Source organism: Oncorhynchus tshawytscha, linkage group LG13 (genome assembly GCF_018296145.1).
Source record: "Oncorhynchus tshawytscha isolate Ot180627B linkage group LG13, Otsh_v2.0, whole genome shotgun sequence".
NCBI lineage: Eukaryota > Metazoa > Chordata > Actinopteri > Salmoniformes > Salmonidae > Oncorhynchus > Oncorhynchus tshawytscha.
Window position 1 is genome coordinate 48341371 of NC_056441.1, and position 62487 is coordinate 48403857.

The 62487-nt window shown below is 44.0% G+C and overlaps 1 protein-coding gene and 1 long non-coding RNA gene across 2 annotated transcripts; one reads left to right on the plus strand and one right to left on the minus strand.

The window, feature by feature from the left end:
* Nucleotides 1-21493: 21493 nt before the first annotated feature.
* On the minus strand, nucleotides 21494-24415 carry LOC121839000. Its single transcript, XR_006078527.1, has 3 exons — nucleotides 24119-24415; nucleotides 23188-23279; nucleotides 21494-21713 (listed from the first exon to the last, which is right to left on the minus strand). It is a non-coding gene; the product is annotated as an uncharacterized LOC121839000 (long non-coding RNA).
* A 1803-nt stretch (nucleotides 24416-26218) lies between these two features.
* Nucleotides 26219-45188, plus strand: si:dkey-103g5.4. Its single transcript, XM_042295823.1, has 18 exons — nucleotides 26219-26255; nucleotides 28216-28614; nucleotides 29328-29498; nucleotides 29622-29779; nucleotides 30010-30150; nucleotides 30341-30488; nucleotides 30788-30939; nucleotides 31222-31347; nucleotides 32659-32848; nucleotides 32946-33020; nucleotides 33249-33410; nucleotides 33519-33578; nucleotides 33927-34043; nucleotides 35796-35947; nucleotides 36144-36230; nucleotides 36468-36614; nucleotides 43405-43566; nucleotides 43807-45188. Exons 2-18 carry the CDS (start codon nucleotides 28278-28280, stop codon nucleotides 43948-43950), a joined length of 2529 nt encoding a protein of 842 aa, XP_042151757.1. The 5' UTR covers nucleotides 26219-26255; nucleotides 28216-28277; the 3' UTR covers nucleotides 43951-45188.
* The last annotated feature ends 17299 nt before the right edge of the window (nucleotides 45189-62487 follow it).

Sequence of the window (62487 nt, forward strand, 5' to 3'; positions counted from 1 at the left end):
TCACAGACAATGTACGGAAGATGAACTGAATAAACTTGGAAATCACATACTTGGATATCATATGCTTGGACATCATAGAGTAACAACCTGACATAGTTATGAGTAAACGGTCCAGTGTTTTCTCTAACAGGTGAGCGTCTCCGGGAGTGTGTTGCTGGAGACCATGTTCAAACGCTGGGACTCCCAGGGGACCTTGCAGTGTGACGGTCGCCACAATGTCTCCCTTCCTGTGTACACAGTGCAAACAAATGGTGAGCTCCTCGGATACAGTATGGGCCCAGTTACAATAGGCCCTTAATACATGGTAGGACCAATAATAACAATGACTGTCTTTGTGTGTGTCTGCTTTTTTAAAGATGCAGGGTTCCTTGGTCTCCTCAATGACGTCCCAGCGGAGATTCGGAAGTTATTTCCAGAGAAAAGCCTGGGAATGCACATCTCTACAGGTTACCTATCATCAGAGAATGATTAAAAAAACTACAGTGCTGTGAAAAAGTATTTTCCCTACTTTTGCAATTTTTTTTTATAATGAATGTTGTCAGATCTGCAACCAAAACCTAATATTAGATAAAGGGAACCTGAGTGGACAAATAACACGACAATAAATACTTATTGAATTTATTTCATAAAAGTAATGCAACACCCAATGCCCCGGTTTGAAAAAGCAATGGCCCCTTTACACTCAATAATTGGTCGTGTCACCTATAGCTGCAGTGACTCCAACCAAACGCTTCCTGTAGTTGTTGATCAGTCTCTCACATCGCTATGGAGGAATTTTGGCACACTCCTCCAGGCAGGAGGAGTTACTGTGGTAACTCAGTGACATTTGTGGGTTTTCAAGCATGAACTGCTCGTTTCAAGTCACAACATCTCAATTGGGATTAAGTCTGGACTTTGACTAGGCCCTTCCAAAACTTCAAATTTGCTACATTTTAGCCATTTTCATGTAGACTTGATTGTGTGTTTTGGGATCATTGTCTTGCTGCATGATGCATCTACATTTCAGCTTCAGCTCACAGATGGATGGCCTGACATTCTCCTGTAGATTTCTCTGGTGCAGAATTCATGGTTCCTTCTATTAAGAAAAGTTGTGCAGGTCCTGAGGCAGCAAAGCGTCCCCAAACCATCACACTACCGCCACCATGTTTGACCGTTGGTATAAGGTTCTTACTGTGGAATGCAGTGTTTGGTTTTTGCCAGGCAAAGTTTTTGTTATTTGTAAAGTCAGGTTCCCTTTATCTAATATTAGGTTTTGGTTGAAGATCTGATAACATTCAGTATAAAAAAAATATGCAAAATAAGAGAAAATCAGAAATGGGGCAAATACTTTTTCATGACACTACATGTTATCCTAATTTTACTGTCCCAACACACTTACTGATAAAATATTATCTCTGTGATTAATTCATTAATCCATCCATCCATCTATCCATTCCTCCATTTGTTTCTTTGTTCGTTTGTTCATTTTTTCATTCATTAATTCAACCATCCATCCCTCCATGACTATTTTCTACCAGGTGACTCTGGTGTCAGAGAGGAAGGAGGGGCTGGGTCTGATTGGTCCAGCAGAGCAACCACCTGGGGAGGAACCATGAACTCCAGCTCTGTGGGGATTCTGAACCCTACTGCATGTCTACACCTATGGGACACACTGCTCTTCACTGTCACCAGACAACATTACCCTCAGTATGATGTGTAAGTCAATCAAACTGTGCTCCTGACAGTGGATTTTCTACACTTTGCTCTCAGAAATTAGTTTTTAATTTGCATAGGATATGTTTTATAAAATGTCAAACCTCTTCATCTGGGACAGGGTGCTGTTGCAGATCCAACGCACTCCTGAAAGCATTACAGAAAAGCCACTATCTGCAACAATTATTTTGGCCTTTGCGTATCTTTCTATGAACCGTATTTTCTTTATCCTTTTTTTCTACTGAGCTTCAAGCTTCCTGTCTTGTTGTCCAGAGAGAACCTGTACAATACCAACCGTGACTTTGACTGGGGTCCTCTGAGACGGCTGGCTGAGGACCTGACACTGGCCAGGACACCACCGACACTCTTCTCATTGGTCTTCACTCAGCCTGGGGTGTACGCCTTCAAACACAGCGATCATCAATACAAACACATGGTATTACCCTGTTTGCTCAAACGTGGCCTTAGAGGTTCTTACCTAAAGAACAAAATTGGTGAAAGATACAATCGTTGTATAGTAATGCCCTGCTCCTCTTCATTTTTCTTTTATTGTGTTATGGAGTAACTTTGAACTGATAAAAGTGAAATCCATAAGCCTTCCTAGTATCTAAAGCCAATATGCTCACGTGCTCCTCTGCTCCTCACAGTATGTGAGGGTAATGCCAGCAGGTGGACAGTGCTATGAGGCTGGACCGTTCTTCCCCACTGTCCCCCATCATGTGACAAGAATGGGCATCGCCAAGAGACGACACCTGCTTCTACGCCCTGACTGGTTGGTGACAGGAGGACTGCTGCTTGGCGCAATGGTCATCCTCAGCCTGTGTGTGACGCTGCTGGTGAGAGCACTTCTTGGCGTTGACAGGCACACACACATGCGTCCTCACAGGCATGCCTTGATTGCAAGCGCACGCACACGTCCACAAACATTATTGGCAAGTGTAATTGGGAAATTTCAGTTTAGAATATGCATATGTGTAACAGTTAAGAACGTAGTTGAGAGTGGATTCAGTCGAGCCAAAGGGTTAGTTGAGTCACCCCTTCTTTCTAGGAAACTATACATAAAATGAATCATGTGACCAAATATTTAGGAAAAAAAGAGAGAAAGAAAAGTGGTAAGCAAGTTCGGTTCAAAAACAGATTTTCACAAAGTCAGATTAAAATGTGTTGTGTTGTAGCTTTCATGATGCTTATATCTAAACCAAAGCTGATCATTTTAATACTGTTCTATACATCAGTTAGAGTCTCTATAAGCTTATACAGTATATGCAGTCCTAAACCAAGCATGAAAGTGCATCTGTGTAGCTGTGTGGGCTAATATAGTCAAAATGGTTGCTGTGGGGCAGTGGTGGAAAGTACATACTGTAAGTAATTACTTTAAAGTATTTTTACTTAAGTCGTTTTTTGGGGGGTATCTGTAGTTTTAGATTTTTGACAACTTTTACTTCACTACATTCCTAATGAAAAGAATGTACTTTTTCTCCATACATTTTCCCTGACACCCACAAATACATTTTGACTGTTTAGTAGGACAGGAAAATGGCCAAATTCACGCACTTATCAAGAGAACATCCTTAGTCATCCCCCACTGCCTCTGATCTGGTGAACTGACTAAACACAAATGCTTTGTTTGTAAATGATGTCTGTGTGTTGTAGTGTACCCCTGGCTATCCATAATATAAAATAAAAACAAGAAACTTCGGCCGTCTGGTTTGCTTAATATAAGCAATTTGAAGTATTCTTTTAATGGATGACTTTCACTTTAACTTGAGTCGTTTTCTGTTAAGGTATCTTTACTTTTACTCAGGTATGACATTTGGGAACCTTTTCCACCACTGTATTTTTCCTTTCTGTATTGCACATGATGTTCTATTTGTGACACTCAAGGTGCGGGTTGATGGTCACTAGACCTGGATACTGGATGTTATGGATTATTTCCATATCTGTTGATTGCAGCCAGAATGGAGGTACAAGGACACTGAGTATTCACTGTTCTATTGTATTGATGACATTCTGTGAACACTATGATTCTGTAGCAGGTGACAAATTCATTTCCTGTTTTGTGTTTTGACTTCCTACAAGCCTCTCGGGCTGCTGTTGACTACCTTTAAGAGTCTAGTGGAGCAAAGGTCATGCACATTGTGCACACAATTCTGTTTTTACACACAAGTCAGACAGATTTGTATTCCCATGTGTAGATCTTGTTTCGGGAGTATGGCTGGCCAGAGAAAGTGGCCACCAGAGCCCAGTACCGTACACTCCAGCTCCAGTACCCCATGGAAGACTACGCCTCAAAGGGTTCCAGGGTGACGACATTAAAGAAGTACCACAGAAACCTCCAGGCCAGGATGACGGAGGCCTCTATACAGCCCGGTACAGTACAATATATCCTCCTCATTCCCACTCACTCTTCACCCACCATAGCCCATAGGCAAGCAATCTACCCAACCACCATACTATAAAACATTCCCAGGGACCGGACCATAGTATAACAGCTTACACCTGTACCCTTTACTACCTTACACAACCCTGTTTACACAATGGGGAGACTGACCCTTAGACACCCAAAAGCCACAACCAATCACACTGGTGTGGTGCTTGCAAAATACCACCATTCACGTGCATGCTCACGCAATATCAACAGCCACACATACTACAACTGAAACCATCTTGATTAAGTTGGACAATCAGCCCAAATACGCTTAGATTTGTTATATTTATATTTTGGCAATTTATATTTTTTCAATTTACATTTGCAACGAAGTCACTGCAGTGGTGTAAGAACAAGACCAGTATACAGAAAAATATGTTCATTAGCTGATTCAGCATAATATAGAATGGAAAACTTGTTTTATGTGAACGAATGATATTGTAGACAGGACAATCAGTGCAAGACAGTACAATAGGGGCACAATGTTACAGTAATATCAGTAGCGTGGGTAGAATCACTGGGGAAGACAAGCCAGAAAAAAAGCCATATTACAACCTGTGTTGTGATAATCGCATTGTTTGCTGTATAACCTGTTAGTTCAATCAACCAATCAATCAAATGTATTTATAAAGCCCTTCTTACATCAGCTGATGTCACAAAGTGCTGTACAGAAACCCAGCCTAAAACCCCAAACAGCAAGCAAATGCAGGTGTAGAAGCACAGTGGCTAGGAAAAACTCCCTAGAAAGGCCAGAACCTAGGAAGAAACCTAGAGAGGAACAAAGGCTATGAGGGGTGGCCAGTCCTCTTCTGGCTGTGCCGGGTGGAGATTATAACAGAACATGGCCAAGATGTTCAAATGTTCATAGATGACGAGCAGGGTCAAATAATAATAATCACCATGGTTGTGGAGGGGGCAACAGGTCAGCACCTCAGAAGTAAATGTCAGTTGGCTTTTCATAGCCAATCATTCAGAGTATCTCTACCGCTCCTGCTGTCTCTAGAGAGTTGAAAACAGCAGGTCTGGGACAGGTAGCACATCCCATGAACAGGTCAGGGCTCCATAGCCGCAGGCAGAACAGTTGAAACTGGAGCAGCAGCACGACCAGGTGGACTGGGGACAGCAAGGAGTCATCAGGCCAGGTAGTCCTGAGGCATGGTCCTAAGGCTCAGGTACTCAGAGAGAGAGAGAGAAACAGAGAATTAGAGAGAGAGAATTAGAGAGCATATTTAAATTCACACAGGACACCGGATAAGACAGGAGAAATACTCCAGATATAACAGACTGACCCTGGCCCCCCGACACAAACTATAGCAGCATAAATACTGGAGGCTGAGGCAGGAGGGGTCGGGAGACACTGTGGCCCCGTCCGACGATACCCCCGGACAGGGCCACACAGGCAGGATATAACCCCACCCACTTTGCCAAAGCACAGCACCCACACCACTAGAGGGATATTTCCAACCACCAACTTACCATCCTAAGACAAGGCCTAGTATAGCCCACAAAGATATCCCCTACGGCACAACCCAAAGGGGGGCGCCAACCCGGACAGGAAGATCACGTCAGTGACTCAACCCACCCAAGTGACGCACCCCTCCTAGGGACGGCACCAGTAAGCCAGTGACTCAGCCCCTGTAATAGGGTTAGAGGCAGAGAATCCCAGTGGAGAGAGGGGAACCGGCCAGGTAGAAACAGCAAGGGCAGTTCGTTGCTCCAGTGCCTTTCCGTTCACCTTCACACTCCTGGGCCAGACTACACTCAATCATAGGACCTACTGAAGAGATGAGACTTTAATAAATACTTAAAGGTTGAGACCGAGTCTGCGTCTCTCACATGGATAGGCAGACCATTCCATAAAAATGGAGCTCTATAGGAGAAAGCCCTGCCTCTTCCTGGCGGGCCAGACAATAAGACACAGTGGCAAAATAAATTCAATCACAACTTTGTTTCATCACAAAACCAGAGAGCAACCTCTGTCCACAAAGCATAGGACATGTAACAAACAGTTACATTACCTACAGCATAGTCAGGCAAGTTAATGTCTCCGACATTTTCGGACTACTAAACAACTATTAATTTAGAACCACAGAGAGTTACCGCAAGTTGCAAGGAAACATGAGCTGCTTCCACTATTCCAGCACCATTTCAACTTCAATATTTCAACATAATCAAATCACCTACACTTAGTCTAATACAGCAATACCAAAAACAATTTAGTCCAATCAACATAAGCTAAATATGTGGCTGTCCATGGTTCTGATTTATTTGTGTATGCATGCTTGCGTGCAAGTAGAAAAACATGTTGACTCACCCAGTTTGTAGAGAAACGCCAACGCCATCCTCCTCTCTTCCATGAGACGAAACGGTCTATAACGCGGTCATACATTACGCTTTTAGTTTTTGATGTCATAGGCTACCTGGCTAAAAAGCTCGCTCGCTAGCCTAACTTCCTTTCATGGGCAACGTTAGCTAGTTAACATTAGCCTACTACAACTAGCTACATATTGAACTTCTATCCTCTCAGGCCAGGGGCACAAAGTATGACTTTATGGTTGGATCAGAATCGCCATTCAAATCAATGGCCAGTACGGAGAATTAAGTAAAACCCACAAGTCCAAATCCCTAAGTTATGAAAGGGACAGTTTTAGCTAGTTAGCTAGCCTCCAGAGGACAACAACACAATGAGATGCAATAATTCTATTTTTTTCTGTATTTTGATGTTTTGCGAATTGTGTGAAATCCAAACTGGCTTCCCTTGACACTTTTTTTGGTGTGCCATGACCGTTCACAGTTGAGGTCAGTCAGTTTAGCTATTATTTTATACTTTATTTTATCAAGGGAGGCCAAATGCTCACGGGCTTCCCTTGAGTTCAATGGCTTCCCTCGCATTCAATACTGTGGGCGGAAACGTCATACCAGACAGCATCAGATAGGCCTAGATTTGTGGAAGGTACTACACAGCGCAGAGACCCCCTTGTGCACTCAATGTCTGCCGGGATATGTTGAGTTTCCTTGTAGCCTATTGCCTGAATGTAAAACAATGTTCTGTCTGTTTGTTAATTCTCATGGCCTAAATAAATGTGTTCATATGGGCAGAATATTATTTATCGGCTATAGTAGAATGTTATCTATAGGCTATAGTATAATATTATCTACAGGCTATAGTAGAACTGTCACGTTCTGACCATCGTTCGTGTGTGTTTTCCTTGTTTTAGTGTTGGTCAGGACGTGAGCTGGGTGGGCATTCTATGTTGTGTGTCTGGTTTGTCTATTTCTATGTTTGGCCTGATATGGTTCTCAATCAGAGGCAGGTGTTAGTCATTGTCTCTGATTGGGAACCATATTTAGGTAGCCTGTTTTGTGTTGGGTTTTGTGGGTGATTGTCCTTGTAACGGTCTAGTGTTAGTTTGCACCAGTTTAGGCTGTTTCGGTTTTCACATTACGTTTATTGTTTTTGTATTGATTCGTGTTTACTTTGTTTTTATTAAACATGAATCTCAATAGCCACGCCGCATTTTGGTCCGACTCTCCTTCACACCTAGAAAACCGTTACAAGGCTTCCGTGGCCTCCTCACCATGGCAACTCTTCTCAATGGACAGAGGCAGCTCTGGACAGAGGGGCGGCAGCTCTGGACAGAGGGGCGGCAGCTCTGGACAGAGGGGCGGCAGCTCTGGACAGAGGGGCGGCAGCTCTGGACAGAGGGGCGGCAGCTCTGGACAGAGGGGCGGCAGCTCTGGACAGAGGGGCGGCAGCTCTGGACAGAGGGGCGGCAGCTCTGGACAGAGGGGCGGCAGCTCTGGACAGAGGGGCGGCAGCTCTGGACAGAGGGGCGGCAGCTCTGGACAGAGGGGCGGCAGCTCGGGACAGAGGGGCGGCAGCTCGGGACAGAGGGGCGGCAGCTCGGGACAGAGGGGCGGCTGCTCCTGGCTGACTGGCAGATCTGGAAGAGTCTGGCTGACTGGCGGATCTGGAAGAGTCTGGCGGATCTGGAAGAGTCTGGCTGACTGGCGGATCTGGAAGAGTCTGGCGGATCTGGAAGAGTCTGGCGGATCTGGAAGAGTCTGGCGGATCTGGAAGAGTCTGGCGGATCTGGAAGAGTCTGGCGGATCTGGAAGAGTCTGGCGGATCTGGCGGATCTGGAAGAGTCTGGCTGACTGGCGGATCTGGAAGAGTCTGGCTGACTGGCGGATCTGGAAGAGTCTGGCTGACTGGCGGATCTGGAAGAGTCTGGCTGACTGGCGGATCTGGAAGAGTCTGGCTGACTGGCGGATCCTGGCAGACTGAAAGATCTGGCTGCTCCACGCTGACTGGCGGCTCTGGCTGCTCCACGCTGACTGGCGGCTCTGGCTGCTCCATGTAGGCTGACAGCTCTGGCGGCTTCTTACAGACTGGCAGCTCTGGCAGCTCCTTGCAGACTGGCAGCTCCTTGCAGACTGGCAGCTCGGGCTGCTCCGTGCAGACTGACAGCTCTGGCTGCTCCGTGCAGACTGGCAGCTCCGTGCAGACTGACAGCTCTGGCTGCTCCGTGCAGACTGACAGCTCTGGCTGCTCCGTGCAGACTGACAGCTCTGGCTGCTCCATGCAGACTGACAGCTCTGGCTGCTCCATGCAGACTGACAGCTCTGGCTGCTCCATGCAGACTGACAGCTCTGGCTGCTCCATGCAGACTGGCAGCTCTGGCTGCTTCATGCAGACTGGCAGCTCTGGCTGCTCCATGCAGACTGGCAGCTCTGGCTGCTCCATGCAGACTGGCAGCTCTGGCTGCTTCATGCAGGCTGGCAGCTCTGGCTGCGCTGAACAGGCGGGAGACTCCAGCAGCGCTGGAGAGGAGGAAGGCTCTAGCTGCGCTGAACAGGCGGGAGACTCCAGCAGCGCTGGAGAGGAGGAAGGCTCTGGCTGCGCTGAACAGGCGGGAGACTCCAGCAGCGCTGTAGAGGAGGAAGGCTCCGGCAGCGCTGGAGAGGCGAGGCGCACTGTAGGCCTGATGCGTGGTGCTGGTACTGGTGGTACTGAACCAAGGACACGCACAGGAAGCCTGGTGCGGGGAGCTGCTACCGGAGGGCTGGGGTGTGGAGGTGGTACTGGATAGACCGGACCGTGCAGGCGCACTGGAGCTCTTGAGCACCGAGCCCGTCCAACCTTACCTGGTTGAATGCTCTTGGTCGCCCTGCCAGTGCGGCGAGGTGGAATAGCCCGCACTGGGCTATGCAGGCGAACCGGAGACACCGAGCGCAAGGCTGGTGCCATGTAAGCCGGCCCAAGGAGACGCACTGGGGAAAAGATGCATAGAGCCGGCTTCATGGCATTTGGCTCGATGCTCAATCTAGCCCGGCCGATACACGGAGCTGGAATATACCGCACCGGGCTATGCAACCGCACTGGGGACACAGTGCGCACCACTGCATAACACGGTGCCTGCCCGGTCTCTCTAGCCCCCCCGGTAAGCACAGGGCGTTTGTGCAGGTCTCCTACCTGGCGTAGCCCTACTCCCTGTGAGCCCCCCCCCCAAGACATTTTTGGGGCTGACTCTCCGGCTTCCTTGCCAACCGTGTTCCCTCATACCGCCGGCTCTTCTCTCCGGCTGCCTCTGCTCTCCTCGCTGCCTCCACCTGTTCCCATGGAAGGCGATCCCTTCCCGCCAGGATCTCCTCCCATGTATAGCAACCCTTGCCATCCAATATATCGTCCCATGTCCAATCCTCATTGCGCCGCTGTTGCTGCCTTTGTTGCTTCTCCTGTGGCTCCTGCCTGTTGACACGCCGCTTGGTCCGTTGGTGGTGGGTGATTCTGTAACGGTTTTCTAGGTGTGAAGGAGAGTCGGACCAAAATGCGGTGTGGCTATTGAGATTCATGTTTAATAAAAACAAAGTAAACACGAATCAATACAAAAACAATAAACATAATGTGAAAACCGAAACAGCCTAAACTGGTGCAAACTAACACTAGACAGTTACAAGGACAATCACCCACAAAAACCAACACCAAACAGGCTACCTAAATATGGTTCCCAATCAGAGACAATGACGAACACCTGCCTCTGATTGAGAACCATATCAGGCCAAACATAGAACTAGACAAACTAGACATGTAACATAGAATGCCCACCCAGCTCACACCCTGACCAACCAAAACATACAAACATACAAACGCAAACTATGGTCAGGGTGTGACAAAAATAATGAAATTCGAGCCACAGAAATACAATGTTTATGTAAAATGTCTGTATATCCCCCTAAAGTTGAAGTCTAATATGTCCATTTAATATAAGAAAACATAACCAAATCCATTTGGCCTATGTCGTTTCATTTAGTCTCATTATGCTATGGAAAATGTAGGCTATTTCAAAAGTACAGAATACCATATTTTGAGTTGACTCTATTCTGTTCAACTTTAAGGAAAGGTCATTTTAATACTATTTTGATACTCACCTCAAGTCTTGATAATATGAATGAGAATGTAGTCCATTTTGTTTTGAAATCAGTGTGTAATGTGTAGGTCCCATGTTTCATGAGTTGAAAGAAAAGATCCCAGAAATGTTCCATATGCACAAAAAGCTTATTTCTCTCAAATTTGTGCACAAATTGAGGAGTATTTCTGTCTGTAATAAAGCCCTTTTGTGGAGAAAAACTCATTCCAATTGGCTGGGTCTGGCTCCCCAGTGGGTGAGCCGAGTTCCCAAGTGGGTGGGCCTATGCTCTCACAGGTCCACACATTCGCTGCGCCCCAAGCCCAGTCATGTGAAATCCATAGATTAGGGCCTAATTAATTTCTTTCAATTGACAGATTTTCTTCCATGAACTGTGACTCAGTAAAAAAAAATGTAACCGTTGCATTTATATTTTTGTTCAGTATATACAACATTCTGCCTATATGAACGAATGTATATATGCTTAGGCTACGATATGCCCATATAAAGGAATGTGTATATATAATATTTGTAGCCATACGTGATTTAATGAAAAGCAGCAAAGATAGGCATTTAATGAAAGACTCATGAACACAATCTTGCAATAGTCTACAGCTGGCTTCACACACAGCTTCCCCAGCGCTTCACAGCTTCCCAGGTAAACTCGACATATTGTAGCCTCACGGGAATGAACGAGCTGTAGCGGTGCTTCAGGTGAGCTCTTCTCTTGCAAATTGAAGGAAAAGTATGATACCCTAAAGCCTGGCTTCCTTTGACACTCATGAACACATGCCTCTGAATACAGATATCAGTTAGTCACAGTGGGCCACATCCTAACTGGAGATCTGTGAACGTAACGACTTTCATGTATATCATTCATGGGTATCAATTTGAGACTAAATTTGAGTTAAGAGCATGGATCTCAAGTTAGGATTCGGCTTACTAGTATTAATAAGCTAATAAAACAAAATACCTATTCAGGATAACCTCCCTTGTTGAATATTTATCTTTGTTGCCCTCATATACTGTATTTTTTTAAATTTAAATATTTTTTTTAACCTTTATTTTACTAGGCAAGTCAGTTAAGAACAAATTCTTAATTTGATTTTGTACCTTGTCAGCTCAGGGATTTGAACTTGCAACCTTTCGGTTACTAGTCCAATGCTCTAACCACTAGGCTACACTGCCACCCCATATATATGCTTATTCAACAAGGGAGGTTATCCTGAATAGGTATCTTGTTTAATTAGCTTATTAATACTAACTGGGAACACACTGGTTGAATTAACATTGTTTCCACATTAAACCAACGTGGAATAGACGATGACTTGACGTATGTTCCCAGTGGGATTTAGCAAATGCTTTTGTCCAAAGTGACTTACGTATGGGTGGCGCCAGCGGGAATCAAATCCACAGCCCTTGGTTTGCAAGTGCATACGTCATGCTATACATTCTTTGTTCTATTTCATTCTGTGGTAGCCCTGCACTTGGAGGCAGATGAGTTCTGGGACTATGAGCATCAGGTGGACCTGGAGGCTTTCAGCACTAACACCTTCTACAGCATCCTACTAAAACACAGTGTGTCTGTCACCGCTAGACTGAGCCAGCTCAGAGGAGAGGTATAACCTTGCAGAAATGGAATAACAATAGTATTATAGAATTATAATGTAACTCTATAGGATTATACTTCTTTTTTTTTTATAGATTGAGCAACATGATCTCACAAACTCACTGCTATTTGACATTTATAGACTGTATGTACATGTATCTCTATAGGTAAGACAAACCTCGCACCAAACCTCTCACTCTCTCACCTTCCCAAGCCTCAAATATCCCGAACGCAAAGTCCAAGTAAATCGAGACAATGTCATATTGTATAGTCTTCTCATATTGTATGACATATTGGAATGCTTGTGTTTTTTTGGGTTACATCCGTTTTTCAGCATATTCAGGGCCGGTCCTAGCCTTTTTGGGGCCCAAAGCACCTCATGGGCAAAACATTTTAGTGGCCCCACTTTTAAAAGCGGAGAGAAGAAAATGAAATTTTAAAATAAGTTTGCTGCAATTCTACAGATTTGTGTCATGGGGTGGAGAGAAGATTTAGGAATTTTATAAAAGATTTTATGCAATTCTACTCATTTTGTTATGGGGCACAGAGAAAAATGTGCAGTTTTATCGCTCAATTCCATAAATTATACACATTTTGCCATAGATTTTGCCATTGAGATACATTTTTGTAGTTTAAAATAATTTTCTGCAATTCTACAAATTTTTCCATGAGTTATGCCATGTCCTTTATTCCTCGGAGAGAGGGGTTACAGTCAAGGTGTGCCCTGGAGCAATTAGGGTTAAGTGCCTTGCCCATGTGCACATCGGCACATTCTTCACCTTGTTGTCTCGGGTATTTGAACTACTGACATTTGGAGGTCAGGGCCCCTGCGCAAGTGCCCTGCATGCCTGGTTGGTCATTTGACCATGATTAGTACAAGTTTAGATAGCTGGCTAAACTAATTTACCAATCTAGAAATGTTTTGCTGACATGGGTCAATTGAGTGACTGATGTAACAAGAGAAAAACAGATGTATGCTTATGCACAACCAAATTGCACCTTGTGTATTCTGCTTTTATAACTCAACAGTAAGTTGAAAATGTATTTTTGGGTCTGGGGCCCCTTAGTGCCCTAAGCGGTCACTTAACTTGCTTATGCCGGCCCTGACCGTATTGGCCTTTCCTGTTTGTGGTTAGAGTATCTTAGAGTGGTTAGGATTATTACACTGCTCCGGGGAGCTGGGCCGATAACGATGTACAGTAATATGAGCAGCGTGGACCCTGCACGTCTTTGTGAACCCTGTTTCGGAGACAGAAACTTGCTATGCTCTACAGTGTTTGTTTGTGTGTGTCTGCAGGTGAAGGACCTGTATCAGGGGGTGATGGACAAGCTGAAGGGGCTCCAGCTGCAGCCGGGCTGGTCTGCAGTTGGGAAGACCAGGGAGGGCTATGAGAGGCTGCGGAGGCAGGTGTGTGTTGCCCTGACCTGAATCAAATACATGATGCGCTGTACAAACACCAAAGGAGCTAATGAAATAGTCCACGAAGTGCAAACATCAAGCTAAATCAAGTGCACCTTGTATTTGACCCAGGTCTCATTGTTTCACGTGAATTGCATTCTATACTAACATTCCAGTACTTTACCTACCACAATACCAGATGCTATCCCCCTGTTGACATAAGAGGGCATTGTCATGTGCCACTGTGATCCACTGATGCCTCCATCTCTCCCACTAAACACCACCAGGTGGAGCAGGAGGTGATCCGACGTAGGTCCCTGGCCCAGCAGCTCAGGCATCTCTTGGACAGTCAGCTCGGGGTCCTGAGGACAGAGCTGATGGCCCAGCAGACGGTGCACAGGACCTTCGGGGCCCATCTCAGGGAGTGTGTGAGGCTACTGGGCCAAGCAGTGGACAACACTGACCACCCTCTCTGGGATGAACACCCACAACAGTAATGTCTGAATCTGTGTCCCTTGCCTCTTCCTGTCATGCCTGTGTGTTCTGGAAAGAGCTTTGAACTACAGCTGTTTTTAATTGGCCAGGGGTATTAATGAGAATATTACAGTTTTTCTCAATCCCGTACAAGCATGTCTTGGACCAATGTTATCATTTTACAAAACAAAGTCCACAAAAACACAGAACTCGTGGCCTTTTGCAAAACTCAAAACATATATACATTCATCAAAACTATATTATACTGTCAAAATTTCTAACTGAAGAAATTCATCAAAAGACCACGACTGCCTGTGAAAAGATTAACGCAACCATACTTCGAGTCAAAGCAGACAAAAGAGAAAGTTAGTCTGTCTTTTTAAAAATTCCAGAAGATCAACACATTTTCTTTGTAGTCACTAAATCATGGTCAAAATTGGAACAACAACTATCCAAAGGTGCATAATTATAGGTCATTACTCTCCTTTTATGCATATTTCACCAAACAATTTTATACACATAAAATAAAAATAAAAAACAAGCACATTTGAGGGCCTCCCGGGTGGCGCAGTGGTCTAAGGCAGTGCACGCTGACCAGGTCGCTAGGTGTATGGTGTTTCCTCCGGCACATTGGTGCGGCTGGCTTCCAGGTTGGATGTGCACTGTGTTAAAAAGCAGTGGGGCATGGTTGGGTTGTGTTTCAGAGGACGCATGGCTTTCGACCTTCGTCTCTCCCGAGCCCGTACGGGAGTTGTAGCGATGAGACAAGACAGTAACTACTAATAATTGAATACCACGAAATTGGGGAGGAAAAGGGGGTAAGAAAATAAATAGAGCTTTAAAATGGAAGGTCACAATGTTGGAGATGATGACTTAGAAGTAACCCAACTTCATTCTATACATGTCTGCAATATTGTAAAAAAGAAATCTAAAAAAAGTGTCCCTATTGTCTAGATATTTCCCTATATTGTACATGGTATGACACTGATAACATGATTTAGAATTTAGTAGTATAATGCAGTAGTATCACTTATTGACAGAAAGAGTGAACACATTTATCTTCCGATGAAAATATCTGTTCCTATTCAGTCAACAAAACACTTGACATTTGTATTTAAAGTTCAGCAAAAGTTGGTCTAAGATATGTAAGTCAGGTCCAAAAGGCAAGAAAATAATGAGTTTCTGTAAATGTATTTTAAGAATTTGATCATTGCTGTTCTTTTATTGATACGTTTCAATACAGACGCAAAAATTGCTTGTACATGATTAAAAATAAAAATACTCACTTCTCATTGGTCTGTTAAGATCAGGGGTGTCAAGCTTGAATCCTGGAGGGCAGCACAACAAATCAAATCTGGTAAAAGACCATGGTAAAAGACCAAGTCCATATTACGGAAAGAACAGCTCAAATAAGCGACGAGAAACGACAGTCCATCATTACTTTAAGACCTGAATGTCAGTCAATGCGGAAAATGTCAAGAACTTTGAACTGGTTCAAAAACCATCAATCACTATGATGAATCTGGCTCTCATGAGGACCACCACAGGAATGGAAGACCCCGAGTTACCTCTGCTGCAGAGGATAAGTTCATTAGAGTTATCAGCCTTAGAAATTGCAGCCCAAATAAATGCTTCAGAGTTCAAGTAACAGACACATCTCAACATCAACTACTCAGAGGAGACTGCATGAATCAGGCCTTCATGGTCAAATTGCTGCAAAGAAACCCCTACTAAAAGGACACCAATATGAAGAAGAGACTTACTTGGGCCAAGAAACACAAGTAATGGACATTAGACCGGTGGAAATTTGTCCTTTGGTTTGATGAGTCCAAATTTGAGATTTTTGGTTCCAACCACTGTGTCTTGTGAGACTTGGTAAGGGCTATTTGACCAAGAAGGAGAGTTTTGAAATCTTTGGGATGAGTTGAACCGCAGTGTGAAGGAAAAGCAACCAACAAGTGCTCATCGTATGTAGGGACTCCTTCAACACTGTTGGAAAAGCATTCCAGGTGAAGATGGTTGAGAGAATGCCAAGAGTATGCAAAGCTGTCATCAAGGCAAGGGGTGACTACTGAATCTCAAATATTAAATATATTTTGATTTGTTTTTGATTCCTTCCATATGTGTTAATTTCTAGTTTTGATGTCTTCACTATTATTCTACAATGTAGAAAGTAGTAAAAATATAAAGAAAAACCCTTGAATGAGTAGGTGTGTCCAAACTTTTGACTGGCACTGTATGTACAAGTAGTATCAGTACCAGATCAATGAGCATCAGTACGAGGTATTTGAGGTAGATATGCACATGAAGGCAGGGTAAAGTGACTAGGCATCTGAATGGATAATATTTGTAAAATAAAGTATCAATAGAGTATCAACAGCAAATCATGATTGTGAAAGTGTGTGTGTGGGAGTATGCGTGTGTGTGTGCTGTGTCGGTATGCGTTGTGTGCGGCTGGCTTCCGGGTTGGATGCGCGCTGTGTAGTGTTTGTGAATGTGTCAGGGGTTTGTGTGGGAGTGACAGTGTAGTGTGAGTGAGTGAGTGAGTGAGTGAGTTGTGTATATCATGTCTAGTGAATGTGAGTAGGGTCAGTGCAGATCGTTTGTGTAGCATTAATTGATGATTTAGCAGTCTGGCTTTTTAGTAGTCTTCTGGCTTGTTTGCTGGATGGTAGCAGAGAGAACAGTTTATGGCTTGGGTAGCATTTTTTCAGGCCTTCCTCTGAAACTTCCTAATATAGAAGTCATGGATGGTGGGGAGCTCAGCCCCAGTGATGTACTGGGCTGTCCACACCACCCTTTGTAGCGCTTTGCTGTCAAGGGTGGTGAAATTGCCATACCAAGCGGTGATGCAGCCAGTCAAGATGCTCTCGATGGTGCAGCTGTAGACATTTGAAGATTTGAGGGCCCATGCCAAATCTTTTCAGCCTACTGGGGGAAAGAGGAGCTGCCGTGTCCACTTCACGACTGTGTGGGTGTGTGTGGTCCATGTTAAGTCCTTAATGACGTGGAGGCCAAGGAACTTTAAGCTCTTGACTTGCTCCACAACAACCCTGTCGATGTGGATGGGGGCATGCTCTCCCCTCTTTCTCCTATAGTCCACAATCAGCTCCTTGGTCTTACTGACGTTGAGGGAGACGTTGTTGTCCTGGCACCACAATGCTAAGTCTCTGACCTCCTCCCTGTAGGCTGACTCATCGCCATCAGTGATCAGGCCTACCACCTCTGTGTCATCAGCAAACTTGATGATGGTGTTTGAGTCATGCGAAGCCATGCAGTTGTGGGAGAACAGGAGGGGACTAAGCACACACCTGAGGAGCCCTTGTGTTGAGAGTCAGCGTGGAGGAAAAGTTGTTGCCTACCCTTACCACCAGGGCCTGGCCCGCCAGGAAGCACAGGATCCAGTTGCAGAGGGAGGGGTTCAGTCCCAGGGTCCATAGCTCGGTGATGAGCTTGTTTATCCTTGCCTTCAACAGCAGTTATATTCTGATTAATTAACAACAATGGAGAAATGAAAAACATCAGGAATACAGCAGCCCTTTAGAACAGGAGCTCTACAGCCAAGTTAGATAGACCTTGCTATGCTTTGTGATGAGAGCTTTGTGGTACACAGTTAGAACCTTGAGTTTTCCCAATGCCTGACAATGTTACCTGACCAGAAATAAACTATGTGCCCTATGATCGTTAATACAGTGTTGTTCAGAGGGTGGCGTCACTGGCATCCGAGATGGCAGAGCAGGTGTCGGGGGAGTGCCAACGACAGGGGGCTTGGGCGACCCTGGGAGAGGGCACAGGGGCGAAACTTCTGTGTCCCGACACTGGCTCCGTCCTTAGCAAGGAGGACATCATAGGTGAGACCTCTTACCATACTGAATCAGGCTTGCAACCCGAATGCTTAATCATTAAATAACAGATACAGTATCTTACAGTACAGGCACACAACTGCAATAAACAGTCATTCTAGAATCTATTATCTGTCCCTGCTAAATTTGAGAAGTTCAGAGAAATACATATTTTATATGAATGAAGATAAAAAAAATAGTTACACACAGGAGTCACCCTGATTTGTGTTACGTTCATTCCAAAGCTGTAGCAAGTGAAATGACACCACCTTGTGGTAGAAAGATGTTATGTTTTTGTCAATGGGACAATAGACGTATAATGTAAATCGGCCTATGTTCCAGTCAGATGAATTTTGCTTCATAGACATTGGCTGGGGTAAGAGACTTAAGTCAGATTTACTGAAATATTGTTATAAAGTTTGACATATTGCGTCCTGAGGTGGATCAAATTATTTTCCAACTTCATTTCTTCCAGCCCCTGACGGGTCAGTGCGTGCCTGTGGAGCGGTCCAAACAGACTCTGTCACAGGTCTCATACAACCGAAACCCCACACCCACATGCTCCTGGCCAGCGGGCACAGTATGCCAGTGCCCCCTGACTTCTTCCTCCACCCTCAGACTGGCAGACTGCTGCCTGTAGCTGGCAACGTGGGCTATGACCCAGCCAGCTCTATCCTAGTCTTCACAACAGACTCATGTACAGGTGAGTCAAGAGCGCTGTGTGGTAACCACAACTAGAGATCGATAGTACATGCATTACGACTTTGTAATCCACTTTAACGTTGTAAGTTTACGTACAAAACACATACAATTCACTCTTTCACTTTTTAAAGGAATAGTAATGATTTAGATTCACTCAAATCCAAATGTATGATTTAGATAAGGTTGTAGATACTTAAAAATGTCCTGCTCCTTGTTATCAGGGGATATGAGAAAGTGGGAGTTTCCCCTCCTGCCGTTTGTGCCATACCCCCTCTCCCGCCATTCAGCCCAGCCCGTGACCACCCAACTGAGAGGCCTCCGCCCTGGACAAAGACTGCTGCTAGGGAGACCCATGTGTGACCCTGACACAGGCATCCTGGTGCCCATTTTAGCTGTGACCATCCACCCTCAGACTGGGCTGGTGTACCCCCTGGGAGGTGTGCATGTGTGTCCCCTCACCCGACTGCCCCAGCCCATCCAGGTGGGCTCTCCCATGTTGGACCCCATGACAGGAAATGTGGTGCTGATTGCCGGAGTCAGTCTAGATCCAATAACAGGTCAGTACTGCCTGGGTGAACAAATTACCCCCATAAATACTGTAGTATTACTATATTTATATACTATTCACTGTAGTGTTTTACAGGCTTTACTAAAGTGTTTTTGCGGTCACCTTATAGGCCTACTGTTATTAGCGTATAGATTGGTTGCGCATTGGTGTCGAGTTGTAGGTTAGTTTTCTAGTGAAATTGTTGACTGGAGAAAATCGAGTCAAGACCAAGAGACAAGAGAACAAGGGATCTGAGAGTCAAGACCACGACCAGAAAAATAAGAGTCCAATTCAAGACCATGATTGTAATTGTCAAATCACCACCATAAGAGTTCAAAATGCCCAGTATGGATTTATAAAATAATGATAATAATATAAAAATCATAATTTATATTGTTATTCTCAATGATTTTCTGATTTAATCTTTTCAGTTTTTGTTGGAAATCAGGATTTTTCTTTGCTGGTCTCTGGGGATATGAATCTAGCTAGTGAAGTCAGCCATTGGCTAGGCCATCAGAAGCTAGATAAAGGCATCTACCATTCAACTTTACAAAAGCGTATAGAAACTTCTGTTTTCTTGAAGGCCAACAAGTCACTGTGCAGTAGCGAGCAGTAGTTTTCCTATGGTCTGGCTAGCTAGCTTTTGTTGCCGGCTAGTTTGCAGAGGCTGCAGCAGGTGTTATCAAAGTGGATGTTGTTGCTCATTTGTTAGCTTATCCTTTTTCAAGAATAACTTTAAAAAATAAGTTAATTTTCAAATCATCATCTGATGAGTGGGACTTTTTTTATTGCAGCGTGCTTGCTGTTAGCCATCTCCATGAAAATAACTTGTGTGTGAAACATTGTTGCATTTAACGTAGAACTGACAGCATTTTACTGTTCATATACACCCACAGGAAGAATATGATACTGAAAAAAAAAAATCTGACAAGCGACCAATTTGGTCATTTTAACGTTTTTATAAATTCTTAGTATACGTAATTCCCAAACATTCTAAGGCATTTGTGAAAATGTTTTCACAATCAATATAGAGTGAGAAAGCGGCTATGGGTTTGGACAATTTATAGACACTGCAGTGGATAGTGATTTACATTTGTGGATTGGTGATTTACATTTGCGAATACATTTGGTATGATGTTGATCCCATACACCTCACTGACCATTTTTACTCGCTGGAGCAGAGCTGGTTAGGCTGTTTACATTTTATCTACAGCGTACTTGACTAACTAACTTTTTTTGCCCTAATGTTTACTGACACTGGTCATATTCAGCAGTTGTTGCAAGTTTGTAAATTCATCAGCTGTTCTGCGCTCTGGCACAGTCAGAAGAGTGCTCTGAAATCAGAGTAGATCGCCAGAGTGAATTTGCGAACGCAAGACATACGCTAACTGTATAACAGTTGTTCATGTTATTGCAAGCTAACCAGATGACGCCGGCATCTCTAGCTGTGTATAGCCACCGAAAAACAATATGATATGAGGGGGAAAACTCACTCATCCACTCCTCCAATGGCAGGACATGACATCCTTCTAGCACAGGCCTGGGCAATTATTTTCCATGGAGGGCCACATTAGAATATATTTTTTTGCCATTGCAGGCCAGAATCTTATTACAAAATCAAATCAAATTTTATTGGTCAAATACACATGGTTAGCAGATGTTAATGCGAGTGCAGCGAAATGCTTGTGCTTCTAGTTCCGATCATGCAGTAATATCTAGTAATCTAACAATTTCATAACTACCTTTTGCACACAAGTGTAAAGGAATGAATAAGAATATGTACATATAAATATATGGATGAGAGATGGCCGAACGGCATAGGCAAGATGCAGTAGATGTAGAGTACAGTATAACCATATGAGATAAGTAATGTAGGGTATGTAAACATTATATAAAGTGGCAATGTTTAAAGTGACTAGTGATACATTTATTACATCCAATTTGTAATTATTAAAGTGGCTAGAGATTTGAGTCAGTATGTTGGCAACAGCCACTCAATGTTAGTGATAGCTGTTTAACAGTCTGATGGCCTTGAGATAGAAGCCGTTTTTCAGTCTCTCGGTCCCAGCTTTGATGCACCTGTACTGACCTCTCCTTCTGGATGATAGCGGGGTGAACAGGCAGTGTCTCGGGTGGCCGTTGTCCTTGATGATCTTTTTGGACTTCCTGTGACATTGGGTGTTGTAGGTGTCCTGGAGGGCAGGTAGTTTGCCCTGGTGATGCGTTGTGCAGACCTCACTACCCCCTGGAGAGCCTTCCGGTTGTGGGCGGAGCAGTTGTCGTCCCAGGCGGTGATACAGCCCGACAGGATGCTCTCAATTGTGCATCTGTAAAAGTTGAGTGTTTTTGGTGACAAGCTGAATTTCTTCAGCCTCCTGAGGTTGAAGAGACGCTGTTGCGCCTTCTTCACCACTGTCTGTGTGGGTGGACCATTTCAGTCTGTGATGTGTACGCCGAGGTACTTACAACTCCTTCCAATCTGCAAGACAGTTCTGTACAGTATGCACGAAGCAAGGATTTTAAAGTTTGATGAAAACATTCCAAAGCTCCCTGGCTCTGGGCATGGAACGCAGTAGACTTGTTGTGTTTAACTTTAAGCTGTTTGAGAACCTGAGCAAATAAATGGGAGGTAAAGTTAGACCCCTGATCTGACTGGATGATTTTTGGAATCCCAAATGTTGAAATAAATTGAGTTAACGCTTTAACTACTGATTTTAAAGTTATGGTACGCAAGGAAAAAGCTGCCGGATATCTGGTTGCTTGACACATAACAGTTAATAAGTAGCTATGACCTGACTTGGACCTTGGTAAAGGCCCAACACAATCGATAATAAGATGCTCAAAAGGTTGCCCTATGGCTGGTATTGGATACAAAGGTGCTGGCTTTACAACCTGGTTTGGCTTGCTTGTGCGCTGACACGTATCACAAGTTTCAATAAACTGAGATACATCCCGCTTTAAACGTGGCCAGAAAAAAATAACAAAGTATGCGATCATAAGTTTTACGAACACCCATATGACCTGCCACGTCACCATGTGAAGTTTGCAACACTTTATTTGGCAAAGTAGTAGGTACAACTATTTGAAAGACTGGTTCTCCTAGACCCTGATCATAGTGTGGAACCCATTTCCTGACCAACAGCCCAATAAGAAGAAAATAACACAGAGTACTATTCCTCACCACTGAATCAGGAACAACTTTATCAAACAGATCAGCTAAGTTGGTATCAGCCTTTTGTTCAACCATCAATGAATCTCTAGAACTAGTCAACTGTTCTGTCTGGAGTTTGACTGGCAACTCAAGACTTTCTGGCTTACTCTGAAACATTTTGGTTGCCATCTACCAGGGACACTACACCATCTGAAATAAAGGCTGAAAAATCAGTGGGAAGACTGAGAATCAAACTCAACGAGTGGCTGAAAAAGCTCACCCTGGTGGTCAGAGGCTGCAACAGGACTTGCCATCACAGCAGATTTAACTTGACCTGACTTTTTGGATTTAAGCAGAGGACAATCTTTCTTCCAATGCCCTTAAACAGTAGCGACAGGTATTAGCATTAACCGGTGCTTTAGGTCCTCCAGACCCAAACTTCTGCTGAGGTCTTTGGAAAGAAGCCCCAGAAAAAGGTGACCTACTATTCCAAGGAGTAAAGTTATTTTTATGGTACATGTCACTGTTTGACTCAAAATGGCTTTTATGTGTTAGCCTGTACTCATCTGCAAGGATTGCTGTATCACTTGGAGACTTAACTTTACGTTCATTCATGCATGTAGCAACCTGGTCAGACACAGGATTTTTGAACTGTTCTAACCCAATCAAATTAGACAGACCCTCAAAAGTACTGTGAGCGGACCAACTAATTGGGCGTCACTCTAAAGCGGGAAGGTGGAATAAACGAGTCAGGAGTAGGTTTTCTTGATTGAACACAGTTCTCTATTGAGGGCATTTGGTCAACAAACACTCCAACATAATCAATGAAAACCTCCCAAGGAAAAACATTCATCTTCTCCAGATCAAACAGAAACACAATATATAATTATCTATATTATCTTTAAACTACAACAAAGGTCACGGGATTGTCACCGTCTTAGTGGTTCTTCATGGATAGCTCCTCTGTCTCGGTGGCCTTCTTCCAGATATAGTTTCCCCCCCTCTCTGCTGGTTCCATACTCTCTCTTATAGGGGAAGGAGAATATATCATTAGTACCGTCATCTGTGCTTAATTGACCTCTGGTTACCTTGTCTCCCATGCCTTGTTGGGCTACTATCTGTGAGCCCAGCCTGCCCCCTGGTGGTCCTTCCACAGTACTAACTTCAGAAGCTGTACACCAACGATTAAATGCAGAAGTCAAATCACGAACAAACTCAGAATAGGTTTGTGATCTAACTTTTTCCTGTAACGAAAACGTTGACGATATGCCTCTGGCACAAGCTCGTAGACCTTCAGAACTGCTGATTTAACTTTAGCAAAAACTTTACTCTCAGCTACACTCAGTGCTGTAAAAGCCTCACGTGCTTTACCTGTAAGTACACATTGCAACAACATAGTCATGCCCAAATCTGACCAAGCTCTAGCTTCCGCAATACGCTCAAATAAAGCAAAGTATGTGTCTGGATCTGACTCTGACCAAATTTAGGCAACAAACAAAGATTCTGTGAAACAAACTGTGGTAGTCCTTCTGGTCTATTAGCATTTCTCAATCACTCTCTCTGCATTTGCAACAGCTCCCTTTGCTGCTCAAAAGTTAATGAAGGGCTAGACTGAAAACCTGCACCCTCACTACTAGCAGACCCCCAAAAACACCCATTTCTCTAAGACCCTGCTTTAATCTAGTTTTAACAGTCAATTTTTTTCTTTAACAATCTCAATCTGATAATGTTCAGCAATTTCAATTAACTGCTCCTTAGTACACAACTCAAAGGCTACCTCTGAAGGATCTTGAACAAAACTACTCAAAATGGAAGACATTTTCCTCAACCAATACAACTATTAAATGCAAAAAAAACAACTCACCTGCTGTCAGTCTGGGTTCAAGGACAGGAGCCACACCCCACTATCCTCCAAAAACAACTGGCCCTGGTCTTCGTGCAGTCACATGTGGTGGGGGTTTTATGCACAAAACCAGTGGGGTGGAAAAGACAACCAGAAACTGGCGCCCCCCCAATAACCACGGAGGTGCTCCGGAGCGGATGTAAGGGAAAACGGAAAGGGATTCTCTACCCACGTTCACTGCCACCTAAAACAAAAACACCACGAGCCTCCTATTGACACTCGCTGATAAGCCTGAACATGAGAGGACTCCCACCTGAACAAAACCCAGAAAAACCCAGAGTGAATTGCTAACCAAATTTAGCTACCAAGCTAACTGAACCAAAAGAACACATGGCTCTCAATGTTCTCTCCAATATTGGCCCAACCAAAACATCCCCTCCAACAAAAGATTTGGCAATCTGAACTAAACTAACCCAAGTTATCTACAAAACAATAATCAAATAAGCCAAATTACAAATAAACAAACATATCAATAATAAGACAGACAATCTAGACAAAACCTTAACCAACTATAACAAAATGTTAAAGTAAACTAAAATGCTAAAGTAAGACTAGAATACAATTAACTTTAACTTACAGATAAGCCCCCACTTGTCAGAGGCCGGCTCATTGTGGCAAAAATGAGGGGACACGAACAGGTATGGGCCAATTAAAAAATTCTTTGTTGTAAACAAAACTATTAACTTTAAACTAAGAAAAAGGAATGAGGAGTGGAAGTATCATAATGTAAGGTGTATGTAAAGTGCATAGACGCGTGAATCTGTGTGTGTGAATGACTGAGTGAAAACTATGCAAAACTACAAAAGAACAAACAAAACAGGTTCATACCTGGAGGAGCAGAGAGAGAGAGGTGATTAGTGACAGTTTAAATACTCCCAGGTGACTCCAATCACTAACGGAGGAACCGCCCCTGCAATGCAGAGGAGCCGTGACACTACCGTCCAGTCAATGTGGATAGGGGGGTGCTCGTGTGTGACGTGTGTGTCAGCCTGTCAGTCACTGTCTGTCCTTGTCCAGTTGTTATTTATACGTGCCTTCAAAATAAATGTCCCATAAGAGTTGGGAGTTAAATCATTACACTTTAATTTGTCCAAATATGCAAAAAAAAATCTAATAAAGCTAGCTAATTTATGGCTAACATGACGTTAGCTACTTTGGGTATCGTCAGCTCAATTAACTTGCTATCTGTTGTTGGGTTGGTTGAGAAAACAATTTTATTTCTATATTTACTTGTAGCATTAATAAAAATATATGTTTTGGTTTTACTTGTAGCATTAATAAAAAATATATATATATTTTTTACTTGTAGCATTATAAACAAATGTATAGAAAAATATTTACTTGTAACATTTCACACGTCACGAAAACGATTCTCGCGCTTCCATGTGGCAGAAGTCAGACTGTTGTGATTCTATATGGCCAGATTGCTAGCAAGAATGACAAGAAGCTGCCATATGTGGGGGATCGTAAGTGGCTCATTTCAGCATGTTTCATCTTGTTGATATCTTATTGATAACGAATCTTGTTTCATGGTGTTTTAACTGATTTAATGTAAATGCAAATATGGCTAAAATTCGCTAGCTAGCTTCTAGAAACCAACAACTGTAATAACGTATGAAACAGCAAGTGGTCATTGTGCACATTTACAGTGGGGCAAAAAAGTATTTAGTCAGCCACCAATTGTGCAAGTTCTCCCACTTAAAAAGATGAGAGAGGCCTGTAATTTTCATCATAGGTACACTTCAACTATGACAGACAAAATGAGAAAAAAGAATCCAGAAAATCCGATTGTAGGATTTTTAATGAATTTATTTGCAAATTAATGGTGGAAAATAAGTATTTAGTCACTTACAAACAAGCAAGATTTCTGGCTATCACAGACCTGTAACTTCTTCTTTAAGAGGCTCCTCTGTCCTCCACTCGTTACCTGTATTAATGGCACCTGTTTGAACTTGTTATCAGTATAAAAGACACCTGTCCACAACCTCAAACAGTCACACTCCAAACCCCACTATGGCCAAGACCAAAGAGCTGTCAAAGGACACCAGAAACAAAATTGTAGACCTGCACCAGGCTGGGAAGACTGAATCTGCAATAGGTAAGCAGCTTGGTTTGAAGAAATCAACTCTGGGAGCAATTATTAGGAAATGGAAGACATACAAGACCACTGATAATCTCCCTTGATCTGGGGCTCCACGCAAGATCTCACCCCGTGGGGTCAAAATGATCACAAGAACGGTGAGCAAAAATCCCAGAACCACACGGGGGAACCTAGTGAATGACCTGCAGAGAGCTGGGACCAAAGTAACAAAGCCTACCATCAGTAACACACTACGCCGCCAGGGACTCAAATCCTGCAGTGCCAGACTTGCCCAATTGGTGGCTGACTAAATCATTTTTTGCCCCACTGTACCTGCTTAGGAGCCCAATGACCCAATATAGAATGCATCATGATAATTGATGTAGATATACATACTAACACGCTTGGAAAACGGACAAATATGCAATATAGTTTGATGCTACCCTCAACAGGAGAGTAGTTTTCAGCTGACAAATAGGCAATATATCGTTTTTTTGTTTAATTAAACAGGTAGAAATATTGTCGTTGACCTTGGAATCTGATTTATTACCACAAATATTATAAAATCATGATTTTCAAGTGTTTGGTGCATGAGTTTCTACATATTATCTGCAAAAGTTTTCTGTGAATTATTATTACCCTTTGAATTATGTTGCAAGTGTGCAAAGCATGACAATCTCACATTAGTTGTGACCAACATCATGAGTTATTTTTTCAATCAAATATTGGACATTGTTTATGAAAACATTGCAACAAAAATAATACATACCTTTTCCAACAAGCTGTATGTATGGAAAATTACAACATATTCATGCACTCGGCACAGCCAGAAGAGGACTGGCCACCCCTCATAGCCTGGTTCCTCTCTAGATTTCTTCCTAGGTTTTGGCCTTTCTAGGGAGTTTTTCCTAGCCACCGTGCTTCTACACCTGCATTGCTTGCTATTTGTGGCTTTAGGCAAACTTGTCTATAATAGATATGAAGGCTGTTTTAAGATACCGTATTAATGTTTCAAGAAAGGAGTGTATATATTTGGCCTGGTTTTATGCACTGACTGAATGGAAGCTGATGATTATGAGATTTGTTTACTCCGCTGGTCTCGGGGAGAAATTAAGAGTCCTCACTGTCCGAGACCGAGTCGAGACCGAGTACAAATGTTTACGACACCGAGACAAGACACTCAATATGTGGTCTTGAGACCTGATTCCAGACCAGTCTGGAGTACTACAACACTAGTAAGCACTACATGATCAAGGGATACTACAGTGTGTAGTATAGTATTCTCCAGTATACAACAAAATTCTATAGTAAACACCCCTCAACGATCGAGGGGATACTACAGTGTGTAGTATAGTATTCTCCAGTATACTACACAATTCTAAGTAAGCCTTACATAATCGAGGGATACTACAGTGTCTAGTATTCTACAGTATACTACAACATTCTAAAGTAAGTATTACACATGGCCAAGGGATAGTACCGTGTGTAGTATAGTATTCTAAAGTATACTACAAATGTCTATAGTAAGCACTACATTATCTAGGGATACTACAGTGTGGCGTATAGGATTCTACAGTATACTACAGTTTACTTCATAATTCTATAGAATTCTATAGTAAGTATTATAGTATTCTATAGTAAGCTTTAGTATATTTTTATGTGGGTACTACCCAACTTCCATGGACGTTTGATGCAGTCCCAATACGGGCACCATACTGGTGTTTTGAAACACTAAACAATGTTATACCAATTATTTTGGGTTTTAAGATCTAGCTGAAGCAAAGTTAAAAGTACCTCTGCAAAAAAGACAATAGCCTATTAACTGGTGACTTAACCATAATTAAGACCAGGAGTTTTCCCTGACCACTTGACCTGAAACAGGAAAAACTGTAACTAGGACACTAAGTTTCTCTGAGTCAGGTCAAATGGTAAGGACAAACTCCTGGCCCTACACATAATGTCATATCCCTCTCTCTAGGAGCGGTGCTTCCAGTAGGCGGCCTCCTCCTGGGTGAGTCCTTCATCGAGCCCCTGAGCAGCATGGTGGTCCGGGTGGGCGGCGGTAGCATCCGGGCTGGGAAGCTGGTGCCTCATGCCGGGGGGTTCCAGGCTCTACTGAACAGCCAGACTCTGGTTGCCCGTATCCGCCTGGTGGAGCTTCTGCGTGGGCTCAGAGAGGACTGGGGCTCTGGGGAGATGGGTTTGCTGGGTCTGCAGGCCCAGAGGAAGGAGACTGAGCTGGGACGGATCCAGGCTGCAGCCAAGGAGTTGGAGCAGGCCTGGGGGAAAGGGCTACACTGTCACCTGCAGCTGCTGAGCAGGCTGGAGACCCTGCTGGACTGGGCCTGGGGCGTTGCCCAAGATGGTGGCGTCCAAGGTAGGTTGTTTTCACACCTGCTTGTGTACTTTGCCAGTTATTTTTGTCCAGGATTCAATCAGATCAGCCTTAACCCACGGTAACCAACAACTGCATAGCTTATCATTGCTTTTGTTTAGGTGTGTCGGAGTACACCTCTGACACAATGCATTGAAACGATCAAATCCATAAGCGGCACCCAGCATTATACCTGTTGTGGACATTGCCATCGCATTAGTAGAAATCCCATGCAGTTTGAACACTGGGATTTGTGATGTAATTTACACCTCATTTAGGCTGATATAAATCCTTATTATTTTGTTTGAATGATTTTCAATTTAAGAGTAATTATTTTCTGTATAGCCTACACTTTCTTGTTCTGAACTTCTCACGCGGGTGGGATATAAGGAGTCGGGATGGTTATGGTTTTGTGACAATGACCGCAAGGTTAGCCGCTGATGGATTGACAGCTCCAATACAGTCTTAACAAGAGCAATAAAAAGCTATGCATTTATCAGTTACAGCGGGTTAACAATGATCTGATTGAATCCTTACTGCTAATCCAGATGTTTAGAAATAGAGAGAATGGAAGGCCAAGTTTAGGCCCATCAGTCCGTTTTGTCCGTCAAAAAGTTCCACTGTCTTCTTGGCCGCCCCTTCCTTATTCCCACTGCTTTCGGGGTAAAAAGGGTTAAGAGTTATGGGGACCTGACATCTGTATCCTACTACCTTAGGAGAAATCCATCTCCCTGGTGCTGATCTGTCCCTGCCGGCACTGCCTGGGATGGAGTATCCTGACCCACAGGGCTCTGGCCTAACGGTTCCCATCCTGGGGGCTCAAATGGACCCTGTGTCAGGACTCGCTGTCCCCCTGGCTGGAACCATGGAGGACCCAGATGGCAAAGGTGATTGGATGATGGATGGATGGACTGACTGATTGCCTGATACAGAAGTACATTTAATATATTTGCCATACATTTATAGTATATCATATCAGTATATCTGTGCTACTGCATGTTATTCGACAGGACTAGTTGCGATTCGTTTTGGGGCCCTGACAGTGGACCCTGTAACAGGGGTGCTGGCACCTGTTGTGGGGGTTCGCCTGGATGTGTCCAGACAGACTGTTGTGCCTGTTACTGCTTCATACTGCCTGGCTCTGGGAGATAATACTGACAGTGTGCTGGTAAGAAAGATAAATTACACTGGTTGCTTTTCTTTTCAACACGTTCAACTTGGCCATTGTCAATATACATGTTCCCAAAATGACAGGTAAAGCACACAAGGTGGCTCCAACACATTGCGTTTGAGTGCTTTTCAGTCCCTTGTTCAAACAACTAACATAATCAACACATAGTGGTTGAGTTCCATAGGATAAATCACACATATCTCTTTTTGACTTATTGTGGATGCCAGGTGGAGGCCCTGCGGAAGGAGTGGTGTCTGAGGAACAGGTACTGGAAAGAGGAGAAACAGAAGGAGGAGGAGCTGCTAGGGGATCTGGATGCAGCTCTGCAGCACTGTGTCCTCGTGGCCACTCAGGAGGATTCTGAGCAGGTAAGCTGAACTAGGCTGGGCAGGCAGATGGATGGGGCTGCTCAGTCCGCAACAAACAGGAAATGATTTGTCTCATGCTGAATTGTTTGAACGCATACATGTCCTTTTGATTTATGTTCATCTCCCTAGTGGCATTACTGTATAATGGAGATCTTTATCCATTCTTTGTGTGTGTGTGTGTGCACTATAGGCCCACTGGGTGGACAACGAGAGGCAGCTGAGGGAGGCTACAGCGGAGCTTCATGAGGCTGGCCAGTCAGAAGCCCAGAGGAGAGCATCCCAGCTCTCAGACCTGTCTCTGCTCCTGCCTCCTCACGTTCTGCTCATCCTCACTCAAGGTATTGCAAGTCTGGCGTAACTTCAGTTAATCGTTAGAGTGGATTTGGATAGGCTTATCCATAGCTCAAAGCTACATTGTAATATTCTTTTGATTGCATATTGGGCTACCTTGTGATGTGTGTGTACATTTTATGGATTTTTAACTTAATTTAGAATAAGGAATTCAGAGGAGGAGAGTAAACAGTGGAAAAAGTGGTGGCTGGGATTGAGCCCCGGTCTCCGGTGGGGAATCATAAATGTGGCTTATACTGTGTTACCACAACTCAGCACGTGTCTGTGTGTGTCTCACCGTGTTTAGGTGATGATAAGGAGTGGGAGCAGCAGTGCTGCTGGCAGACAGAGCTGGTGGCTGGGCTGGACAGGGTGAACGTGTGCGTGGAGAAACTGCAGCAAGACCAGGAAAGATGGACAGCACAGAGAGGAGAGCAGATGCCATCAATCCATGTCATGGTCAGATCTAGCATAGTTCAATCCCATTATGCAAACATATAGATCAAGTAAACACTAGGGGCCGGTTTCCCGGACATAGATTAAGCTTAGTCCTAGACTAAAAAGCTTGCTCACTAGAAAAATAACATCCTTTTACGGTGAAGATGAATTGTATAATTTATTAAGGGGAGATGGATCGTAATCTGCAGATGAATGCATGTTAATGTACAAGAAATGAATGTGTCACATTGACTCACAAATATGGACATGTGTTGTTTTGAGTCTCTCTTGTATGTCTCCCAGGATGGGAAACTGAGACAGATAGAAATATGGGAGCAGCTAAACTCCAGGCAGGCAGAACTAGATGCTGCTCTTATAGCGCTGCGTTGTGTCCGAGAACTCTGCCAACTCCGTGCAGATACAGCGCAGGTAAGCACAGGCGGAAAGCAATACAATCACTGTCAGTTATGATACAGCCTGGATTAAAACCAGGGTGTCTGTAGTGATGCCTCAAGTACTGAGATGCAGTTCCTTAGACCACTGCGCCACTCGGGAGCCCAATTGGGAAGGTGACCAATGTTTTGTTGTTTTGGCTTTGTACTCCAGAACTTTGGATTTGATACAATGACTATGAGGTTAAAGTGCAGACTGTCAACTTTATTTTCATCCATATCGGGTAAACCGTTTAGAAATTACAGTACCTCCCCCCACCACCCATTTTAGGGGACCAAATGTATTGGGTATTAAAGTAGTAAAAAGTTAAGTATTTGGTCCCATATTCACAGCATGCAATGACGACATCAAGCTTGTGACTACAAATTGGTTGGTTGTTTTGGTTGTTTCAGATGATTTTGTGCTCAATAGAAATTAATGGTAAATAATGTATTATGTCATTTTGGAGTCACTTTTATAGTAAATAAGAATAGAATATGTTTCTAAACACATCTACATTAATATGGATGCTAACATGATTACGGATAATGATGAGTGAGAAAGTTACAGAAGCACAAATATCACCCCCCCCCCCAAAAAAAATGTTAGGTTAGCATGTCTTGGGGGCATGATATTTGTACCTCTAACTTTCTCACTCATTGTTACTCACGATTCATTCAGGATTATCCTTAGTCTTGGTAGCATCCACATTAATGTAGAAGTGTTTAGAAACAAATTATATTCTTATTTACAATAAAAGTGACTCCAAAGTGACACAATGATGCATTATTTACCATTAATTTCTATTGGGTACAAAAGCAATTGAAACACAACCAAAACAAACAGCAAATCCATCCGAACAATTTGAAGAGTCACAACCTTGATGTCGTCCTTGCGTGCTGTGCATATTGGACCAAATACATAATATATTTTGATTGGTTTAACACTTTTTTGGTTACTACATGATTCCATATGTGGTATTTCATAGTTTGGATGTCTTCACTATTATTCTACAATTTTGAAAATAGTAAAAATAAAGAAAAACCCTTGAATGAGTAGGTTTTCTAAAACTTTTGACCAGTAGTGTATACTGTAAGTGTATGACTATGTACAAAAAGTGCTGTAATTTCTATACGGTTCACCTGACATGGATGAACTTTATCTTTGACCTAATAGTCATTGTATAATTTCACAAACAATTGTTCAGGGTCCCAATATTTTTGGAGCTCACTGTATATTTGTTATTGAATGAACTATCTCTTTAATATAGTCGACTCGTGTTGCCATTGAGCGTATCTTTCTATCCAGTCTGTGTTATCAGGTTCCTTCTGGTACAAGGAGTTTGGGCTGGCCAGGCTGATGGTCCCCAGTAACCCTCTGAAGGTGGTGTCGTTGACCCAGCAGAAAGCTGTGCCTCTCCTGGAGCGACTCATTCAGCTTCTGGAGGAGAACAAAGAGCCAAGTCTCTCCCCGAGCACCTACCGCCAGCGCATCTCTGGTACCTCAGCAAGCATTATGTTGCATTTTTCAGTCTTGTTTTTTTTCTGATAAGGATGTTGTTTCCATAGCTTTTTTTGTCAAATGTGTGTTTGTAGGTTTGTCAACAAAACAAACGTTTGGATTGGAGACATGTTCTCGTGCATGGACAGAGTCCGTGCCTGTGGTTAAAGGTAGGCGCAATAGACAGTGGTCCTAGTGGTTCAGATGGCTCAGTTGGTTGGAGCATGGTACCGGCAACACTAGTGTTGTGGGTTGTCACAGATAGACTTAGACTCTGCTAAATGATCACACTGTTCTATGTGATAGAACCATTCTACTGCGGTTGCTCGTTGTTCATAAACACTGCCTTATCTAGTAAAAAGGGATCTATTTTTTGATGAGTTACTGTTGTTTAACAGTGAGAGATTTCTATGAAGGAATCTCCACCCAGTCTCTGAGAGACCCAATGAAGGCTCAGCCTCAGGACCAGGATTCGAAGGGCCCCAGTGTCCCCCAGCCCAGTCCTCCCCACTCACAGACAGCTCACAGAAAAGCTGCCATCTCTGACATACACTCACAAGGTAAGATTTAATTGATGAATGATTTAATAAATGAATTACCTTTACTTCATCATAGGCTCTGCTGATCATATTTATGAAGAGTCCTAATGATATCCCATTCCTTCACAGAGGGCGAGCCTATGAAAGAATCTGTTCAGCAGTCACATGTCTGTGTCCCCACACTGTCAGGTAAAGAACAACATTGAAATGTGCTGTTTATTACACAAAAAGACTGAACATGACTATTATGTTGTTTTCACTATATCTGTGTGCAGAGAAATTGTAATCTCATCTCGTTTCAATTCTACTCAAGTGATTTGAATATGTCTCTACCTTGTGGGCAACATATTGACTACATATAGTGTTTGGACGAATTACAGAGGTTCTCAAACAAGATCACAAGGATGACTTGTTGTAAAAAGTAGCCCTGAGATAAGTTATGTGTGTTTCATAATGGCATGTAAATGTTTGTGTGACCTGCTATATGTGTACAGTATGTGTGCATAGTATAAGTCTGTGATGATGTTTCCCATACAGAGGGGGAGTGGGATAAACTGCTGGAGCTCTCCCCACTCTTCCAGCTTCTAAAGCGTGTGGAAAGGAAGCTGAGGGGCCCAGCGCAAGATGCAGGACTTCTGAGGGGGGAGCTCGACGGTGGGTTACACAATAGCCTGTAGAGTAAAACGCAGATTACAAACGTCCTGTGATGTGTTTGGGCCAAGAATTAGAGTAGAGATTAAAGAGGACCCTCACACACACACGATTGCTCCGCCACGTACCACAATATATAATAACCGAAACAACACACAATAACAAACAAAACAATGTTTCTTTTTATATGTACTTCTCTTGTTGCAAACCTTTAGTCACCAAATAGTTTGTATCAAAAACAATAACCAACCCCCCAAAGAGGAAGTAAAGGATGACACTGGCATGGAGAAAGATCTGACTAAGAACATACTGTGCCACCTCTTTGAACAAAAGGCTTGGTGAGGGACACTTTTCAGACAGTCCTTGTTCAACACAAATGTAATTTGACACGGTAGTAGTTAATATTTGAGACCAACTCTGGCGTTCAATAAGGAATCAGTAAGAAGACTATTTCAGAAACAGTTCAAGTCTAAACAGAAACGGGACAGGAAGGAAGACAGTTGGGAAGCTTCATCATGGGACTGATGGCAGGATGGGCAAGATGCTTTATTAATCGAGGTAAGATTCGGTATCATTTTTGTGTGGAGCACTTTGAAACAAACTGTCATGGTATGCACTATACAAATAATGTTTATTTCAACTAGTAATTTAACTACATTTTGCAGTAACTTGGTGGTATTTGAACTCATTTCAAGTTAGTTAATTACTTTTTTGCCATGTAGCGGTGTAGCTAACTACTGGAATTATGTAATAATTATCTTTCTTTTTCACCATCAGGCCTGCTAATTCTCACTTGAATCATTGGTTTTGTGCTTAATAAGCTAAATTACACATTACAGTATGTTACCATATGATCCCAAAGTGATCTGTTCTTGGAATTTGTAGTCTGATGATTTACATATGATAATTTTTCACTAAGTACTGTAGTTTAGATTAAGTGAACTACTTTTTCAAAGTAACTTTAGTTAAGTAAAGTATACTTGTGTTAAGGGTAGCTTTAGTGTAGTTTAACTTCTTCCAGTGTGAAGTGATCGGTATCTTGGTATACTATATTTACAGAGTATCTTCCCTAACACTGACCATCCATCATAATAAAATCACCCGACCACCACGGGGGAAAAAGCAGCTAAGGTGTCTGACATAGCAACATAACACCACAGCTGCTTCTTATCCTTTGAGGTTTCACAACACCGGGAGTCATTATTCCTCTCCATTTGGCGGTCGTTGAAAACATTTACATTTGAGTCATTTAGCAGACTCTCTTATCCAGAGCGACTTACAGTTGGTGCATTCATCTTAAGGTAGCTAGGTGAGACAAGGTGAGAAAACCGTAGAAAATACATAGTAATATGATTTGTTTCAGTCTGACTATGAAATTAGTCACAAAATTACACAACAAAAATGCAACCAAAAGGCCAAACCGGACCACTTGTTCAGGGAAAATCTCAACCAGCTGTGGTTGTGAAGGAACTAGAAAAAGATCTGAATCAAAGTGAAAACAAGCCGAAGACAAAATAGCCATTGACAAAAACTCAATCCCCTGTCAACGACTGCTTTGGTGCTTTCATAATTATTACCAAATGGTCCACCCACAACACTCAGTACAACTTTACTTGACCTAAAAATGTATGCTTTCAATTGTGATAACACAGCCTTTTGAGAGTTCCTAGACTACTTGTGCTACATGAAGTGTGAATTGATAACCCAGCAAGGAGAAATGGACAACTGGATTTATGGATTCTTTCTAAATTTCAGGCAGAGCGAGCTCTTTTATTGACTATCTGGATGCACAGTGGGAGTGTGAAGGAGAGCTGCTCCTTCTTGACCCAGGTCGTCTTAATCCCAGAGAGTTCCTGGTCTACCACCATGGACTATTCCTACTGCAAACACTACACACTCTCGAACTGGTTAGTCACTCACTTTCTCTCCCACATACTGAGAGAGGTTAGTGAAGGGTCGTAGTTCAAAGCATTGTTTAACTCATCTTTCCTATCAAAAGGAGATGAATTAATCATATGTGGTCTTTACGGTCTATCTAAACGTATTTTTCTCTGTCAATGTGAATGTTCTCCGCACCAATTGTTAATACTATTACTCCCATAGACTCCAGCAGTGTCACTCCAGATAGCAACTAGTCTTCCATCCAATAACTACAAATACAACGCCTTCCGGAATTCCTTCTTTTATCAGGTGATGTCCCAATTTCCACTGTATGTGCATGAGAGAGAGATTACATTTCTATTTTGGAATCAAATATGCATTGGGGAACAGTGTGCCTGTTGTACACGATAATCAACATCAATAAAAAATCTATTTCCCTTTAGGATTGAATGACAGCTCTGAATCTTGCAGTTTAGCTTCTGACGTTTGTGATGTTAACATCTGTGCCACATCTGTTTGCTACTAACTGATGTCGTGTGTTGGTAGGAGGCTGAGAAGACAGTGTTTGTGCGTCGCCAGAGACTGCAGTCAGTGGGAGGATTCTCTCTGCTCCTCTTGCACTGTATGTCACATGTCGCTGTTGGGGACATGAGCGTCGACTCCAGTCCTACCTTCCAACGGGCTTTCTTCAAGGTGCTGCCAAACTCTGTCTGCGTCCCAGAAAGCAACCTATTTCCAACATTGGTCATATGTAGTGCACTGAGTCGTATGGTCCCTGGTCAAAAAAGGGCATTATATTAGGGAATAGGGTGTAATTTTCTCCCCTAGAAAAAGTCAGCCCACCACATACTGAGAACTGAATCCTCGCAGAATTTATGTGAATCTTTGTGTCAAAAGGAACTCTAGTTTCAGTGGAAACACTACAAATTTTTTGCCCATTAGTATGTGGACACCCCTTCAAAATAGTGGATTAGACTATTTCAGCCACATCTGTTGCTGACAGGTGTATAAAATTGAGCACAACGCCATACAAACGCCATAGACAAATATTGGCAGTAGAATGGCCATACTGAAGAGCTCAGTGACTTTAAACGTGGCACTGTCATAGGATGCCACCTTTCCAGTTTGTCAAATTTTTGCCCTGTTTGGGCTGCCCCGGTCAACTGTAAGTGCTGTTATTGTGACGTGGAAACGTCTAGGAGCAACAACGGCACAGCCGCAAAGTGGTAGGCCACACAAGCTCACAGAACACGAATGAAGAGTGTAAAAATCGTCTGTCCTCGGTTGCAACACTCACTACCAAGTTCCAAACTGCCTCTGAAAGCAACGTCAGCACAAGAACTGTTCGTTGGGAGCTTCCTGAAAGGGGTTTCCGTGGCCGAGCAGCCGCACACAAGCCTAAGATCACCATGAGCAATACCAAGTGTCGGATGGAGTGGTGTAAATCTCGCCGCTATTGGACTCAGGAGCAGTTGAAAAGTGTTCTCTGGAGTATGGAATCACACTTCACCATCTGGCAGTCTGACAGATTAATCTGGGTTTGGCGGATGCCCCAATGCATAGCGCCAACTGTAAAGTTTAGTGGAGGAGGAACAATGGTCTGGAGCTGTTTTTCATGGTCCGGGCTAGATCCCTTAGTTCCAGTGAAGGGCAATCTTAATGCTACAGCGTACAATGACATTCTAGACAATTCTGTGCTTCCAACTTTGTGGAAACAGTTTGGGGAAGGTCCTTTCCTGTTTCATCATGTTAATTCCCCCGTGCACAAAGCGAGGTACATACAGAAATGGTTTGTCGAGATCAACCCCACCTGTAGGATGAATTGGCAAGCCGAATATAAGCCAGGCCTTATCGTCCAAAATCAGTGCCCGACCTCACTAATGCTCTTGTGGCTGAATGGAAGTAATAATGCCGTAATGTTCCAATATTTAGGGGAAAGCCTTCCCAGAAGAGTGGTGGCTGTTATAGTGGCAAAGGGGATCAACTCTCTATTAATGCCCATGATTTGGGATTTTGGTCATATAGTCTACCTTTGTGCGATTGTAGTCTGCCACCGTCTTCTGGTCAATGCCAATTGCAACAGTGGGATGCATGGTGCTGAGGACCATGCAGCTCCCCTCTCTGTTTGTTCACTGTTCCGAGCAGGTCTTCTTTACAATCAACTTGGCTGCCAGGGAAATTGATGTAAAGAAGTTGTCCATAGACACATTTCTGTCTTTGCCCATGTAAGGCTCCACGAGTCTCAAAACCATAGTCTCAGACCGTCGCTCACCCGCTGGCCTGGTTTAATCTTTCCCCAGATATGGACAGCCATTGAGCAAGTACTTGGTTTCGGCATAACCATAACTTAAATACACATTTGTCTGGTTTGGGGACATGCATTGGGTAAAACAGCACAAGCTTTGGTTGGGAACAGTTGCTCATCAACAGCTATGTTCTCTCCTAGCTTGTAACAAGTAATGCAATTCTTTACAGAACTCGTCCAGATATCTGAGAGCGGCGAACCTGTCTGTCTGCACACATATTGGTCTTGTCTCCTTGTCATCAAAACGAGAATAATCTCTCTAGTCCTGTTTATACCTGGGGCTAGCATGCGTCCTTTGTTCTGATTATGTCCATATTCTGATTGTGCCCACATATAAACCGTTGCATCTACACATGGTATTAAAATGTCTCTTACCCATCCACCGTGTCTACACTGTGACCAGATTTCCCTGTATGCAAATAATTTGACAGATATTGTTTTTCAAAATAATATTCAAAAAACATTTTATTGGTCACATAGACAGGGTTAGCGGATGTTAATGTGAGTGTTGCGAAATGCTTGTGCTTCTAGTTCCGACTATGCAGTAAAATCTAACAAATTCACAATAACTACCTTACACACACGAATACACACATGTAAAGGGATGAATATGAATATGTACATATAAATATATGGATGAGCGATGGTATGCTAGATGCAGTAGATTGTGTAGAATACAGTATATACAGTGGGGCAAAAAAGTATTTAGTCAGCCACCAATTGTGCAAGTTCTCCCACTTAAAAAGATGAGAGAGGCCTGTAATTTTCATCATAGGTACACTTCAACTATGACAGACAAAATGAGAAATAAAATCCAGAAAATCACATTGTAGGATTTTTTATGAATTTATTTGCAAATTATGGTGGAAAATAAGTATTTGGTCACCTACAAACAAGCAAGATTTCTGGCTCTCACAGACCTTTAACTTCTTCTTTAAGAGGCTCCTCTGTCCTCCACTCGTTACCTGTATTAATGGCACCTGTTTGAACTTGTTATCAGTATAAAATACACCTGTCCACAACCTCAAACAGTCACACTCCAAACTCCACTATGGCCAATACCAAAGAACTGTCAAAGGACACCAGAAACTAAATTGTAGACTTGCACCAGGCTGGGAAGACTGAATCTGCAATAGGTAAGCAGCTTGGTTTGAAGAAATCAACTGTGGGAGCAATTATTAGGAAATGGAAGACATACAAGACCACTAATAATCTCCCTCGATCTGGGGCTCCACGCAAGATCTCACCCGTGGGGTCAGAATGATCACAAGAACGGTGAGCAAAAATCCCAGAACCACACAGGGGTCCTAGTGAGTGACCTGCAGAGAGCTGGGACCAAAGTAACAAAGCCTACCATCAGTAACACACTACGCCGCCAGGGACTAAAATCCTGCAGTGCCAGACATGTCCCCCTGCTTAAATAAATGGACTTAATAAAGGTATCACTAGTCACTTTAAATAACGCCACTTCAATAATGTTCACATATCCTACATTACTCATCTCATATGTACATTGGGGCAAAAAAGTATTTAGTCAGCCACCAATTGTGCAAGTTCTCCCACTTATAAAGATGAGAGAGGCCTGTAATTTTCATCATAGGTACACTTCAACTATGACAGACAAAATGAGAAGAAAAAAATCCATAAAGTCACATTGTAGGATTTTTAATGAATTTATTTGCAAATTATGGTGGAAAATAAGTATTTGGTCAATAACAAAAGTTTATCTCAATACTTATCCCATTCATTCTTTCCTTTACACTGATCAGTCGTCCTGGTCCCTTTGCAGAAAAACAGCCCCAAAGCATGATGTTTCCACCCCTATGCTTCACAGTAGGTATGGTGTTCTTTGGATGCAACTCAGCATTCTTTGTCCTCCAAACACGACGAGTTGAGTTTTTACCAAAAAGTTATATTTTGGTTTCATCTGACCATATGACATTCTCCCAGTCTTCTTCTGGATCATCCAAATGCTCTCTAGCAAACTTCAGACGGGCCTGGACATGTACTGGCTTAAGTGGCCAGAGATTTGAGTGTGTATGTTGGCAGCAGCCTCTCTATGTTAGTGATGGCTGTTTAATAGTCTGATGGTCTTGAGATAGAAGCTGTTTTTCAGTTTCTCGGTCCCAGCTTTGATGCACCTGACGGGGGCTCGGGTGGTTGTTGTCCTTGATCTTTATGGCCTTCCTGTGACATCAGGTGGTGTAGGTGTCTTGGAGGGCAGGTAGTTTGCCCCGGTGATGCGTTGTGCAGACGGCACTACCCTCTGGAGAGCCTTGCAGTTGAGGGTGGTGCAATTGAGATGTTGTTTCCTACTTTCACCACCTGGGGGCGGCCCTTCAGAAAGTCCAGGACCCAGTTGCACAGGGCGGGGTCAAGACCCAGGGTCTCGAGCTTAATGACGAGTCTGGAGGGTACTATGGTGTTAAATGCTGAGCCGTAGTCAATAAACAGCATTCTTACATAGGTATTCCTCTTGTCCAGATGCGATAGGGCAGTCTGCAGTATGATGGCAATTGCATCGTCAGTGGACCTATTGGAGCAGTAAGCAAATTGGAGTGTGTCTAGGGTATCAGGTAAGGTGGAGGTGATATGATCCTTGACTAGTCTCTCAAAGCACTTCATGATGACAGAAGTGAGTGCAATGGGGTGATAAGTCATTTAGTTCAGTTACCTTAGCTTTCTTGGGGACAGGAATAATGGTGGCCATCTTGAAGCATGTGGGGACAACAGACTGGGATAGGGATTGGTTGAATATGTCCGTCAACACACCAGCCAGCTGGTCAGCGCATGCTCTGAGGACGCGGCTAGGGATACCGTCTGGGCCGGCAGCCTTGCGAGGGATATCACGTTTAAATGTTTTACTCATGTTAGCCATGGATAACGAGAGCCCAGAGGCTTTGGTAGCGGGCCTTGTCAGTGGCACTGTATTTTCCTCAAAGTGAGCAAAGAAGTTGTTTAATTTCTCTGGGAGCAAGACATCAATGTCTGCGACGGGGCTGGTTTTCTTTTTGTAATCCGGAATTGATTGTAGACTCTGCAACATACGTCTCGTGTTTGAGCCGTTGTATTTCAACTGTACTTTGTCTCTATATTGACACTTTGCTTGTTTGATTGCCTTGTGGAGGGAATAGCTGCACTGCTTGTATTCGGTCATGTTTCTGGTCACCTGCCATAATTAAAAACGGTGGTTCATGCTTTCTTTTTTGTGCAAATGCTGCCATCAATCGACGGTTTCTGGTTAGGGAAGGTTTTAATATTCACAGAGGGTACAAGATCATCGATGCACTTGCTAATAAACTCGCTCACCGAGTCAGCGTATTCCTCAATGTTGTTGTCTGAGGCTATTCGGAACATATCCCAGTCCACGTGATCGAAGCCATCTTGAAGCGTGGAATCCGATAGGTCAGACCAGCGTTGTATTGACCTGAGCACGGGTGTTTCTTGTTTTAGTTTCTGTCTATAGGCTGGGAGCAACAAAAGGAGTCATGGTCAGACTTGCCCGAAGGCAGGGCAGGGGAGGGCTTTGTATGCGTTGCGGAAGTTCGAGTGGCAATGATTGTGTCGCGCATTCGATACGCTGATAGAATTTAAGATATATTGTTCTTCGGTTAGCTTTGTTAAAATCCCCAGCTACAATATATGCAGCCTCAGGATGGGAGGGGGATATACACGGCTGTGACTATAATCGAAGAGAATTCTCTCGGAAGATAATGCGGTCGGCATTTGATTGTAAGGAATTCTAGGTCAGGTCAAAACACACAAACAGGATAGCTTACACATTGATTACTACACAATGCTTCACAATGCAATGAAAAGTCTCTAGTGGACTAACCCGATATGATGGCTTGATAGACAATGGAAAAGGGTGTGGATAAAGAGCGGGAAAGACAGTGGGAGAGACAGAGAGTGGGCTTATTGTACATACATGTGAAAATACGCCCAGCGTAAATATGGATATTTAGCACCCAAGCAACTGCTCATTCGGATTTTGAAATGCAACAGATATTTACGCTTGTATGTCTTTGTTTTCTTTCTGTTGAAATCGGCGGTCTGTCTGGGGAGTAATTCGACAGAAGTCTCAAAGTCCTTCGTAGTTCGTTCGGCGCGCTCTGTTCGTTAGAATAGAGTGGTGAGAGCAAATTGTTCTTTGTCTCTCGTTTTCTGTCGAGTTTACTAGACTAGTTTACATGCACAGCTGCAGACTGTTAATGTGTAGTCTTGTAGTGTTCTTAATCATTTCAAAGTGTACAGCTGGCGCTGCAAATAACTGGTCTGTATTTAAATTGCCAACCATTTCAACATGTAGCCACAGCTCCATCCTTTCTGGTCTAATGTGAATTTGGTCACGAGGGGGGGTTATGCATCCTGGAAAAAGGGGCGTTCCATGACGCTGACATAATGTCCGTGCTCACGTGGGTGTGGTCACTGACTGACTGGTTAAGACTTCAAATGAAAAACAATTCTCTCATTTAGAAGGCTAACATCACAACCATGATCTGTACTTCTCCACAACTTTGTCCCTGACCTGTTTGGAGAGCTGTTTGATTTTGAGATAATGAAGTATTGTTCTACTCCAAAGCTATCTCTAGTAAAACACATTCTTGTCTATGTAATGCAGTCTTTAATTCATTTCTCAGCTCAAGCCATCTCCAGTGACCATACGCCCTGAGTAAGCAACCTCATGATGGGTACAGGGAACATTTGAGTATCATGTAGTAGCCTAAACTTATTGATGTTACATTGAGCTGTGTGAATGGAATATGAATGACAGTCATCCAATATGCTGTAATAGAAATAAGAACTTGCTCATAAAAAACAAAACAATCGTCCTCCCTCATCTTAAACGCCACCGACGGCCACAGGAGCACGCCAATTCCTCATTCAATTATAACAAGGCTTATGATATGTTATGATCATTATAAGGTTATCATAAGACATTATAAAGGGATCCTAAACACTCAAGACAATTAGATTTATCATAGTTTCATAATGCTCTATGACTGCATCTATAAGGTCCCACAGTATGAATATGTTTACAGGGATTTCTAAGTCTTCATAAGAAGGTGCGTCAAGTAAAGTGATACCATAAGTTATAATACTTTTTTAAAGACTAATTTGTGCGTATAAGAAGTTATAAAGCATTATATGTAATATGTTACTGTTTTTCTTTCTTAGCTGCTGCAAGCATGTCTGGGTGAGCTATTCGAGGCCCGACTAGAGAGTTCCTCAATGGGTATGGAATGTGCTGCTCCACAGAGCTCCATGCCATGGGACTCCCACCCCACCTCCCTGCTGGAGGGGCTTCAGAGGCCCAGTCGGGGGCTCCTTTCACAGGAAGTACGTTCTTCCTCTCCGGGGAATCAACATTAGCATAATGTCTGGCATTTTACCTCAACGATTATAGCTAGATACAATAAATAAACCATCTATTTTGGTCTTTCCAAATAAAGTGATACAGAGTTTTATTTCTAAAGCATTCCACACGATGGTGATGGAAAACAACTGTGTTAGCCACAGTCAGTGAATCTTTGGCAATTATCATGTTCCATTCCTGTTTCGTGTCTGTTTCTTGAGCAGGAGGTGGAGGGACTCCTGCAGAAGCACAGGGAGGATTTGGTGTTCCTCCATGTTGAAAGGCTGTTGAGAAAGAAGAGCTTGGGGCTCCGAACCATGGAAGTGCGTCACAAAGCCCAGGAGGAAAATACTGATCAAGCTCAGTGATTCTCCACCAGGGGGGGCATATGACATGATTTTGGGGTCCCTGGATTTTGGGAAAGCATTTTAGTAAGCGTCGGAACGGAAAATGTTGAGAGCCCCTCACATAGAGTACTTTTTACAATTCATGATGGCTGATCTGCTTGGGAAATACACAGTTGTGTATGGACTGGCAACTGATGAAAGACCAAAACGTTTTCCTTGGGAGTGTGACGGAGAGGTTCTTCATGCACACACACACACCTATCCTTTTACAATCTGTATACAACCTGACCATGACGTCACAAAATACCTCAGACTGACATCACTGCAACCAGGTTTGCCCACTGGGACTAGAATGCTGGGAGGGTGGCGCAGGAGGTGTCCCTCATACCTGTGTGTGTGGAGATTATTTTTTAGGATCATCAGTTGCTGTTGTCAGTTACAGGCACAATCTGTGATATTTCCTGCTGTTCAATGGTCATGTCAATGAATACCCATTGGTTCTTGATGAATATAACTTTAGAAATGCCTTATGGATTTAGTGCAACTGCATTACTCTATCATAATCCAAAATATAGGTTGCAATGCTCCATGTTTTAGCTTTTTTTTGTCATCTTACTTTTTGTTAACAATAATTGTATAATTTAAAGAAATGTGTATGTTTAAAACTATCATATCAATCTTTTTGATAACCCTTGTATCCATAGCTGAGTGTATGAATTTGACAGTGGTTGCATTTCTTCAGTTCCACCTCCCTGCTTAAATGGCGGCTGCTGTGGTTGGGCTGAAACATTGTGGTATTAAAATCTAGATTGTAGTAGAGGTTTTGAGTTTTAGAACATTGGTATACACAGTATTGACACAGGACACTGTAGGAGGACAGATAAGTCTTAAAACCTTTTCAAATATCCAAGACTGATTTATACACTTTATGCAATGATCAGTCTGTACTTTTGATGTAAACTGTTATGCCTGTATTGCTTGTATCAACATTTCTATGTCTCAAATGTGCTTGGAAATAAATAAACAAAGACCATGAATTATGGCTGATTCGTGTGTTTATTATTACATTTGACAGTCAGGAAGCTTCATGTATTTTCTCAAACCAGCAACTGCAACATGCAGTTGTCTCTGAGTATGGAGCGCAAGAGCTGGTCAGTTAATGGCTTTCAGGGCGTTTGTTTACACTGGGTCTCAGTTAGAGCACAGCTTGTCCTCATCAGAGTAGATCTGGGCTGGTGTGTTGTATGAAGGCATAAAAAGGAATGCAAAGGGCAAAAGATGGTACAAAAACATTTCCTCCTTTTTCACTCCCGATTAGTGAGTTTCAGTGCAACAACAATGATGAGCAACACAATGCCAATAACAAAACCAACGATGTTAAGGATCTTGGCCATCCTGGATGCCTCTGCAGCCGCTCTTGCCTCTCCAACTGCGTTTGCATTATCCGCCTTCAAACACACAATTGGGGATAATCAATGCATTATCCCACTTTCACTTAGATAACCACAGAATCCACCTCAAAAAATCAGACAAGCTATTCAATAGTTAATCAGCAGATGCATTTGTAAATACCTTTAGACTTCTTGAATAATTGATTGAGTCTGAATTTTGGATATCTTACCCTGCATGAGCAAACTATTGCCGCAATTCCAATTGGGAGACAGCAGCATAAAGTGTTGAAAATGGACCATCCCAGGTAGGATGGCACTGTGGTGCGGGCTTGGGTTCCTTCCATTGTCTCCGTTTTTATGTAGTTAGACGTACTATAGTGAACCAAGTTGGAGCTGGTCAGTGCCTGTCCCAAATAAGTGATGGGGGTTGGGGAGCAACAGACCTTTATTGGGGGGGTGTAGACTGTGGGATGTGGGATGTGGACTAAGAAAGAGGTGTGTCATCTTGGCGAATGTGAAAAACAAAGGGCAAAATAATGATGCTCATTTCCTTTGCAATAGGGAAGGACCAAGGGACTAGTGCGGAGTTATGATTGGGAGGAGAGACTAGTAGGAAGTGACAGCCTCCCGTTACAAGATCCTATCTAGTGAAAGTGGTTTCCAAGTAACTTTTGAGATACTTTTTATACTAGGCATAACACTTATTTTTTTAATGATTGGTACTATAATAAAATAGCAATCAATCCATAAAGAAAGTTTATTATTAAAAACATTCATTTAATTTGTAGTGTTGGTTTGATAACAATGTTTTAGGTCTTCTTATAAACTGCTTATATGATTACTAAAAATAAACAAATTAATTTGATAACACTTCCTATGAATATTCTCTTCATAATGCATAACACATCCTGAGTAGTCCGTTCAAAATATTTCTCTTCACAGGATTTCCAATAAAAATTACTTGATCTGAAATCAACCCTCTATAACAGGAGGTGTAAACCACCAATAGGAGCTACACTACATGACCAAAGGTATGTGGACACCTGCTCATCGAACACCACATTCTAAAATTATGGGCATTAATATGGAGTTGGTCCCCCCTTTGCTGCTATAACAGCCTCCACTCTTCTGGGAAGACTTTCCACTAGATGTTGGAACAATGCTGCAGGGACTTGCTTCCATTCAGCCACAAGAATATTTGTGAGGTTTGGCACTGATATTGGCCGATTACGCCTGGCTTGCAGTCGGTGTTCCAATTCATCCCAAAGGTGTTCGATGGAGTTGAGGTCAGGGCTCTGTGCAGGCCAGTCAAGTTCTTCCACATCGATCTAGATAAACCATTTCTGTATGGACCTCGCTTTGTGCATGGGGACAATGTCATGGTGAAACAGAAAAGGTCCTTCCCTAAACGGTTGCCACAAAGTTAAAAGCACAGAATCGTCTAGAATGTAATTATATGTTGTAGTGTTAACATTTCCCTTCACTGGAACTAAGGGGCCTAGCCCGAACCATGAAAATCAGCCCCAGACCATTATTCCTCTTCCACCAAACTTTACAGTTGGCTCTATGCATTCAGGCAGGTAGCGTTCTCCTGGCATCCGCCAAAACCAGATTCGGCCATGGAAACCCATTTCACGAAGCTCCCGACGAACAGTTATTGTGCTAATGTTGCTTCCAGAGGCAGTTTGGAACTCGGTAGTGAGTGTTGCAACCGTGGACAGAAGATTTTACACGCTACATGCTTTAGCACTCTGCAGTCCCATTCTGTGAGCTTGTGTGGCCTACCATTTCGCGGCTGAGCCATTGTTACTCCTAGACGTTTCCACTTCATAATAACAGCACTTACATTTGACCGGGGCAGCTCTAGCAGGGCAGAACATTGAGGAAATTACTTGTTGGAAAGGTAGCATCCTATGACGGTGTCACGTTGAAAGTCACTGAGCTCTTCGTTAAGGCTATTCTACTGTCAATGTTTGTCTATGGAGATTGCATGGCGTTGTGCTTGATTTTATATACCTGTCAGCAACGGGTGCGGCTGAAATAGCCAAATCCAGTCATTTGGAGGGGTGTCCACATACGTTTGTGTATATAGTATAAGTGTTTAAATTGTGCAGTATTTAGCAATCATAATAAGTGTATGGTAGCAGCAGCTGTGATGTGTGTATAACATGAACGGATATGTGTGTTTGTGGATGTGTGTGGATGTCTGTGTGTGTATGTGTGTGAGTGCATGTGGGTCTTTCTATAAATAATGTGGCCAATGTGTGACATTGGGATCAACATTTCAAAATGGATTGAAACAACAGCAAAAAAATTAATGTTCATGCAATTCCACATGTGTCCTTAGAGGAATATATGCAAATTGGCCCATAACTCCACCTATACAACAACATAGTCCTAGGACTATATTCAAGTCAGCCTATTCCAGTAATTGAATTTCTATTTTTGTATATATATTTTCTATCTATTTTATTTTTCTCTTTTTTCTCCACAATTTCGTGGTATCCAATTGGTAGTTACAGTCTTGTCTCATCGCTGCAACTCCCATATGGACTCGGGAGAGGCAAAGGTCGAGAGCCGTGCATCCTCCGAAACACAACCCAACCAAGCCGCACAGCTTCTTGACACAATGCCCACTTAACCGCACCAATGTTATGTAGGAAACACCGTACACCTGCCGACTGTGTCAGCGTGCATTGCGCCCGGCCAGCCACAGGACTCACTAGTGCACGATGGGACAAGGACATCCCTGCCGGCCAAACCCTCCCCTAACCCGGACGACACTGGGCCAATTGTGCTCTGCCCCATGGGTCTCCCAGTGGCCGGCTGCGACAGAGCCTGGAATCGAACCCAGAATCTCTAGTGGCACAGCTAGACCACTGCGCCACTCGGGAGGCCTCAGGACCTCCAAATTTAAGTTCAAGTAGTCTAACCTCTCTGGGGTTTGCGTCCCACCTCGACAACGTCTAGTGAAATTGCAGGGCGCCAAATTCAAACAACAGAAATCTCATAATTAAAATTCCTCAAACACAAAAGTATTATACACCATTTTAAAGATAGACTTCTTGATAATCCAACCACAGTGTCCGATTTCAAAAAGGCTTTAGGGCGAAAGCACACCATGCGATTATGTTAGGACAGTGCCTAGCCACAAAAAAACCATACAGACATTTTCCAGCCAAGGAGAGGGCTCACAAAAGTCAGAAATAGCGATTAAATTAATCACTAACCTTTGATGATCTTCATCTGGTGGCACTCCCAGGACTCCATGTTACACAATAAATGTTTGTTTTGTTCAATAAAGTCCCTCTTTATGTCCAAAAACCTCAGTTTAAATTGGCGCGTTATGTTCAGTAACGCATTGTCTCAAATAACATCGGTGAAATTGCAGAGAGCCAAATCAAATTACAGAACTACATATCATAAACATTGATGAAAGATACAAGTCTTATACATAGGATTAAAGATAAACTTCTTGTTAATCCAGCCGCGGGGTGTCAGATTTCAAAAAGGCTTTACGGCGAAAGCAAACCATATTATTATCTGGGGATAGCACCCCATCAAAAAACATAGACAATCATATTTCATCCCGTCAGGCACGACACAAAATTCAGAAATAACGATATAATTCATGCCTTACCTTTGAAGATCTTCTTTTGTTGGCGCTCCAATATGTCCCATAATGTCACGAATATTACCGAAGGTGGCTCCCCTTCTTGTTCGGGTGGCGCTCGGCGGTCGTCGTCGCCGGTCTACTAGCTGCCACCGATCCTTTGTTCTGTGTTCGTTTAGTTTTGTCTAATTGGTATCACCTGTTTCTTGTTTGGTTGTTTGGGTGGGGTTATTTAAGTTCGTTCAGCCCGCTTCGGTTTGTGCGGGCTTGTTCGTCTGTATTGTGTTAGAGTGATTTATGTTTGTATTTCGGGTTTCTCGCTGTCCTTTATTTTCTTATTTTGTTACCATTTTTGTTCATGTTATTTTTCCCTGGACATTAAAGCGTGTTTTTTCCCGCATCCTTTTGCTCTCTGCGCCTGACTCCACACCTATTCACTCATTGAACGTTACACATAAACATCACAAATGGTCTGTTTGTTTGATTAATTCCGTCGTTATATCTCCAAAATGTCCATTTATTTAGCACGTTTGATCCAGAAAAACACCGGTTCCAACTCACGCAACATGACTACAAAATATCTCATAAGTTAGCTGTAATCTTTGTCCAAACATTTCAAAAACTTTCCTAATACAACTATAGGTATTTTTTTAACGTAAATAATCGATAACATTTAAGACGGGATAAACTGCGTTCAATAGGCGATAAAAACGAAGTGTAGCGAGCTTTCAGGTCACGCGCCTCAACCACAACAGTACACTTCACTCGATCCTCGTTCTGAACTGCCTTACTTCTTAATTTCTCAAAGGAAAAACATCAACCAATTTCTAAAGACTGGTGACATCCAGTGGAAGCGATAGGAACTGCAAGCAAATGCCTTAGAAATCTAGATTCCCATTGAAATCCCATTGAAAAGAGTGACCTAAAAAAAAATGTCCTGGTTGGTTTGTCCTCGGGGTTTCGCCTGCCAAATAAGTTCTGTTATACTCACAGAAATCATTCAAACAGTTTTAGAAAAATCAGAGTGTTTTCTATCCAAATATACTAATAATATGCATATAAGCTTCTGGGCCTGAGTAGCAGGCAGTTTACTTTGGACACACTTTTCATCTGGATGTGAAAATACCGCCCCTAGCCTGGAGAGGCTAGTCTACTTCAAGCCCAAGAACACTCAAGAACACGTTCTCCACATCCGACAAGTCCTCTAGTGTCACCTGGAGAACCAGCTGTTTGTCAAAGCCGAAAAATGATAGTTCCATCGCCTCACCATCTCCTTCCTTGGACACATCATTGCTGCTGGGAATGTGTCCAAGGAAGGAGATGGTGGAGCGATGTAACTCGCATTTTCCGGATGTAGATGAAGATCATCAAAGGTTAGTGAAAAGATGGATCCGGGAAATGTGAGAGCGGTGGTGGATTGGCCTCAACCCACATCCAGAATGAAGCTGCAACATTTCTAAAGATTTGCCCATTTCTATCACCGTTTTATCCGGAGTTACAGCACCCTGGCTTCCCCCCTGCCAGCACTCACCTCTCCCAAGGTCTCGTTCATATGGTCCCCAGCTGCTGACCGGGCGTTCTTGGGCCTTAAGCACCGCTTCACCACAGCTCCAATTTTGAGCCATCCGGACCCGTCCCATCAGTTCATGGTGGAGGTAGACGCTTTGGATGTCGGAGTGGGGGCCGTCCTGTCCCAGCGTTCCCCCCTGGACCTTAAGCTGCATCTCTGCGCCTTCTTCTCCCATCGCCTTAACGCCACGGAGAGGAATTATGATGTGGGGAATCGAGAACTACTGGCGGTGAAGATGGTCTTGGAGGAGTTGAGACACTGGTTAGAGGGGGCAGAACTTCCATTCATAGTGTGGACGGATCACAAGAACCTGGAATATCTCCACACCTCCAATCATCTCAACTCCAGTCAAGCTTGATGGGCCCTGTTGTTCAACCGGTTCAACTTCACAATCTCCTACCGCCCGGGTCTAAGTATGTTAAGCCGGACACACTTTCACGCCGCTATTGCCCCTCTTCTACAACCTCAGACCCCGAAACCATTCTTCCTACCTTGTGCCTAGCGGCTACCCTCATCTGGGGAATAGAGAACCAGGTCCATGCAAATGCAAATATAATGCAAATATAACTTGTCTGTGTATAGCCGTATATAAGATAACTACTGGGTCTGCCCAAAGAGAGATCCTGATTGACATGTGTACTATGGTGCATTGAGTTGATTGGAACCTCTCCAGCACGTTAACAATAAACAATGATTCATTTAAGATTGACTTTGAATGTCCCTGTGTAAGAATTGTGTAAGAATTTCCACAACAGTGGCGCATTTTATGAAGCGTGTCACGACTCCCACCGAAGGTGGCTCCTCTTCCTGTTCGGGCGGCGCTTGGCGATCATCGTCACCGGTCTACTAGCTGCCACCGATCCCATTTCCCTTTTCTGTTGGTATCGTCTTATTGGTTACACCTGTTTCTTGTTTAGGTTTTAGTTGGGCTATTTAAGCCGGTAATGCCCGCCTGCTCTTTGTGCGGGCTTATTTTTCCTCTGTTCATGTTTGTGGTTGTGCGATCTCCTTTGTTTTTCTCCGGACTGTTTGGGTCCTGGTTTTGGGCCGGTTTTGTATTAGCGTCTGGTGTTTTGGCGTGAACATTTTACCTGCGCCGGAATAAAACATTGTTCTTTACCCTCTGCTTCCTGCGCCTGACTCCGCACCCACTACGCATAGAGTGCGTTACAAAGCGTCAGGGAAATTCCTCTCTGACCAAAAGAGGACGAGGACCCACCCAGAACAGACCCTTACTGTGAGCTGCCCAGTAGGAGACTAATCATCCATGAGCAATTGAGGGATGGCAACTGATTTCAGTAAGTAAATTTAAATTAATGTATAAAAAGAAAAACAAATTATAAAAAATTTGATCAAGATGAGTAACAGATAAAAAGGTATCCATAGTCTTGTAGTGAAACGCCAAATGGATCTACCTCCTGGTCCTCTTCCCCTGCCTTACCCACCAATGGTAGAGACAGAGATGACCACGCCTACTGAAATACCGGATTGGGCAAGTCACCAGAAGATGACTCAAGCCAACCAACTTCTGAACAAGACTGGTGTCAGGAAGAACCACCCTCTGCCTCAAGTGACACCTCTGAATGGGAACAGCTGTTAGACTCATTGCTGATAGAGTAAGGGCACTGTCATAAACGGATGCCCATATATGTACTGTTATAAGAGTAAGGGCACTGTCATAAAAGGATGCCCATATATGTACTGTTGTTAATGTGTGGTAAAGCAGCTATGTGTCCTCCAAGTTTGCAGAGGGGAGGACACTCACGTGACCTCGAGTGAGGGATAAAAAGGTATATATAGAGAAACTGACAATACTTCGGCGCTGACTTCTTGAATTCTGAATTCATTTAGACAACCATTTGACTTCGGGTAATTGGTACCTGACTCAAATTACTTAAAGATTCTAACTTGTTGGATCTGAGAAGTGACTTTCCGATATAGCGTTTAACTATTGAACAGCTGTTCTGTCGCCTACTGACCAGGTGCGTGTATACTGATGCAAATTACATCCAGAGAAAGTCTCAGCAACTTAACCTCTCGATTGAGCTCAGTACCTCGCCCTCGTGGCGTGCCACATACTCTTTGATATTCCATTGGGGCAGTGAATCACCAGCGGGTTCTCTCATCCAGTCCAAACTTGAATCTCTAAATTTAGTAAACCACCGACTCCAATTCAACCTCTCAGCCAGTAGAGGGGAGTCGCTACCTAACTAAATTCTTAAAGAACTCTGACCGATTGAAACACCACTCGTGAGCTCGTGGGTCTCCCTGTCATCTTTCAAAGGTAATTAAGTTGAAGTATTATATTTTATTAGAGATAAGTGTTATCATTGCACCAGGCATTGTAGAGCATTAAGGCATTTGCATGTTTTTGATTAACGCTGTGTGTAACCAAGTAACAAATTGTGTATTTTGAAGTGTGTTTGATTGTAAAAGACAAAAAACAGAGTGTTTCCAAAAATAAACGGTAGTCTTATTTTGTCTCGAGTAAAACGCCCTCCCAAGACAGTTAACGGCACGGGAGATAACAACTCTGACACTCCCCTCTACCGGGACACTGGAAACGGAGACCAATACTCCATGACAAAGTGAGTTACCATTAAAAGACAAGGAGGAAGGTGTATCCAGTAGTGATTCATTAATTGTCTTATCAATCTATCTAAGTTTTATTATCCAAGTGATACATAGCCGACGGGCAGAGTAGTGAGACTAAGTTGACTAAAGGTCTTCACACTTTAAACTAGATACATCACAGAAGGGAAATACTCAACCTGAGGGAAATCATATAGAGACTGGTAGGAAGAAGGCTTAATAACAACTCAAGGATCCATTAGTGGTGTAAAAGGAGTCTAGAGGATAAACGTGGGGTTCACAAATCCCAGCTAGAGCTAGACCGTTGAGAGTGACAAGGCAAAAGACCTCTCTACGCGGACAACGTATCGACAAAGAAAGAGAGGCAGGGCTACGCGAGTGGTCCTGGTTAACCTGATAACCTGAAGTATCTATAGTGCCCTGTCCAATCCAGGGAACGGGACGCTGACCACCTCTAGCACCCCGCTGCCGGCCAAGGGGCGGGGCTGAAGGTTTCGTATCGCGACACTCTCATAGAGAGAAGGCAATTCACTAGTTTTATGAGAAAACTAGAGCGAGGGTGTAAAAGCCCCGCTGCCAGCGGATAATAAGAGGATTGAAATTGAGCTATTAAGTATTAAGTGAATGAAAGCTGTCAGGGGACTAGCTTATGTGTGAAAGAGGTGAATGAATGCCACAACCAGTTCTGTGTGAGCTGAGTTTTCCAGTTCTGTGTGAGCTAATTAGCAACGTTATCTAGGGGTCTGTCCAACACCCCCGTTGGATCTACAGGTAAGAGGATAAGATGTCTCAGAAAACAGATACGTAACATGTGTTAGAGGATAACATGTCTCGTTAGTAACGAGGATAACATGTCTTGTTAATGTCAAGGATAACATGTTTCATTGGTAACGAGGATAACATGTCTCTGAGGATAACATGACTTTAGATTATATGAGGATAAAATGTCTCATCAGTGGAGTTTGATGTATATGTCACACCCTGATCTGTTTCACCTGTTCTTGTGCTTGTCTCCACCCCTCTCCAGATGTCGCCCATCTTCCCTATTATCCCCTGTGTATATATACCTGTGTTCTCTGTCTATTTGTTGCCAGTTCGTCTTGCTCGTTCAAGCTTACCAACGTTTTTCCTGTCAGCTCCTATCATTTCCCAGCCTCGCTTAGCTAGTCCTCCCGGTTTTGACCTTTGCTTGTTCTGCCCCTGTACCCGCCCGCCTGACCTCTCTGCCTGATGCTGAGCCTGCCTGCCGCCCTGTACCTTTGCTCCACCTCTGGTTTACTAAACTCTGCCTGTCCCTGTCCCTGAGTCCGCCTGCCATCCTGTACCTTTGCCTTTCCCTGGATTTTTGACCCTTCCTGCCTTGACCTGTCTTTGCCTGACCCCTGCCTGTCTTTCCTATCATAAACAGTGTTACTCCGACAGTCTGCATCTGGGTCTTACCTTGATTCCTGATAGTACGAACTGGCCATGACTGACCCAGCAGACTTGGACCAGCTCCGGTATACCATCTCCTCCCAAGGAGCCACCATTGGTAGGCACAAGGAGTTGTTTTGCGGCATGATGGAGGGGTTCCAGGCCACGGCCAATCGTCACAACCAAGTTTTGGATATTTTGCGGGAGCAAGTCCGTGGGTTGCTTACTAGGCAGCCGACCATGACGGTAACCTCCCATCCCCTCTGTAACCCAGCTGGTAGCAGCGCCGTCACCCCATTTTCCCGGGAACCCCGTTTTCCCTGGAACCCCGTTACGCTGATGTCTAGGAGGGCACTTGCCTGGGCCGCGGGGGTGTGGGAGCAACAATCTGCCATCTGCCTCAGTCTTGAGGTAATCGTGGCAGATGTGAGGAAGGTGTTTGGGAGAGAGGCTCCGGTGTCCGGGAGAGAGGCCGCCCGGAAGTTACTCCAGCTTCGGCAGGGCACCCTCAGTGTGGCAAACTATGCGGTGGAGGTCACCACGCTAGCAACGGAGGGTACCTGGTATCCGGAAGCGCTGTTCGACACGTTCCTGCATGGCTTATCGGAGAAGGTAAAGGATGAGCTGGCAGCACGAGAACTACCGACGGATCTCGACTCACTCATTGCTTTAACCATCCGGATGGATGGTTTGACTACCGGAACGTATGAGGGAGAAGAGTTTCGATTGCGGTACCAATCGCTCTCTCAGGGATCCCACCTTGTAGCTGATAAACTCAGGAAGTCCCTGGCATCTACATCCCAGAAAGGATCCGTGCTTACCCGAGTCCCTCCAAGAGCCTCCAGAGACTGCCGATTCACCTCTTCCGGAGCCGATGCAGCTCGGTAGGGCTGGGCTGTCTCCAGCCGAACGCATATGCAGATTTGAGACGCAGAGTTGTCTGTATTGCGGTATTGCCGGACATTTTGTGTCTACTTGTCACTTCAAGAGAGCTAGCTCATTCGTTGGAGTGAGTACACTGGTGGGTCTGAAAGATAATTGTTTTTCTCCCCTTACTCGCCCCAATCTCTATGCCACCCTGCAAGTGATGAGAAAGGGAGGGTCTTAAATTAAAGTGAAAGAACCAACGTGAAGCACTAAGGACTGTCATTCTAAAATTGGGTTAGATAATATATCAATAATTATAATTGTGATTTGTAAAGGTAAGGCTTCCAGAGACAGAGCTGTGCCCTAAAAAAAGGAGGAGAGACACTAGATTGGGCTAACCTTGCAACAATCTCATTCTTACCTAGGTTGGTGTGACATTGTTATAACGTGTTCTCTTTCTCTTCCCTGTGAAATGTTATTAACATGCTGTCAGGTGATCTGTGCCCCTCTGGCTGATAAGATTTCAGAGCTATCTTGTTTTCTTGTCACAACCTGATCAGTTTCACCTGTCCTTGTTATTGTCTCCACCCCCTCCAGGAGTCGCTTGTTATCCCTGGTGTATATATCCTTGTGTTTCCTGTCTCTCTGTGTCAGTTCTTTCCATGTCAACCAGCGTGTTTTCCCTGTGCTCCTGCCTTTTCACTCGTTCATCTGCTATGGCTCGCTCACCTTTGAAGGAATCCGGAAGTTCCCGAACGCAGTGTTTCTGAGAGGATCCGAAGTTAACCGAGCTCCCTCGTGAATCATCAATGACGGGTGAGTTGGATACTCCTGAGCATATGCAATTGGGAAGAGCGAGGTTATCTTTTGGGGAACGCTCACGTAGGCTGAGTTCAAACTATTGTCTGTACTGTGGAGGGGCAGGACATTATATAGCTACCTGCCCTGTTAGGAAACCCTTGTCTCTGGTGGGTACAAGTACTCTGTTGAGCCAGATTGGGAGTTCCCTAATTCCCATCACCCGCACACCTTTTTTGTGCTTTTGCTGTGGGGAGACCAATCTAAGTCTCCCCGAGTGCTCATTGACTCTGGGGCTGATGAAAGTTTTATGGATGCTACTATTGTTTCTGAGCTTGGGATTCACACTCAACCTCTCTTGGTTCCCAATGCAAGGGCACTGGACTGCCGCTCAATAGGTAGAGTCACCCATAGTACTGAGCCTGTTCATATACGGGTTTCAGGTAACCACAGTGAGACCATACAGTTCCTCCTCATTGCATCTCCCCATGTTCCGGTTGTCTTGGGATTTTCATGGCTCCAAAAACCCAACCCTGTTATTGCCTGGACCACAAGCTTCATCCTGGGTTGGAGCCCATTTTGCCATTCCCACTGTCTTCAAGCAGCACAGCAGTCCCCGAGACGTCTTCCTCAGGACGTTAGCAAGGCTTTGGGTGTTTCTGCCATTCCCACTGAATACCATGACCTACTTGAAGTTTTCAGTAAGGCACGTGCTACTTCCCTTCCCCTGCACCATCCTTATGATTTTGCCATTGATCTTCTTCCAGGCACCACACCACCTCGGGGTCGGCTATATTCTCTATCCGGGCTGGACTGGGGCCGTCCGTCCATCTGCATCTCCGGTGCAGGGTTTTTCTGTGTGGAGAAGAATGACAAGACCATGCGTCTGTGCATTGACAACCGGGGACTGAATTACATTACGGTTAAAAATCAGTACTCCCTACCACTCCTCTCCTCGGCTTTTGAACCTCCCCAGGGGGCCACCATTTTTTCCAAGCTGGACCTTCGGAATGCCTACCACCTGGTTCTGATACGCGATGGGAATGAGTGGAAAACAGCCTTCAACACAGCCAGCGGACATTATGAGTACCAGGTCATGCCATTTGGTCTTCCAGACTTTGGTAAACGATGTGCTCCCGGACATGCTAAACCATTTTGTGTTCGTCTACCTTGACGACATCCTGTTTTTTTCCCGGTCCACCAAGAACATGTTCTTCATTTCAGGCAGGTCCTTCAGTGCCTCGTGGAGAACCAATTGCTTGTGAAAGCTGAGAAGTGTGAGTTCCACCGCTCTACAATCACCTTTCTGGGATATGTCATTGAGGGTAATGTCCACATGGATCCTAGAAAGGTGAAAGCAGTGGTGGATGGGCCTCAACCTACGCCCAGTGTGCAGTTGCAACGATTCCTAGGCTTTGCTAACTTCTACCGCCGTTTCATTCAGGGTTAAAGCACCCTGTCGCCCCCCCCCAAAGTACTCCAGCTGTCAACAAAGCCTTTGTGGACCTGAAGCATCAGTTCCCAACAGCACCCATCCTCATCCATCCGGACCCATCTCGTCAATTTGTGGTAGAGGTTGATGCTTCTGACGTTGCAGTGGGGGCCATCCTGCCCAGGATCAAAAGCTTCATCCCTTTGTCTTCCTGTCCCATCGTCTCAATCCTGCAGAGAGGAACTACGACGTGGGCAACCGAGAACTCCTGGCGTTCAAGATGGCGTTAGAAGAGTGGAACCACTGGCTGGAAGGAGCAGAAAAACCATTCTTGGTCTGGACCGACCATAAAATGTGGAATACCTCCCTACAGCCAAGCGCCTTAACTCCAGGCAGGCTCGGTGGGCTCTCTTGTTTACGAGAGGGTCCAAAAATGTTTAGCCTGATGCTCTCTTCCACCCATACAGTTCCTCTGCCTCACCCTTAGTCTCCGAAACCATCCTCCCTACCTTATGCCTTGCAGCCACAGTGGGTTGGGGTATTGAGACTCTGGTTCGCAAGGTACAATGCTCCCAGCCTGGACCTGAAGGGGGCCCGGCTAACCGGCTGTTTGTCCCTAACTCAGTCCGGTCCTGGAATGGGCTCATTCCTCCAGGCTAACCTGTCATCCAGGTTCCCGCCGTACCCTAGCATTCCTCCAAGAACGTTTCTGGTGGCCCACAATGGTTCCTGACGTCTCTGCCTTCATCGCCGCATACACAGTGTGCACCAAGAACAAGACTCCAAGGCAAGCTCCTTCTAGCCTTCTTCAGCCACTACTGGTTCCTCATCGTCCCTGGTCCCATATCGCTCTGGACTTCGTCACTGGGCTTCCTCAGTCTGATGGCAACACCATCATTCTGACAGTGGTGGATCAGTTCTCTAAAGCCACAAATTTCATCCCTCTCCACAAACTTCCCTCTGCCAAGGAAATGGTGCAGCACTTCTTCCGGATCCATGGACTCCCGGTGGATATGGTTTCCGACCAGTGATCTCAATTTTCATCTCAGTTTTGGAAGGCGTTCTGCACCCTAATTGGATCGTCGGCCAGGCTATCCTCCGGATTCCACCCCCAGTCGAACGGCCAGTCAGAGCGAGCTGACCAGGACCTGGAGACCACCTTAAGATGCCTGGTCTCAACCAACCCCACTACCTGGAGCCGACAACTGGTCTGGGTTGAGTATGCCCAGAACAACCCCACTACCCTCCCAGCAACGGGACTCTCCCCTTTTGAGTGCTCCATGGGGTATCAACCTCTGCTCTTCCCAGAACAAGAACCAGAAGTCAACGTACCCTCGGCCCAGATGTTCGTCCTCCACTGTCGACGTACATGGAGAAGAGCTTGGATAGCACTTCTCAAGACCAACTCCAGGTATCGTCAACAAGCGGACCGCCGCCGGACTCCAGCTCCCTGCTACCGCATTGGGCAGAGGGTATGGCTGTCCACACGGGACCTGCCCCTTCGGATAGAGGCCCTTCAAACTGTCCCCCCATTTCATTGGTCCGTTTCCCATCTCTAGAGTCCTTAGTTCCACTGCTGTCCGTCTCTTGTTACCCCGTACCCTCCATATTCACCCTATACTTCATGTGTCTCATGTCTAGGATTAAGCCCGTGTCTCATAGTCCTTTGTTTTCTGTCCCGAGGCCCACCCACCCCCTTCCCATGTCATTGATGGCCATCCGGAATACACAGTGAGACGTCTCCTGGGTGTTCAACCAAGGGGCAGGGGTTTCCAATACCTGGTTGACTGGGTGGGTTACAGCCAAGAGGAGAGGTGCTGGGTTCCCGCTAGAGACATCCTGGATCCAGCCCTCATCACTGACTTCCACCGCCTGCACCCAGGTAGGACGCCAGGTGGTGTCCCTGAGTGAGTGGGGGGAGTTCAGTTTCCCCTGTCCTTGTTATAGTCTCCACCCCCTTCAGGTGTTTTTTGTTATCCTTGTGTTTCCTGTCTCTCTGTGCCGGTTCGTCTTGTATGTTCCAAGTCAACCGGCGTGATTTCCCCGTGCTCCTGCCGTTTGAAGGGCCTCTAGGATAACATTCCAAGGATATTTCTCTTTTACTTGTCCTTCCGGTTTTGACTCTTGCCTGTTTTCTGGACTCTGTACCCGCCTGCCTGACAATCTTCCTGCCCTGACCCCGAGCCTGCCTGCCACACTGTACCTCCGGGACTGGTTTTGACCTTTTGCCACGACCATTCTCTTGCCTACCCCTTTTGTATGTAAAAAATATCAAAGACTCAAACCATCTACCTCCAGTGTCTGCATCTTGGTCTCACCTTGTGCCCTTATATTTCTTATCCTCCAGAGGATGGTGATGCCAACTTTGGATGAGCCCTCATCTTCCCCCTGTACATACAGACGATGAGTAATGATTGAAGGTTGTTTTCTTCATCCCCAATCCAACGGCCAGCCGGAACGTGCCAATCAAGACCTGGGGACGACTCTTCGGTGCCTCGTCTCGGCCAACCCCACCACTTGGAGTAACTTTTGTTACTTCGAACTGTCTGCCTCTGAGTCTTATCCTGAGGTCTGATACAGTCATACAAAATGAGTGGTCTCATTGTATACACATGAAGTCATGAGCGGCTATCAATGGAGTATTCATTGAACTGACACCATGTCAGATTTTCCATCAAGGGCACCCTAGCATTCAGGGTTTGAATGCAACCAAGAGAATCTGTACTTCAAACATAGTCATCATCTTTTACCATTGGCTACCATTGTCCCACATCTAATATGGCTACAGTTCCACACAGACCCATTAGCAGTTATCAATTTGTCAGATATGCATCTGTTGGTCACAGACAGCTACCTTTGAAAAAAGTAGGGGCGTGGATCAGGAAAACAGTCAGTATCTGATGTGACCACAATTTGTCTCATGCAGGCCGACACATCTCCTTTGCATAGATTTGCTCAGGCTGTTGATTGTGGCCTGTGGATCATTGTCCCACTCCTCTTCAATGGCTGTGCGAAGTTGCTGGATATTGGCAGGAACTGGAACACGCTGTAGTACACATCGACACAGAGCATCCCAAACATGCTCAATTGGTGACATGTCTGAGGTTGCAGGCCATGGAAGAACTGGGACATGTTCAGCTTCCAGGAATTGTGTACTGATCCTTTCGACAGGGGGCCGTGCCAACTTTCAAAATAAACTATTTTGGTTTTGTGAAAAACATTACTGGTACATTGTGTTATTAAATTACGTGGAAACCCAATGAGAACTTTTGGGGAATGTTCTCTGGTTATTACAGATGTTGTGCACAACATTTTAGTGAATGTTAGGATAACATTCCAAGGATATTTAATTTAAATAATAATTAAAAAAGGACGTTATCATCTTCATGTTAGATAAAACCCTAACTAGAACTTAATGGGAATCTTAGATAATGTTCTGTGTATGTTCCCAGTTTGCTGGGATTGCAATCACTGTATCTCAAACACATCAACTCATGCATTTGGACGGAGATGTCGAATTCATTTCACAATGATTACATTTTAATGAACCCCAGTCATACAAAATCAAAATGAGTGGTCTCATTGTACACACATGAAGTCATGAGTGGCTATAATTGGAGTATTCATTGAATTGACACCATGTCAGATTTTCCATCAAGGGCACACTGGCATTTAGGGTTTGGATGCAACCAAGAGAATCTGTATTTCAAACATACTGTAAGTCATCCTCTTTTACCATTGGCTACCATTGTCCCACATCTACTATGGCTATAGTGTCATACAGACCCATTAGCAGTTATCAATTTGTCACAGCGTGCAGTCACTTTTTATAAACTGTCATAATATGAGTAATTGATTGTAGTCTACCTGTTCATACCAATAACTGCTGCCTTGCTTTGCTTTGGTGGCTATGCTGCCTTAGAGTCCTGGATGACATCCAACTTGCTTTTGAAGACATTCTATACATGTCAATGGCTGGAACCTGTCAGAGGATCTTGTCTGTATTTGACATGCGTCAAGTTTCAATTATATGTTAAGTCGTAATTGTCTAATGCTATTGCTACATGCTTAAGGCGTACGATAGTGAGGTGTAGGTTTTCTAACTTTCTAACACTGTAGGCTACGGAAGAATGATTCATTCACACTATTTCCTTTGTCTTGTTTACTCAAGGTCACATTCCATGGTCTCTATGGCTCTGTGTCTCTGTCTCTTTATCTTTTGGGGGGGTTCCGCTAGGGGGGGAAACACTGACCTTCAGCTAATGGGTTCATGTTTTCCCATTTCCTTTTCAGACATTGTACTTGAAATGAAACTAAGTGAAAGTGTCTGCAGCACATCCATTCTTGTACAGCTGCTGTTTCAGATCAACTGAGATGTCATTTGGCAATCAAGGAAACTACACAAGCAGGAACGCATGCACACACAAACGTACCACGCACGCCGCACGCACACACGTGTACACACACACACACACACACAAAAGGAAACCACACAAATCTGATAAGGATCACTAACGCTCTGCCACAAAGGATTTTTACATTTTTTATTTAACCTTTATTTAACTAGGCAAGTCAGTTAAGAACATTAAGAACAAATTCTTATTTACAATGACGGCTTACCCTAGCCAAACCTGCTGTTTTTATTCTTTAGAACTGGAACCCCCATCTGAAGCTAGCCAGCTAACTGGCTACATAGCTAGTAGTCAGTTAGCCACTGCTAGCGGTCTTCACCGTAACTCGAACACCAGCCAGCTTCAGCTCGGTCAATGCATGCCAGTCTGCACAGCACGACCTCAGAGCATATCGGACTGCTTTTTCTCTACCACATCACCGGATTCCTACCACAAGCTCTGGACCACTACATTGGATCATCGCAGCTAGC

What these genes read in the sequence shown, in the direction of transcription:
- si:dkey-103g5.4 (XM_042295823.1), top strand. Translation starts at nt 28,278, where the DNA reads ATGGTGGTCCGGGTGGGCGGCGGTAGCATCCGGGCTGGGAAGCTGGTG. An exon ending in ATAATACTGACAGTGTGCTG is followed by an intron (nt 29,780 to 30,009) that starts GTAAGAAAGATA and finishes TGTGGATGCCAG; the next exon opens with GTGGAGGCCCTGCGGAAGGA. An exon ending in CACTACACACTCTCGAACTG is followed by an intron (nt 35,948 to 36,143) that starts GTTAGTCACTCA and finishes TTACTCCCATAG; the next exon opens with ACTCCAGCAGTGTCACTCCA.